The sequence below is a fragment of the Dermacentor variabilis genome, chromosome 11 (genome assembly GCF_050947875.1).
Source record: "Dermacentor variabilis isolate Ectoservices chromosome 11, ASM5094787v1, whole genome shotgun sequence".
In the NCBI taxonomy this organism is placed as follows: domain Eukaryota; kingdom Metazoa; phylum Arthropoda; class Arachnida; order Ixodida; family Ixodidae; genus Dermacentor; species Dermacentor variabilis.
Window position 1 is genome coordinate 46,881,085 of NC_134578.1, and position 72,089 is coordinate 46,953,173.

The 72,089-nt window shown below is 46.3% G+C and overlaps 1 protein-coding gene across 1 annotated transcript; it reads left to right on the forward strand.

Moving 5' to 3' along the window:
* The first annotated feature begins 14,338 nt into the window (after positions 1-14,338).
* Positions 14,339-35,736, forward strand: LOC142563877 (rab-like protein 2A). Its single transcript, XM_075674554.1, has 8 exons — positions 14,339-14,840; positions 23,486-23,515; positions 23,633-23,712; positions 24,044-24,123; positions 27,098-27,209; positions 30,299-30,396; positions 31,111-31,194; positions 35,442-35,736. Exons 1-8 carry the CDS (start codon positions 14,716-14,718, stop codon positions 35,514-35,516), a joined length of 684 nt encoding a protein of 227 aa, XP_075530669.1. The 5' UTR covers positions 14,339-14,715; the 3' UTR covers positions 35,517-35,736.
* Positions 35,737-72,089: the final 36,353 nt, after the last annotated feature.

The following is a 72,089-nucleotide window of genomic DNA, read 5'->3' on the forward strand; positions in this document are numbered from 1 at the left end:
CGAGTGTCACGCACCGCGTACGACAGCAAAATTTGTGTCGGCTGTTCCGAGCAGCGTATGCTACCCGCGGACTACGGTATTTCATAAAACCCGAGGGGTGGATGAGCGACTGAACTTTACCCTTAACGTCTTTACCAGTCATACCTTTGCAATTAAACTTCATCCTTACCTTTGCCACCTTCACCCTTACTTTAAGAATTTGCCATAGGTGCGATGGAAACAATAGAATAAAAGAAAAGGTGTGCTTGTCTTTTAAAGCGCTACCAGAGCAACCAGAGTGCGGTGACCTATAATGCAAATGAGGCTGCCTCATAAAAAAAGTCGTTTGTTCACATAGTTTATGTTAGCACTACTTTCACATTTTTCCCCGTTTTCATGACCCTCAGAATAATAATTTGCGTGATTGCAGAATTGGCCGTATCCTTATATACCTATATGAATGCGCAAAGCCCGTTTAAGTTTTGCTACATTTTCGTACAAAAAGCCACGAATTATGCAAGTCTGTTTGGGTGACGCTTTCGTTGGCGTTTACGACGAACGTTGTCTGTTTTTATTTTTTAATGCAGTTAGAAAATAGAGCATACGAGAAAATTGGGCTTCCTGTCACCGGGAAACATCTGCCTCAACTTAAACGTCTGGCCCTGCATCACCGATTGAAACCAGTCTGTCACACATGCCGCGCACCGAACCGAACTAGCCCAGTACCCTGTATATCTAAAATTACTTCTCTGCCTTTGCAAACGGCACGCCCTGGTTTCATTGCTGATGTCTCATCAGTGCTTGTCGATGATGCGCCGCTTCTCGTTTGGGAGCACTGCGTACTCGCATTTTAGGCTGTCCTTCAATGCGTATCGACGCTGCTGAATCTTGCGTATATTTATGGAAGAAATGTTCACCAAACTATTCGGTGCTGATCACACTTCGACGTGAGCACCACGCTGCGGGAAACTGGAACGATTATGGAAACAGAGATGAAAATACAAGCTTTATGATTTGCTGGAGACGTATGCCTGACTATTCGCTTGACATGCTGCTCCAGGTACTGAGTGAAGATTATGATATATACAGTGATAGATGCTTGAACAGCACACAAACATATACACAATAGAGATAGTTACGTTTCGTTAAATCATGCGGCCTCAGTTGCTCGCCACTGAAGTAAGGGTTACTCGTCATCAAGCCAAGAAGAAAGGAGGCCAAGAGAACGTCCGCATCACCATCGACGGGACGACCATAACGTCAACCACGCAAGCACGTATCCTGAGTGTCATCTTCCAGAACAATGGCTAGGCGGGGGCGTCGATCGACAAAATCAAGGTCTCAACGGAACAAATTTCGAACATGATCAGAAGAGTCACTAACAAAGAGGGTTGAAGGAGGACAATGCACTGACGCTCGTCCAGGCCTTCGTGACGTCGCGCATCGTTTACGCTGCGCCGTACCTCAAGTTACTCAATAAAGACAGGGACCAGTTGAACGTCATTATACGCAAGGCAACCAAGATGGCGCTGGCCATGCCGAAGCATTCTTCGACCGACAAGCTTCTCGGCATGGCCAAGCACAACGTCGTTGAAGAGTTAATAGAAGCTCATCTGTCTAATCAAAGAGTTCGACTCAGTCAAACTTCGGCGGGACATCGCGTTCTGGCCAAGTTGGGCTGGCTCTTGCCAGCCCAACTTCCGTTCTGCCTCTTGGCAGAGCGGAAGGAAACGGGGCCGTTACCCAGGTTTTGGGCGCATAAAATCGACAGTAAGCCGCTGACTCGAAACATGAGGTCAGGTAGTAACAACGCCCGCAGAGCGGCTCGTATAGCGGCCTTGAAGGAGACTTTAGATCAAATAGTAGAAGAGGAAGAGGGGGTCACTCTCTTCACAGAGGCTTCGTTACCGAAGTTTTCATCGAAAGCCAAGCTGGAAGTTACGACGCGGGATGTGCTCGTAACCTGCGCCTCCATCCAGACGTCTTTTCCGGAGGTGGCGGAAGAGGCCACGATAGCGCTAGCACTCTCGCAGCCCAAGGTGAGAAGAATTGTCACTGACTCGCAAAAGGCGTATAACAGCTACAGAAAGGGGTGGGTGTCTCTTGCGGCACTAGGTATTCTCAAGAGTAAACGCGACGTAGCTGAAAGGAAAGTTGAGTTAATATGGACACCGGCTCACTCTGGGCTCGAGGGCAACGAACTTGCCCGCCAGTTCGCCCGAGAGATGGAACACCGGGTAGAGGAAGGTGAGCCACAGTCCATAATTACTTACAGGGACATTATGAACCATTTCGCGACGGAGAGGCGCCGTCGTTACCCCGATCCTCACAAACCGCTTAGCAGAGAAAAGGAAGTGATCTACAGGCAGATACACGCAGGATCCATCCCGCACCCTTACCTTCAAAACAAGATGTACCTGAAAGGCACGAGAAGGAATGTAATTTCTACAAGACTCAGTTAGGCACGCTCCTACACATTACAGGAGTATGCGATTTCGTCAAGGCAATCTCCCACCTCTTATTTGCCCCACTACCCTACCCCATCCCTCATCCACTTTTACCGAGTGATGGGATACCTTGCTAGCCAGCCCCGCCCTGGAAGACCAGCTCGTCCTGATCTCCAGGGGCCAGGCGGCCAGGAAAGCATATGGGTCCCGTGAAGAGGGACCCACTTCCATCGACGGCGTCTAAGAAGCTGTCGAGCTCGGCTCACTAAAATTGTTTCTCTCTCTCTCATCGTTAACGCTTGAGGCGTGCAAGAACATCAGCAGCGCTTTCGTGGCATGTAACGCGCAGGTGGTGGCTCGCCATAGGCCGAGAATGTGCCGCAATTTCAAGCTGGAGTCCCGTTGAAGGTGTACTGCTGCCATCAAAGACCATCTCTCTGACGGGTAGGGGTTTTAGTCACATAGAACATCTTGCAGGTATTCAGGAGCGATAAATTCAGAGCACATTGGCGAATCCGTTAGCCGAATGTTGCACTTGATGTATACGTAGTTTGTACAGGTCACTATGAGTGTGATGCGGCAAAGACATGTTTGGTGGAATATAGCTCTCGAAATGTCATGTCCAGCTGTGGCAGTCCAATCAGCCTGGACGTTGCTTTGTATTGCGCGGTGGAATGGTAACCACTGCAGCACAACACTGCGATGCAGTTCGCAGGCTTTATTGCATCGGCGTCTGATGTCCATGAGCAGTTGTACTTGTTTGGGTAGAGACTTCACGGACTGCAGTGCCACTCTAGAGTCGATGAAGATCCAAAATTCTGCTCTGTAATCTCCGATGTGAAGAAAGCTGCCCGCTGTGCAGCTAGTTCACTGGCTCTGGCTTAAGCGCGGTGAATGAAAGTGGCACAAATGGTAACACTCGCAGAGGGAATCCACACCCCAATGACAGATAATGCAGGCGTAATGGAGCCATCAGCGTAAATATGACGGCTCTAGAGGAACCGTCATATTCTAGAGGAAATATCATTACTGGACCGGGAGTATGTTTCTTGCTCTTAAGGCATGAAAGTTTGATTCACCACGAAGGTCATGAGCTTGCTTCTGACAGCAGTCCTTTAGTGCGGAGCTTGCTCCGGGTGAATTACCAAAGCCCTTCTGTGGCTACAGAGTCACATTTAAGGAGCCTTCACACACACACAAGCGCTGTTTTAGAGTGGTGACATCTCATACACCTTCAAGTACGTCGTATTTCTCCTTTATAAAAACGCATTGCACATCGTACTTCCTTCCAAATGGATAACGCCCGAGACACCAAATCAATAACTTTTGGTGTATGGTTTCGCGCTCTAGCTTGCCACCAAAAGTGGACGTTGTTATTCAGCCTAACTATGCGGTGAACCTGTCCTGTGTAGAGCTTACATGTCCTACATGTTTTGAGTAGCTTGGGAAAGAATTTTAAATTAAATCTGATAACACACACGGCACTAAAACTAGGGACAACGTGGCCAATCTGGATAAGGATCTGCATGGCGTCTTGGCCAAACCCCATTTTGATTGCCACATAACTGCGTTCAATGCAATGTATCGCGAGTATGCTTCAGCAGCAGTTAGCTTCTCAAAGACGAACACCAAAATAAAAAAGACAGTTTCGCCACAAGGTCGAAGCTTTGAGAGTAATATCAATCTTTGCGTTGCGCTTAGACTCTTTCATTTGAAACCTTTATTCTGAGATACAGCGACAATGGTGTTCGTTTCATAGTCCAGCAATTTCTCATAGAGTCGAATCGAATGCGCTTTTAATTTGAATCAGTTACATATACCCACGTTTTTTATAACATTTCAAGGAGTGCTTTACGAAAAATTGCCTTCACATTGGTTTCAATACGCGCTTCTCCGGCGAGAGCCGTCCACTCTTGGGCTGTCAGGTGTGTTTACTCCGGACCCATCAGTCAATGCCCTCACTCATCCGCGTGACTTGGAGACGTTCACCGGAAGCATTTGCAAGGATGTCAAGACAAGCTGGCAATGTACGAGGGTGTCAGCGACAATATTTGACGGGACGCGACGCTTATGCTCCCCAATGTCGTCTTTTATTTGCGAGGCACGGCACGCGTGTGGTTTGTCAGCAGAAGCCTCGCTACCAATTCGGGAAAGATGTTGCACGTAGGCTCGTCGCACAGAAGGAATTCTCCTCTCGCACTGACTGGAATATTACAGAGCCTTCATGGAGCCGCAGGGCTTCACCGGTTGTTTTCGTCAGAAGGGTAACAGCTGGAGGTTTTGCGTACTTTACCGCCATCTAATCCGCATAACGAAGCATACGAATATCCCCACCTTCGAATTGACGGCGCATTGGACTGTCTACATGGTGCCGCTTATTTGTATCCCATGGACCTCCGTTCTGAGCCCTGGCAAATTTTGTCGACAAAAATGATGCCCTCACAGCTTTGCAATGCTCGTGCTACCTTTGAACGAACAATAGACTTCATTCTTCAAGGTTTCAAAAGGTCAAGCTGCTTATATTATCTTAATGCTGCGTTTCTTTTCCCATCAACTGCAACAGGCCACAGTGCCTTCCCGCTGCCTTTGTATTTTTATGGCGTGGCGGTTTTCATTTCAGTTCTTCCAAATGTACCTTGGACTGTCGTCAGATAAAAATTATCGGACGCCTTGTCAATTCTAGTAGTGTGCAGCCTGATTCAGATGAAGTTGACCCTTTCTCTTGAATTCCCACGGCAGCCTTCTTCAAGTGACTAACTAATCACGTAACGTGAGTGTTTAGTGCTTGTCTGGGCCTTAACAGACTTTCTCCCCTACTTGTACAGCAAGCATTCCTCGGTAGTTACCGACCACCAAGCACTCTGCTGGCTGCCCTCCTTGAAAGACCCCGCAGGGATACAGGAGTGCACGGCTACAGGGCTACATCTTCATCACTTACAAATCCGGTCGCTTACATCAGGATGCAGCTTCGTTATTGCGTCATCCAGCATATACATTGGCCTCCATGAAAGATGATATTAATGCATTCATCTTCACTACAATGGCCTTTTCCAGCATCGCCGTAGAGCAGGGTCGGAATCCCTCCTTAGATGCCATGACCGACTGCCTCTCTACAATCCCACGTGACTGTTTGCTACACCTCTTTCCAATGCGTGACGACGTTTTATATCACCGCCATATACAAGCGGACGTCGGCGATCACCTATTTATTGTACCGCAATGTCTCTGCTTTACCATTCTCGCAGAACATCAGAATGCACCAACCGCGAGACACTTGGGTGTCTCTCAAGTGCGACGCCGGTTCTTCTGACCCGGCTTATATCGATCCGTGCGAAGCTATGTTACGTCTAGCGAACTTTGCCAACTTCGCAAGAAGCTTTCTTTGCGCCCAGCCGGTCACTACCCGGTCGCGGCCGCTCTTTCATTTCGAAATTTGTAGACAAACAACTTTGCTTGTGCTCGACTCGTCACAAATTCACGGCCTATCGTGCCTAATTCAATGGACTTGCTGAACGTCTAAAGCGCGCGATCACAGACATGATTTATATTATGTTTTTAATGATCATCGGGACTGGGACACCGCATTACCTTTCATTGCATTCGCATATAACTCTTCACGACATGACACTGCTAGCCCCTCTCCTTTCTAAGTTTTATCGGGACATGACGCGCCTTTCTCGCCTAGATACGCTACTCATTTCTGATGGTGTCTCGAGTAATGTGTACTCATGTGATGCCCTCACTCATGCTGACATCACCAGAACAATTGCTCGTAATCATTTGTCGGCGTGCCAGGTTGCTCAAAACGTCAGTTACGACCATCGCCATAAGGATGAGCAGTTCAGGCCGAGATCCCTCGTCTTACTCTGGACACCTTTTCGTCATGTCGGACTCCCCGAGAAACTCCTTTTGCGCTATCAGGGGCGCTATAACGTAAAACTATTCCAAACTTTTCTATTCGAATTATGCAATCAGCGCACCGCGATTGGTCAAAAACTTTTTTTGGACCACCCCTACTTCACCTGTCTCACACGGCATCACGAAAACCGCGGTAGCTCCCCGTCTGATATAACGTGTGCACACTGATTAAGCATAATGTGACCAAACAAAACAAATATAGTTATGTCTGATTCAACGCCTTTTTGCCATTAGCCCTCGGCTATCGGTCAAAAGTTTTCGGGCTGCACCCACTTCACCTGCCTGTCACGCGGCGTCACAAAACCGCAAAAACTTATCGCGTCAAAACGACGTGTACGCAATAAAGATGCATTAATATGCCGAACAAAAGTGAATTTTCTTCTGAATAGCCATAGGCTGCCCCGTTCCGAAAGGAATAAAAGATAGCTACCGCCGATCGCTCCGGCACTGGCTACTGGCACCTGCCGGAGAGCATGCGTTTATTTGCGTGTAAGAAGACTTTTTGCGTGGCCGTGTAATGTTTTCGAGAACTTTCGGCACGTTTACGACCTCGTTCTGCCAACTCTTCTTTGCTGAGGATCCGTTTTAGCCTCAGTCTTAAGCTTCCGTTGCATGCCACCGCGATTGTTGACGAGCCACCGCAAGCTAAGTAAGATAAAGCGGACCAATCGCAGGCGCCGGCACCAGCCTCTTTATCAGGTTATCCATATTCAGTGCATTGGCTCGGACCCATCGAATCCCTTTCAACTTGAGCTTGCTCCTCGTCTCTTGTGAGCCAATTAGATAAGACAAGCCGCTGAGCGCAAACAATCTTATTCGTTTTTCAAGCAAACAAAATTGACCTCCTATGAACGAGGGGAGCATTTGATTGGCTTCTTCAGACAACCCTTCGGGTGACTGCCCGATGCTTGCGTCAGCGGTTACGCAAATTTCACGTCAGGAGATTGGAATAAAATCATATTGCAATAGTTTTATGTTATACGGCCGCAGGACCCACACGGCATCTTGCGTCAAATCAACGATGCGCATAGGAGGTGTCCTTACGGCCCACACATCCCCATTTGCGGGACCAACGGCTAAATTTTTTTATGTCTTCCGTATGAAGAAGCACTTCGTTGCTGCTCGCTGCTCGCCACAGCAGGCACCGGGATGGTGGTTTTATGCCAGGCGTTGTGTGATGGGACCTCTGCACATCAAGAAAGACGACAACAATAGTTTTGGCTGGCGTGCTAAGCTCCTGCTGACTGTGGCCTTAGCTATGCCATCTACCTGTATTTCTAAATTTGTACTAGTAAATGTAATATCCTCCTAACAATATGTTCCCGCTTACAAATTACAAATATCAAATGGTTATGAATTGGCCCGCTTTGGAGGCACAAAGTAACACCAGGAGCCCTATAACGTAAAACTATTCCAATATGCTTTTATTCCAATCTCCTGACGTCAAATTTGCGTAACCGCCGACGCGAGCACCGGGTGGTCACCCGCAGGGTTGTCTGAACAGACCAATCAAACGCTCTCTTCGTTCATAGGAGGTCAGCTTTGTTTGCTTATAAAACGAATAACATTCCCTACACTAAGCGACTTGTCTTGTCTAATTGGCTGACAAGAGGCGAGGAGCACGCTCAAGTGGAGAGGGATTCGATGGGGCCGAGCCACTGCACTGAAAATCGATAACCGGATGAAGAGGGTGGTGCCGGCATCTGCGATTGGTCGGCTTTCCCTTAGCGTGCGTTGGCTGGTCGTCAATTGCGGCAGCATGCATAGGAAGCTTAATAATCACGCTAAAGCGGATCTTCGGCAAAGAATAGTTGGCAGACTAAGGTCGCAAACGTGCCGAAAGTGCTTGAAAAAGTTACACGGCCACGCTAAAAGATTTATTATACGCAAATAAATCCGTGCTCATCGGCAGGTGCGAGTAGCCACTGCCTGAGTGATCGGCGGCAGCCATCTTTTATTCCTGTCGAAACTCGGCAACCTGCGGCTACTCTGAAAAAAAATTCAGTTTTGTTCGTCATATTAATGCATCTTTAACGCACACACGTCACTTTGACGCTGTGAGTTTTTGCGGTTTTGTGACATCGCGTGATAGGCAGGTGAAGTGGGTGCAGCCCGAAAAGTTTTGACCAATAGGTGAGGGCTAATGCCCAAAAGGCGTTGAATCAGAAATGACTATGTTTCTTTTGTTAGGTCAAATCATGCATAATCAGTGCGTAAACGTCATATCAGATCGGTAGCTATCGCGGTTTTCGTGACGTCATGTGAAAGACACGTGAAGGGGGGGTAGTCCAAAAAGTTTTTGACCAATCGCGTACGGTTTATTGCAGAATTTCATTAGAAAAGTTTGGAAAAGTTTTACGCTATAGCGCTCCAGAACTGCGAAATGGGCCGCGGCGTTCAAGCATATATCAATTTTTTTGGCACCTGTAAAATTCCGGTGGTTCATTTCACTGGATCTGGCAGCTCATGCTAAAGGGTAAATGCCATCAGATGTTTCCAACGCAGTCACTGACTCCTGGCTGTGGTGTCCAAGGCGCGTCGCTGCGCTCACCGGCACTCAAGAAAGGGTGATTCGGCACAACAACACAATGCTTCAATGTTTTACGCATCAGGCCATACACGCTTGAGTGAGTCTGTCGATCAACCGAAAATGACCTCGTGGATACGACTTACACATGCACCATATGACGATATGAGTGACGTGGCCTGTCAGGTGCTAAGTACACACTTGTTGTTGGAGTCGAAACCGCGCCTCCTCCTCCCGCCGGCGCTGTATCCCCGCGTTCCTTCTTATATGGCGCGCGAGATGGAGCCGCGATCTTCAGTTCCATTTGCGCCCGATCGCGAAATGCGGAGTCATTGCCACAGCACAACGCAACCCTCCTTCCCTCCCTCCTATCCCCCCACGGCCTTTCACGCGACGGAAGACAGCGCGTTTGCTCCCCTCTTCTTCCTTCACACCAAATTGAGCCGTGATCGTTGGTTTCCGTAGTGTGCTTTCACTCGCACATACTGCATACGACATGCGGCGATGTTGTTATCGCCCTTGGACGGAAAGTTAAGGTGACGGCGACGGCAAAAATGGCCTTGGTGTGCCATATGTGTGCCAAAAACTTCTCAAAGATTGCTTTAGCCCCAAAATGCGAAACAGATAGCTTTTCACCAGTCGTCTTGTTCGGATAGTTGTTTCACTGTACGAAAGAAAGTAACAGAGGTGAAAAAGACACACGAATAGAGTAATGAGCAGTACAAGTGCTCACTAACGACGGACATTCTTCAGGAAGAGGTACGTGGACAGCTCCTCCTTTGCACATGCGTAGAAAATGAGAACATTGAGACACGAATGCTTTTGAAGCGTTTTTCATAAAGCAAAGGAGCATACATTTCATTTGGGACGTACCTTTGTACTTCGGGAGGGTGAGAATAGGTTGGTGGGAAGGCTTAAGTGACCAGGTCCTTATTTCTCATAGTTAACATGCTGAGTTTCTTTTTATGCTTCTTTGATCAACCCTTGCTTGCTTTTGTCTTCGCGAACGCACAACCGTGAACTGTCCTTTCAGTTCTTCTTGAAATGCATCAGTTTCCAGAAAGCGCTTGTAATGCTTGTTCTCCTGTCAGTGTATAACTTCCTTGCGCTGTTTTTATTCCATATCATTTTAGCTACGGGCAGCTTCGCATCTCAGAACAGTGCCTTACTCGCGCCAAAGTTAGAGCAAACCTGATAATATGAGATTTGATGTGTTGAAGTAAATTTTCCCAATTGCTTATTGTTAAGCATAGCAATTGGCGATTCATATTATCATTATTGGTTTCTACTCTGTTAACATTTAATTGCTTGTTTTGTGCGAATATGCTCCCGATGACCTGAAGTAAAGGTGAAATCGGTCACGTTTTCCTTGATATGATATGACATTTCACTTTTCTGGGGTTAAACTGACCTTTCGCTTTAGTTTCCAAGGCAATTCAAAAACAATGTATGAAGCACTGAAATTCGAGGGACCCGACTTCAGGTAGATGCAGTGCAATGATAAGACGAATGCGCTCGTTCAATGTTTCCCCAAGAATGTGCCCAAAAAGTCAATTTCATCTGAACTTACCTAAATTATGGCTTGTCACATCGCAAAACCACAATATCATTACGAGACACGGCGTAGGGGGGGGGGGGGGCTTCAGATCGAACCCCAGCCGCGGTAGCCACTTTTCGAAGGAGGCGTTATGCAAAAAAAAACCGCTTTTGCCGCGCATTGCCTCCAACCTGAAGATTCCCAGGTTGTGGAATTACATCTGGAGTCCCCCACTACAGCGTCACTCATAATCTTACGGTAGTTTTGGCAGCTATAACGCAAGAATATATGTTTTTAAACATATGTGCGCCACTTGTGCGACGTTCCTTCTGAAGACACCCCAGCATTTTTCTGCACCTGTGTATACTTTGCATCGCCGACAATTTCAGTTGTGTTTTTCCGACTTGCTAAACGAACCAGGAAGTACACCTCGGAAGGAGGCGGGCTTTATCTAGCTCCCTTTGTGACATCTCGAAGGCATGCTGTACTGCATTGTGTTCGTGTCTGAACACAGAAGTCAAGGTCGTCTCGAAGACGTTAATACGAGAGAGAAGGACACAGATTACATGTGAGGCTGCTTCCTTCTTTATTATCTTTATACACTTTCCTTCATTGCTGATTCTATCCACTAAATTCTGAATTACCTTGAATAGCACACCAGCCTAGACCTCATGAATATGTGGAGGGAACAAAGATATGTGTTTGAGGGAGCAAATTGTGTGTGTTTTTTAATTCGATATTACAAAGTAAATGCGCACCATCTGACCTGGCTTTCAGCTTTAGAAATATACTCATATAAAGGACGCTCAAAGCGGACACAAGTAAATCAAAAAAACTCGCTCATCTTTATTGCGTTAGCACTAAGAGCGTCAAAGTTGAAAAACAATGTATGCGTGTGAAGCCAGTCACGTGGTCCGTGGTCTGCTGTGGACCTCCGTCAGTAGTCGCACTTCGCTCCTCGAAGAGGCAGCCCTTGGGTGGAGTCAGCTCATGAACTACATATTGAAATGTGCTGAATGTGGTTCAGATCATGTATTCGGGAAATCAAAAAGGGGTGACCTTATGCTAACGCATTTTTCTGGCATTTACCGCTAAATTGCCTATGATATTTTTCCCCTGATAGTTTCATCTACGGAGATCTTTTTTTTTTTCCCTTCTTGAGCAAGCAATGCAACACCATCTAAGCAACGTTCGCCTCGTACGTCGAGTTCAACTCCCAAGTCTACTTCTAAAGGTAGTATTTAAAATTCGTTTGAAACAACGTGAGCGAGCGCCGTTGATTATATTGTTTCTCTGTTTGTTGCGATGGCTGTTAATAACTCAGAGCGGTGATTGCTGTTCTTGTCCATTCTTTCCGCGCTGATCTCTTTGTTTTGTAAAACAACCCGCAGTTTCCTGCGAATAGTTAGGTAGTGAAGATTAGAGTTCAAACTACAGTTTTGTGTGTTGCTGAGCTTATCTTTAAACATTGTATCTGGCCGTATTTATCCACCTGGCAGCGACCTTCCGTCACTTCGCTATGCCTCGCCGGGGGGGTCATTGCCCTTTGCTCCAGGATTCCAGTTTGTCTCCCCGTAAGAGTCATTGCCCCCTGCCCTTTCTTGAAGGTGACGTAGCTGCCCGACTGGGGCGCCATGACAGACACTCGGCAAACCTGAATTTACTCTTGAATAAGAGTAAGAATTCACAGCGTGTTTACAGGAGGTATTCAGAGACCTGGATTGGGAAGAATTGGGGATAAAAGTTAATGGAGAATACCTTAGTAACTTGCGATTCGCTGATGATATTGCTTGCTTAGTAACTCTGGGGACCAATTGCAATGCATGCTCACTGACCTGGAGAGGCAAAGCAGAAGAGTGGGTCTAAAAATTAATCTGCAGAAAACTAAAGTAATGCTTAACAGTCTCGGGAGAGAACAGCAATTTACAATTGGCAGCGAGGCACTGGAAGTCGTAAGGGAATACATCTACTTAGGGCAGGTAGTGACGGCGGATCCGGATCATGAGACGGAAATAATCAGCAGAATAAGAATGGGCTGGGGTGCGTTTGGCAGGCATTCCCAAATCATGAACAGCAGGTTGCCATTATCCCTCAAGAGAAAAGTATATAATATGTGTGTCTTACCAGTACTAACCTACGGGGCCGAAACCTGGAGGCTTACGAAAAGGGTTCTACTCAAATTGAGGACGACACAACGAGCTATGGAAAGAAGAATGATAGGTGTAACGTTAAGGGATAAGAAAAGAGCAGATTGGGTGAGGGAACAAACGCAAGTTAATGACATCTTAGTTGAAATCAAGAAAAAGAAATGGGCATGGGCAGGACATGTAATGAGGAGGGAAGATAACCGATGGTCATTAAGGGTTACGGACTGGATCCCAAGGGATCCCAAGCAGGGGGCGGCAGAAAGTTAGGTGGGCGGATGAGATTAAGAAGTTTGCAGGGACGGCATGGCCACAATTAGTACATGACCGGGGTTGTTGGAGAAGCATGGGAGAGGCCTTTGCCCTGCAGTGGGCGCAACCAGGCTGATGATGATGATGATGATGATGATGATGATGATGATGATGATGATGATGATGATGATGATGATGATGATGATGATGATGATGATGATGAAGCGAATCAACTTTCCGTTCTCAAGCTGTCAAAACGTGTATTCTGTGCCTCCGCTAAACCGAGCTCCCAACAACCTTAGACGCTCCCGATATGTACGATGACTTTCAGAAAGGTTAATCAATAATGGCTATAGGCATCTTCGCGTTACCCTTTCGAGCACGTCCTTCCCCTGGGGCAGGTCAACGACCGACATTTTACTGCTAGGCGCCAAGGAAGCGCGCGCCAAGGAATATCTGAGTAGACTAGCCTTCAACATTGTCCTTTACTGAACCAGGAGAAGCCGGGCCCATAGGGTAAAAGACGTTAACTTAGAGAACTTCATGTCCCACGCGACCTGTGGGCCAGAGGCATATAAGAGGATCTTGGCGTCTTCCGGTCGTGTAGGTTAAACCTGCCTCTAACCTGCACTAGACAAAATAACGGCAGCGTTTCTGTGACTTTTGGAGCGAAACCTTTGCAAACAACATTTACGTTAAAGAGTTTTGAAAAAGATAATATTTGAATTGGCGGTCGAGTGTTCATGTCTGCCTGCAGTGCAATTTGATATTATAAGCACGCTGATTGCAATGTCAACTGCTGATATTCTCTGTTCTGTAGAAAGTTTGCTGACTTTATATTTATTTCCTCCTTTCAAAAGAAGGAATGGACCCTTTCGTTGACGTATGTCCGCCTGGCTAGCTCACCATATATTGAGTAGTGAGCTGCGCATTAGCCTTAAGACGAACATTGAACCACAGATAATGAAGGAAAGCCCACAAAGTGGACATTATTTCATAGATGACCACCTGATTTGCAATGTTGTCAATTTTTTCAGTAACTCAAATGCAACAATATATTGATGAACCTTCCATTACAAATTTTATCTAATAAAGTGAACGTGTCGACTAGCTGGTTGATCATCTTGAAGTAGGGAACAGCACGAAAGACGAAAACGTGTAAGAGGCAACGTGTGGTTGTTGTCAGCCTCTTCTACGACCTCGTCTTTCCCGCTGTTCCCTAGTCGAAGACTAATTACGTGTTCCTTTCCAGCTTGTTCCGCACTGAATATTGATTAGTCGCACGCCCACACGCACACACAGAGAAACAGACGCACGCACGCTCGCAATCATACACACACACTATCATCTACGCCCTCAACCGAATCACACGCGTACCCAATTACACACGCACACACAGGCAAATAGAGCACAATATACTCGTATACTGTGGTACTTGTCTGTGAAATGTTCTCTAAGACAAAGCACAGACAGCCACAGATAATTTCAGTAGCTGGAGTTCTCCTGTCTTGTTGTAAAGAGCAGACGTACCAGCAATTACACGCTTTTTAACGCGCATTGTTTTGCTCAACGGGTAGAATTTCGCGCTCTGCGTTTCCGGGCAATGCCATTCGCGTGTCAAGCCCTTGTCACACTCCCCAGATGTCGCTGCATTGCGCGGCGCCAGCACCACCCGATCCCGAGCTCGGGACGTTGCCATAGCGGCCGTCGATCGGGACACCTGGCGTCACGCCCCAGCGCCCGCTGTCCATGCGGTGCTAGATTTTTTGGTTTCCATCGTGGCGTCTCTATACCGGCCGTGCTGCGTTATTCGCTGTTCATCATTGATTGTTTGCGGGGCGCTCGCGCAGCACGGGCCACGGCCGCGGTAGTCGTCTTCGTGGCAGTTGACGCGCATGCCAATCTCGGAAAATGGCCGGCGGAGCGATGGAAGCTGGTGGCACCGATGAGGGCTTGGAGCATGGCGCGGATGACGCGGACGGACACGTGAAACTCAAGGTGATCTGCCTGGGCGACAGTGCTGTGGGAAAATCAAAGTGAGTCCTTCTTCAACGCTTAGTTTATTCTCGCGTTACTTCTGCGGAAGAGCGAGCACTTGTCGCATTGACACGTCACGCGTGTAGACGCCCAAGGAACACAGTGTACGTTATTGAAGTATGAGGACATGCTCAAAGCTACAGCACTGTTCAGCAGAAAATGTGACAAATTGTAGGAGGAAAACATTGGTCACGTGTGCCGAACAACGTGTACTTTGGAAGTGATTCAGCTATGCTGTTCCGAAGAAATTATCATCTGTCTGTTTTCTTCCTACTAATATTTCTGTTCATTTGCTCGGTTTTTCACTTTTAGCCAAATTTATAGCTACCTCTGAGAATTCGCTGAGCGAAAATTTAGACCGTAATTACTTACGTATCTTGTTACTTTTATCAGCTTGGCGTCCTCTGCAGATAATATATGTTCATCCCTGCTGACCACCCTTTTAATGTATTATGAATCAGCAGTGTGACGTCCAGCTAGTGCCTGGTTCAAGTGCAAACTGATCGTCATCTACATCTTAGAGAGGCTGTTTTTTCAAAATTATCTAGAACATTGAAGGGAGAGCACAACTTCGAAGCTATATTTCTGGATATTTAAATAGCGAATGCTTACAAGGAAATGTGCGCTAAATCAACAAAAGGGCCAGAGGGGTGCAAGCACGCTAGCACTGGACATCGAGCAGTAACTGGCCCGTCATGTGTCCCGTGCTTGTGTGCTCGCTCCAGTCTGGTCTTTTTGTTGTCTTTGCGCACACACTCAAGTGCGTTTACCAACTAGCCCACTGCCAAAATTTTTTTTCACAAATACTTTCTCCACAAACTATATAATGAAATTGCTAATAGGCTACAGAGAATGGAATTCAGCTAATTAAGGACATCTACAATTAGATGTGTAATTGTGTGCGTAATTTTGTGGTACGAGTATGTTTTGAAAATTTGTGCACTAACGTCGAAGGTTAGCATCAAGAGATCTTACAGAATTTTTGAATTATAGAGTCATATTTTAATTTATAAATATACATTACGTTCTCTTTTACCAGTTAGGTAGATACATTCTTCATACACTTTATGCAGTGGTGAAACAACCTCTTCACCGAGTTTCTAAAGAACTCAGGCGGAATATGTGGAATTAAAATCGGAAACTTATCAAAGCGCAACGTATATAGGTAATGAAAAGTTGATAATAAATGTTCGTGATTTTTTTATGCAAATGAAGCGTTGTCATTTTTCTACCTATCATTTGGCGAACATGCCTCTAACGCACACATATAAAGCGTTTTGATCCGTGCAGCAGAGCCTCTCAAAAAAGCGGCTCAATCTTGAGTTTCAAAGTGATGTTCATTGCTAGGAGCCACATTACTGTTATTAATAGTTAATTTCTAGAGATGGCGAGGAGTGTAAGCTCGTGCATTAAGTGTTCGGTGGTAAAGCGACATTGAAGAGAAAATTATCGTCATCTGCATTTCTTAGGTGCATTTTCACAATATTGAAAAAGCCATTCTTAGCGATAGAGGAGGCTTGTTTAGCCATGAAAAGACGCAAAAATGGATAACTACTCGCGACACCACCTTGAATTTCCTGCAGCAGCTAGCCATGCTGTCACACATTTTGACGGCATCTGGTGGCGCCTAAATTTTTTTATCGCTTATTATGAAGTAAATGTTGTTCTAAGCAAACTAAAGCCAGCACTAAGCAAGTTTCAAGAACTTTACTGAGCGAAAAGTACAAAAATATGAACAAGTACTCCGATGTCCCTGAGCTCCCATTAAAGTGCTGGCTGAAGTGCTTCGGCAAAAATTTGAAAATGAACTTGTCTTCAACCTTCGGTTTCTTTTCCGATAATCAATGCGCAACCATAAATATGAACCTAAATAATGTTCTCAAAGAAATGTTCATTACCCTATGCTGATTGAGTGGTCTTTTAGTGTATCGTTGGTAGCTGCTACAGCGCTTTTCAACTTCGCTCTCCATACAAATGTTAAGCCAGCATCAGCTACTTCTAAGACACGTCCTTATGAAATGGACCTGCTCTTGATAACTATATTGTACTTCTGTTCTCACAATTATTAGGCTATTATTCATAAGTATCGCTTTGGGACTATGCGAAACGCCCTGAAATACCATGAAATTAACTACTAGGTACATGATGTGCGGCAAAGATATCTAATTTTCTAAAATAGGTGAGGAAGTGAAGGTTTCGAGCCCTTCTAGAAACTAAGCCTTATCGTAAATTATGCTGCCCTTTTCGTACAGCGCACGTGAAAAATTGCATGTGCTTCAATAAAAAAAAGAAAAGATCAGTATTCGGTGCCTGAGTGTTCTGGTCAATTCCGTAGAGAATCAGACAGGTGCCAGACAGGGCTTGCGTGACTCCGCACCCAAACGTTATTGTTTATTCACCTCCCCGGAAATCGCGCTCTGCTCCTTTTTCCATAATATCGATAACGGCGCGGCGATGGGCTTACTGCCTTCGATCAGGTCGCGTCGTTTCCGCACGTCCTTCGAAGTTCGTTTACTTCATTGGCGATTTACTGCATTGAATATTGGGTGCGTGTGCACATTTATTCATTTGTCTAGTTGCGTAAATAACTATACCATTTATTTATTTACTCTCTTATTCATATTTTGGAGGCGCCATACTCAGCCACAGAAAGCTTTTTTTAATACAAAAGCTCTTGTTTCATTATTGTACTCACTTGAACTGCAATATCAATGTTTATGGCGCGCAGGAGCTGTTAGAACCCAGTATGTGCTTTCTTCACTGCTCCAACAAAGGTCACATCTTACGGTCATACAATACGTTGATTTCGTTTTCATGTGCATATAATAAATATTAGAATTGCTCATAAGTGCGATGCTATGTTAGACGCTGAAACCTGGCCAGCAGCATTAATCTGTAACGATTCTTCTTCGCTCCCCTATCTCTTTTCTTTTTCGTCCGTCGCGTCATGTAGGTTCCTCACACAGTGGCATACAAACCGATAAAAGAGTCGGTAAGAATAGAAATCAGGAGTATTGTGATCGTCGGTACTATATGAGAAAAAAAATATAGTAGTAGTCATGTTTGAAGACCAAGAGAATACAAAATATTTTAAGTTTAGCCACATTACGACGTAATAATTCACAATGAATAGGTTGATTGTCACTAGACCTACGAAGTTTAGGACGATTCTATAGCTCTGCCGAGGATACACTGCGCATTGGCGGTAACGCAAGGCTTACGCGAGCGCACATTACTTATTTTTCTCACCCTAATTGTTGTGCAGGTCTTGTGAGTCCGCCGTTAAGTACTCATTCAATCGTTGCGGTCACTATTAGGTATCACTTTCAATTTCCATTAGTAAAGGAGAAGTATTGTGTTTCGTGATAATATTTTTATCGTGACCCATTGGGCCATTTTAATAACTGCTAAGCCAGGATGGCAGCACCTTTTTTGCGGTCAAGGCAATGCATTTCTTGAGCAGTGGCAGAGCATCCATATGACAGCCTTGATGATTTTATTTCGAACGCAAGGTTAAAGACGGGTGTGATGATTAGGACATTCGTCATGTTTATTTACGTGCCTTGAGCCAAGACGCCTGAGAGGTGCACATAAAAAGGTAAACTAACATGGAAACTTATCTCGCGCAGGTTAAAAGATAAGAAAGCAATGAGTACAAAACATAAGAAAGCTTAACGCGACACGTTAAGCTCGGGGCTAAGGCAAGCAAGGCAAACCAACAAACTTTGTGAGCGCGTCTCATCCGAGCACTATAAATGTTGCCTCCCACTTTTCGACCTGCTGTGAAGAGCATGGTGAGCCGGTGGTCATCAAATTGTTGCGTTCGCTGACAGAAAGTCGAGGGACCGGTTAAACTTTCTTGCGGCTGGGCCGTCGATGGGCCGCCATGTCCAGCGATGCACTTTGTTCAGTGACGTCATGCTACCTTGCCCGGCTGCCATAGAATTTAATGGGGACGCTCACGGGTAAGCGGCGGTGATTTTTAAGTCACCATTCTATGGTCATGCCGGGTTTGGTAATGGGAATTTCGGCCCAAGAAGCACGATGTCAAAAAGCAGAGTGCACACACCTGCTATCTGGGAGGCGCTCCCTTAGCCCAGCGTGGAGTCGCAGATTCAAAACTCACTACCGCCAAAGTTTGTCCTTTTAAACTTATTCTGCTTCTATATACATTTTTTTCTTTATACCGATTACCGAGGCGCAGTTACAAAGCAGGCGAGAGCTTGCGCAGGTAAACAGGCATCCGAGACCGAGGGTAACGTGGCGTCGCGGCGATGTCCTCTCCCCTCGCGCAACGCCTTGCCCGGCAGCAGATGTCCGTTTTCGCCCGCTTTGCACCATACAGGAATGCACGTGACGTGCAATCGCAGCCAATTGAAACTGAAGCGCCATTTCGGTTCTACAAACCACACACGCCGGCTTGTTCGCTCAATGGACCGTTTGGTGCCCTGGCATTAGAAAGAAACGGCACCGCACAACTACGGCTTAGAATCCGCAGACCAACGCCTTCACGGAACGCTTCAGCCGTACGCTTGGCGACATGCTCACCCACCACTCAAATTGGGATGCTATTCTGTCCTTCGCTACCTACGCCTACAATAGCGCCACTGGGAGCTTCACAGTCTTTTCACTCTTTTCGTTATTGTACGGCCGGCACCCGCCGCACACAGTCGACACAATACTTCCGTACAAGCAGTGTGCGCCTATATCTGTCACAGCCAGACATGCGGAAGGGGGTCCCGATCTTGCGTGGGCCTTTACTACAAATGACCGTGAGCGCCAGAAGAGCGTTCGTGATGACACCACTTCTGCGCCCACGTTCCTCCCTGGAGCGCTTGTGTGGCTCTCGGTCCCTTCTACTGCATCCTCGCTCTCGTCGAAACTAAGGCCCAAGTATGAAGGCTCCTACAGCGTCGTCAAACGCACATCTCGGGTCAACTACTGGATCGAGCCCCTTGAACCGACTTGGGACATGCGCCGTTGTGGACGAGATACAGTCAACGTGGACCACCTTAAGACCTACTACGACCCACTCATAACGACAAGCTCTTGGGTCGCCGGGTGGCTCCCTTTTCGCTCCGGGGGCTAAGTGTAGAGAAGGATTGGAGCAATATAGAGGGTTGTCCTCTCCAGCACTTTCTAGTGGGTCGTCCTCGTCAGCGCTTTTGCTCGTGAATGCCGCTTATGCTGAGAGTTCGTGCCAGCGCTAATTGGATTGGATTGGAGAAACTTTATTTATGCCGGCAGTTGGGCGCTCGCGCGCCCCGACGAGGGCCTACGTCATCCTCGAAGTTACCGTTACTCGGCGTGGGTCTCCGCTCGCCGTTGCCGGCTCGCTGGGTCCGTGCCTTTCGAGCGCCTCGAAGACTTGCTGAACGGCCCAGAGCTGATCGTCTCGGTCGTAGCTCTTCGCGGCTGCCTCGAGCCGCGGTGGGAGTGTTCTTGATTTAGCGTCTTCTGGATATTTAATAGAGTCCCACAAGATGTGCGTGTAGTCTGCGGTCTCACGGTTGGTCCGAAACCCAGGTGAATAATTATGCCTTTGCAAAGGAAACATTAGTTGCATACAGATGTGGGTACCAACAGCGACAAATTGTATATGAGCGACACATGACGAACAATTATTTCGAAGCCATGTTCAACAACATTTAGAAAGTTGTGTGCATTAAGGTCACCTGGCAGCTTATTTAGCAGTCATGATTGTATTCGAAAACGAAGTATATAATTAAGTTAATGGGCAGCCTTATCCAAACAAACTGAAATTGTGCTATATAAAGGTCTTCATCAATGTCAGTTTAGCTGTTGCGCATATGGTGTAAGAATTTCCAACGACAATTTTTCTTCTCGAGTCCAATGGCTATTTCCAAAATTGCAGGCCATATTTGACCTTCTGACGTGAAAGTTATTTACTTTGGAACTGTCTGAGCCCCCTACTCACTACCAGGATGTCGTCTTTGAAATTCTCAAATGTTTAATTCCTGTCCGTTATTTATATAATTTTTGTAGCACTGAGTGTATGGTGAGAAGAAGCGCTGGACCAGCACCTTAAGTATGGCTCCCATTCATTCCGTTCAACAACTTCTGCTCCCCATGCTTCGCATCATCACATTTAACCATCCGCATGTCGGAACCAAATTCATGGATCGGAGGTTCAGCCTTGCTGAGACGACGCGTGTTTTTGGTTGGTCAAGAGGGTTGATGTTCTCGGCGACAGCTCTTTCCTCACGCAATATTGACAGATCATGTACGGTCGTAAATTTTACATATGTTCAATCTTTATTTGCGTGCGTGAAACACAATGAATGGAGTGAAACGACAGGCACAAGGAAGTTCTCAAGTTTGATTTGGCGCTGACAATGATCAAGTTGCTTCGCTCGGTGAACGAGTCTCGCTCTGTCGCCCTGCATAACGATCGGCTCTATATCAGGTTGTTCGAGTGGCGTTGCGAAGACAAACGGTTGCGATGATCACGCACTCCTCGACCTGCTTTGCGTGAATCGGTGCTGTGAATCATTGTAACACTCATGCTGCTCTTTCTTTTTTCTCTGTGCCGTCGCCGAGTTAAGCAAGCCTTGCGGAATATCGACTGTAGACACGCTTATTTCGTCAGAGCGCGGAATACGAATGGTGTGTGAGTATAAATGGAGTTAGCAGGGTCAATCAATCCGCAACTTCAGAACTTCCTTCCCGTTTTCTTCCTTCAAAATTTACACCTATCATATTAAAGTAGGCGCACTTCGTTGCAAGTTAACCATATTGTCTCTGCGATAGGGGGTGTCATGACCTAATAACTACGAAGCTTCCGTTTAGAAACAGCCAAGGAGCGTTAATACGCTTCGTTACAATACATGAGCTTTCCTGAATCAGAATTCCTTGCGGTGCACGAAATTCAAGGCGCTACGTGATAGCTTTCGGAAACATCAAAATAATCGAGAAGAATCAAGCATGACTGCGAGAGTGCGTATATCCTATGACCGACTTCTCGCGAAGGCCACCCAGGGTGACACGTCAATAGCACAATAAGAAAGGAGAATTGCGATTGCCAACAAGACCGTCTAGCGGAGGCGACTGGGTGCTTTCTTGTGTTCAGTAGGTTAGAAGAACTGATTACCATCAGCGGGGATTTCCATAATGTGGCGTAGTGATTGCTAGCCTCAAGAAGCTTGTATTTTGGCTGTTTTCAAGGACCAATAACTGATATCTTTGTAAGAGTATTACGACGTTTAGTTACAAAAATATCCCTGTTTCATAGAAACTACTCTTGGCAGTGGCGTTATGACTCATTCCTGGCAACTGGTGTGCATTCAGATTTGGCTTTCTGGTATCAACCAACTCTCATCTAATAGTTTTGCTGAAACCAGCAATGTGGAGAGAAATAATTATTAAAGGGAAAATAAAACGGGCACGCAATCGTAGCAATTGCTACGAATGCTACAACTCGAAGCAAAGGCAAAAGTTTGATGTAATAGTTTTGCAGGAAATGGCAAGGCTCCTTAGACTTGTTGATAAGTTCGACTTTGCTCCTCCACCAGCTAGCCGCCTGGTTGGCTCAGATGGTAGAGCGGCTACCTCGGAAAGGCGGTGGTTCCAGGGGCGAGTCTCGGACCAGGACGAATTTTTCTTCAACCGCGAGGCTTTTCTTTCGATGAACCCGTATGGGTTTTCTTTGTAACAATTGCTACGATTGGGTGGATCTCTCATATTCCCTTTATTAATTACCTACCAACACTGTCAAGCCACCGAATACTAGCGCACCACGCATTGAGCGCTTGGAAATATTTTGCAGTTCTTACAAGGCGTTGACCACGAGTGATGGAATTGGCAAAGAAATAACCTGGAAGCTCATGCAGCCAGCACATGTCCTTAAGGCACTTTCGTGAGCCCTACAGAGTAGCACTGAACACACTTATTCTTCTGTTCATCAGCGGGAACTTCCTTTTATTGAGATAGCAGTTATGCAGGTGCCCCTGATTATTCGTGTCGTCCCCACTACCGCGCTGCTCCGAGTGAGACGACTCACGCGAAGCCCTACATCGCCGTGCCCACCGAGTCCACTCAGCCCGCGAACCTAGTGTTGGAGGTCACGGGATCGCCTTTCAGTATGAGCGCGATCACGCCGAGTCGAACGGCAATGGTCAGTGGTCAGGCGAGAAGGCTGGTGTTTCGGCGTATGCATTTTCTTGCGCTCGTGCAGCGTCGGCAGTCACGTGATGTTCTCAGTTTCGAAGGTGCAGAGCCGTAAAATGATGAAGAGACTTGCAGCACGCAACGTTCTCATCTGTAAAAGCAGGTGCCCTTCGTTGACACTTCTCGTGAAGCAAGTGGGATGACCGCGGATGCTATCAGCTATCGACTGAATGATTCGCCGTTGTGATGAAAATTTGAATTTCGGGAAGGTTTTTTAGAAGCGCACGTGGAAAAACAAAAATTCATTGCATGCAATAACACGTGTTATGATTAATTATCTTAAGCGCGTAGTACTAAAGCACAACAGTGGGTCACGTTTATCCTGCTTGCGCTCAAACATTACTTATGTTGCTACTACATCTCTCGTTCACGTTAGTAAATTCACAGTGTTACCGATTTCATGATAATCTCAATGAAGCTGAGCTTTGTAATCTTCCTTTTTTTCTGTGCTACGCAGGCTCGTGGAACGGTTTCTACTGGACGCTTAGTATCCTTTTGGGCGAGCATTGCCGGAGTCGCCATGACTTCCCCCATTGTGGCCAATGAACGCAAACGGACATTTTTTTTATCCTTAACTGCGATATCCCTACGCTTGTGTTTTCAGCAAACCTCATCAAGTTTCTACCTACGCATTAACGCTATTACGGCACAAGACTAAAGTCGATGGTGAACCAGTTATAGTTGGTAAGTACCACTATTGCATCTTACCTTATTTCTTTAAATTTAGATAGAACACAAGTGACCTGGAGGCCTTGGTTCTATAGCGCAAGGGAAAAAGTGTCATTTAACATTGAATTATCAGTGACATTGTGTGGCTTTTTCCCGAAGTAGGCCCAGCTGTGTCTTCACGCCCGGGGCACGTAATTGTTCAGAAAATAGCTATATTTAAGGCCTACGTGGTCTGTTTTAAAACCACTTAACGTAGTAGACTTACGTACCTGCCTTCTCTGGCAGGAAGTAGTCGACAGTGCCATCTTTCCGGACAATCGAAACAAAACTCCGCACGCCGTTCTAGATTTCTGGGACACTGCCGGCCAAGAAAGGTTCAAGACTCTTCACCCTTCCTATTACCACCAGGCGGACGCATGTATTCTGGTAAGGTTGCGTTTACTTATGTCAGTTGGTATCTATACTGAGCGTATACGGTGATGCATTTTTGAATGCTAAGTATTTTCTTTCAGCATACAGAAGACACTCTAGCGAAAGTAGCAGGAAAACAATATATCTGTGAACGCACTTTAGAATTAACAATCCGGGTATTGTTTTTCTTGGTTCTTTTAATATACACTAGAACACTGTCATCAGCCACCGCAGCATGTAACAACACATGCCTATAGTACTTTTGAGTGGGTAAAGGAACGCGGCTCTGAGCCTGTCAAGATAATATTTATTTATTTATTTACTTATTTATTTATTTATTTATTTATTTATTTACTTATTTATTTATTTATTTATTTTGCTCCTCCCATTGCCAAACACGTTACAGAAAGGACGGGTAAAAAAGAAATATGTGCATTTGAGCTAACATTCAGTTTTGAGGTAACCTGATAGAAGCGATGCCGGCAGGGAAGTGTTTACAGCAATTTTCTTGGGGTGAACGAGTTATGGCGGGACAGCATAAGAAAATTATTACATTCAGGGCATTCATTCGAGCTGACAGGCAAGATTCCTGCAGTGTCCTTGTCGGGCCGCAATAATAATGTCATTTGTGCTGTGTTTTTAAATGCCACATCCGTTTCATTACGCCACTCAATCTTCCTCCTGGTGCTATGGTGGGCTTAAAAGCGTAATGAGAAGAAGGCGTCAATAAACTGTCTGAATTGTCTCTAAGGTATGAAGGCGAAGCGACTATTTAGCCCCCAAATTCACAAACCACAGGTCATGACATGGATCGCGAATAACATAAAAACGGACAATTTGATTATGCTGAATAACGAGAGGTCACTCGATACGTCCGCCTAAAGAGGCAGTAATAAAATAGCGGCTAACTCAATGCCTAAGTTTTGAACTTCGTTAGTCGGAATTTTTGTAAATGTCACCGGCTAATCATGACAGCGCTCGCACGAGTGAATTTCTCGCGGCGTGCTTGAAAGTACCGGAGCAAAAATAAATATACAGCGCTTTCAAAGCAAAAAGGCAAAGTCTGAACAGGTAACAAAATAAAACAAATATGACGGCTCGTCTTTAACCGATATAAAATGATCTAACTTTTCCTGAAGGAGATAAACAATAATGTTGACGTCCTAATATAACAGTCTCACATTTACGTTTTTTTTTTTCTAAAATGTTTCAGTAGCCTCTGCCGCAAATTAGATACCGTAGCACAATCATTTTATCCAGGCTACACGACAGAATATACAATTATGATTAGATGTGCTTCAGCCTTAGGCCTGATTCACACAGCCGTCATCTGTCCTTTTCCATCAACCTCCCAATAGCCGCTCCTCTCGGGAGAAAGGGTTTTCTCGCCGATTTCTCACCAGGAACACAATACTGGTGACCCTGACTCATGCTCTCAACGTCGCCGTTCTCTCGTTTTTGAGGAGAAAGAGGCGAAAAAACGCTGTCCTCTGATGGAAACTGGTGGTCTGCCGGTGGCGATACGCGACAGATGGCGGCTGTCTGAATGAAGCTTTAGCCGCCATCGCCTAAACAGGAGTGATACATTACCCCACTCCCTACTAGCGCTGCCATTTGTGGCCCACTTTATCTAAACGCGAGTATTACTCCGCAAAAAATTTGCGAGGTATTCAAATTGCGGACCTTTCTCAGCCACGAACACGTATTATTCCCCTTCGAAAATGAGGACGCCATATCTCGGTTGAGGCTGCCGCTAAAAAAATATAATATGGTTGTGAGCATTCTCACACATCTTCCTCTTCACTACCATGTGCACATGTGCGAAAATTTTTTGAAGCTATGTAAATCCCAGAGAAATGTTCCGAGGCTTTCAAATCACGCTCGTTTATGAGCGTGCATCAAGATTTACCCTGCTCTCACAGAACAGCGCCGTTCGTCGGCTTAGGCGGCCGGTAATATAGAATGGCGGCAAGCAGCTTACGTGATCCTTTCACCAATTATGTCAACATCCGTGGCAATGCCTCGTCGGCTTCAATTTGCTTTTTTGTCACCATTCTTGCGTGCTCCTGAAACACTGCGAAATAATTTTTTTAAGAACAGTTACTCATTTTCTTAGCCATATTTATTTCAGTAGTATAGCGGTTATACTAAATGAGTCGATCGTATGTAGAAAAACACGAATAATAGCACGAAGACTGTTCCGAATTCATTGACGATGATTGCAAATGTAAGCGAATTCCCAGACACTTCTAGAGATCTATGCGATTTACCAGAAGAAAAGAACGATGGCTCTTGAAGGCGCACATTCGTTACAGTCAGCATGTCGAGGTAGTGTTTATTGTTTCACTGTGTAATTCATTGGAGAACGGAGCCGTTAACCAGTACATCTGAAGCGATAGTAGAGCTGTCTATACATGTAGGCCAATTCGTCATGTATGAGTTTTTCTCCAGTGTAGCGAGCGCCGGTGTGGAAGGCGACTGCTATTCTCCTCTACCGCAATCACCCCAATGGGATAGGGCAGCTGGAGAAGAAGAGGGGTGTTATTCGTGAGCACCGCAGCCGAATCTCTATGTGTTTAGACATCTCAATGCCCTCGGGCGACAGTACGTGCGACTAAACAACCATAATAATAGGTGTCCAGGGACGTGCCACACCCCTCGGTTGTGCGATTGCACCTGGCCCTTGCATTAGCCCGTTTGTACTAAAGTCCAACCCCCACAGAAACGAGTGACACAGCTAAGAAAGCTGTGTTTTTAATACGTGTATCAATGCGTTATTGGTGTGAGGAATGCTAATGATTCCTATCGAGGCTCTGCCTAATTATGATTTATTGGAGAGCTTTACCTTAAGCATGCAAGGAGCAGCTGCTGCCCTTCTGTACACAAGCTACTTCGGCCTTCGCGAAATTCGAACAGATCCTAGGGTTGCTGGTTACGAAATATCCTTGGGACTCTTAAGCGAGAGGAATTATCTAATGTTGTTCGACAGGTATTCGATGTGACGAGGAAGATCACGTACAAGAACCTCTCCAACTGGCATAAGGAGCTTAGAGAGAACAGGCCAGCAATACCTTGTCTTTGTGTCGCCAACAAAATTGATGGTAAGCTACTGTTAATTACATTCTCCTTATATCACCAGACCGGATGACCCGCTAAAGATGGTCAGCTACCTATTCTGGGACCGCTTAATGTTGGTGACTATTCTGACGCTTTGTTTTGTCTAGTTAAATGTTCCAGCGGACTTGAAACTAACCTCTCAAATAAAATTATTAGCTGTTCTTATGTTTGTAGTCAAGATGAAGTACTTCAGGACACAGATGGAAATCGCTGGCAAGATGGTCAGATTTATACTAACACCACGTAGACATTACTTACTAAATACCTAAACTGTGTGCGCCGGCAAAGAACTGTGTGTGCCAGCAATAAACTGTGTGCCGGCAATAAACTGTGTGTGCCGGCAATAAACTCTTTCTGACGCTGTACGATTGTTTCCAGAGTGGTGAGCAGGTCGCGTTTTTTTGGTCATTCGAAGTTGGGCGAAGCCTCCAATCCATTGCACTCGGCGTTCTGCACCAAAAGCAATCGAAGATAACGTGCCGTATTCTTCGATGAACAATTTGGGAAATATTTTTGTCTGCGCGGCGCTGACTCCGGTATGACGCCTCACTACAGTGACGGGCATGGCGCCCGTTAGCTCAGCCAATCATCATCCACTGAAAGTTACAGCCCGAAAAGCCATCGATCTAGAAATCGGCCATAGTTGCGCAGCACTGTGTGGTATGCTGTATGAGTCCACCTAGTGGACTGTACATTTCGGCCGCAGCTGATTGGCTAGGGCTGCTCGTCTCCTCCTCGCTCGTACAGCTGCATCCAATCAGCAGCGGCCAAACGCACAGTCCACTAGGTGGACTCTTACAGAATACGCCCCCCCTCTCCTGCTCGACTGCGGTGAGGTAGTACCACGGAAAGAAACTAGGACCAAGCATTACGTCACACAGACAACTTTTTTGCAGGCTAAGTGAAGCCGCCCTCTCCGCTCCCCTCCCCCCCCCCCCCCGCTTTTCCAAAAACTCCGCCAAACACGCTCCCCTGCGCTCGCTGTACTCGGCTCCTCACTTTTGGTTTCTGCAATCTTAATTGGTAAGTCACGCGTTCGATTGCTTTGCTAAACGCCCTGTGCACCTTTCCTTCTCATATGCGTCAACTCCACTCGCCTCTTTGTAGCGTCTGCGCTTTGTTGAATGCGCATGGGAGCGCGTGGGCTTCTTTACTGCCGCCACCTATTGCCTCCTTAAAGGTGCATTCGGTGAAGGCTGACAGCAGTGGTAAAAATAACTGAAGATGCCACGACATGATCATGCGTAGGGCCTATTTCTTGTAGCTTCAATTGTATCAAGTCGGATGCCTCCTAGTTTTTCTTCCTTCCATCTGTAGCATTAACATTTAGACGTGACATATCAGAGAATAGAAACAGCCATCGTCACAAATAGGTACAAACCTATTCTCAAACATAGTTAATAAAAAAGGCAGATAATTTTTCTCGATGTTGTTAGCCGAGAGCGCATAGTGAAAGACACTGAAAACGAACGTAGGATGTCTGGTCTGTAAATGGGCCACGAAAACGATGAAGCCGCGGCAGGCGCACTTGTTGCAGAGTAGTACGTTGTGTCCTTTGCAAAAGGAAGGACACACTGACTGCGTAAGTTATTCCGATTCCTTCGCGAATTACGATTGGCTGTCGATAACCTTGCGTAAGGGGCATTGCGCTGTTCAGAGACGCTTCCGACTCCTTTTCATGAAAATGAGACTGATATGATTACGCATTTGTTGACTTATTTAGTTCAATTTGCGCTCATCAGTAAGGCGGCAGAAAACAAGATCTTGCTGTTAACATCAGTAATGCCCTGTGTTTTCGCAATTGAAATTAACCGCCGGCTTTGAAAGCAAATCCAAGAGTTACTTATTCGGTGCACGCATTGTGGGGCAAGCAAAATTAGCTTCCTCGCTATTCATAAGTGCGAAGCGTCAAACATTTTGTCAACTATGATAAAGTGCCTTCGGCAAAGCTATGGGGCGCAGAAATGCGTAGCATTTGGAAGTGAAATCTAGCCACATAGAGTAAGCAGTAAGTTCTGTTTGCCCCGATAATTATGTCCATAGCTTTTTTTCTTTTGTTTTTCTCCACTTGATAGAACTGCGATAAACCACACGCATATAGACATATTTACATCCTCATTCAAAGGGATATACAGGTTCATACGGCGAAGAGCTAGTCATAAAATTTCGTCAGAACTTAAGCGCATGCAATATAACCCTCCTATTAAATAACTCTGCATGGCACCTTCAAAATCAGCGCCTATTCAATATATTTTTTGAAACATTGGCAAAGACTTTTGTCGGCACAATTATTAATACAGCTTAAACTAGGTGCGACGAGGCGATACCTTTAGGAATAACCGATAAATCAAAGGAAATACTGTCGCATCATTTGAAATTTGCCATCTAATCATGCGGCATACGTTCGTATTTAGGTGAAAATGTTGAGGCTCTCTCCGTGCAAGTACTGAAGTAGTGGCTTGTGGAGCACATTGTCTATGACCCAAGGCCACTATCAACTGTCTCTGTGAACTTTCGCCTCATTACACGTGGCGACAGCTGTAGTTCACAAATACAAATGATGTGCAAAGTTTGAACAGTATATGCCAGAACGTGTTTTTATATGAACAAGGCCTTCTGGCGCTAATCTGTATTAATAATCGTGCCGACAAAAGCCCTTGCTTGAAAAAAATTTGAAAAAATATATTGAATAGGCGCTGATTTTGAAGGTGCCTTGCAGAGTTATTTAACAGGAAGATAATATTGCATATGCTTAAGTCTTGCAAGGCATCTGCAGGACAAGATGCTTTCAGAATTTTTTTCAATTACCTAACGACTACATCACAGCGTGAAATTAGCACAAAGCGCAAATAACTAAATTTGACAGTCGAGCCCAAAGGCCGCACTCAAACTGTTGTATAATGACAGAAAACTAGAAAGTAATAATGTGTGTAATACAGCCCGGCCAGCCGAACTCCTTACCATTATATCAATGCATTTCGATAATAAATCAGATAGTGAATATATAATGTATTCTTTCCTCACGTCATAGTATAAGGCACACTTTCACATCACAATGTTTGTCCCCTTACAGCTGATAGTACTGTGGTGCAAAAGAGCTTCAACTTCGGCAAGAAAAACGGCATGCCGTTCTACTTTGTATCCGCGTCTGACGGTACCAACGTAGTCAAGGTGAGCGCAACACCCTCCGGAAACGTCTAAGCATTATAAATTTTGTTGCTTTATACATAATGTCGCTCATTCGAGGCGGTGTTTTTAAGGGGCCTCTCAATAGGCCCTATAGGAAATTTTAGTTAAACGGTGTAAGTATTACAGCGCCTTCTGAAGAGCACTTTATGAATAATTCTTGAAAGGTCGTATCGACAGCGGATACCTAATAGAAATACAATTAACTCAGCAAAGAGAGAGTTAACACTTTATGGAGGAAGTTATGTGTGGCGAGATTACGACATCGGGAAACTAGCTACCTACCCCAGCGTAGTCGTTCCCACCATTGGTTTTGCACACGCCGCAAACAACACTCCTTTCTTTTTCTCTTTTTTGTTCCCTGAACAGTCCTCACGGAGCGTGCTTGCACTGAATCATCAAACCTGATGAGGCCTCCTTTAAACACTTTGTCACGTGTCTGACAAGCAGGAAAGCAAGCATATAATAATTTAACAAAAATGCGTGACCAGTTTTCGTAGTGGAACACAACAAATCCAACCACCACTGCACCACATTGCACTGTTTGTAGTGAAGCTTTTTAGGTACGGTCATTTTCTAACACTGAGTTTCTTACGTCATAAGGTTTTTCGTTTTTCATCATTTCTATTATATCCTCCTGCCCTGCTCATGCATTCCCGTCGTCACCCTTCTAATAAAGTGCTTATTATTTTTCTCTAGATGTTTCGAGATGCCATCTCGGCAGCCTACAGGTACCGAAAGGACCCCACAGATTTCATCGACCAAGTACTGCAAGAATTGGAGGTATGTGAATCGGAATGCATACTCTCAAAAAATTGGCACGGCTTAGCTCAGTTAACCCTGGATATGCAAATCAAAAGCTTGGTTTAGCCTGGTTAAGTCTCGGTTTCACTTCGTTGATTTTTAATTTAGCTGTAAGTATTATACTTAAGTATACAACCATCGTCAAGCCAGGTATGACGGCTGTGCCTAGGTCGCTGATTAGACATGACTGTGATTAGGCTTGGGTCGACACGCATCGTTCGACGGTGCGACGCCTGTTATGCCACAGGGAAAGCGCAAGTGCTAGGCATGCAAAGAGACTCCTCGAACATGCGCAGCGTCGAAGCGCAAACGGACCGTGAGCGAACGCGGTCGCTACATTGATCTCGACGGTGCGACGCCTGTTGCATTCCGGACCCTTTCCAGTGAAGCAGTTCGCCGGGTGACATCCGCCGTGTGGTCAGATGCCACTAAGCGACGACGGCTCAAAGCCTCCCGCCCCCGCGCAACGCTCAGAGAAGCCGGCCTGGCCTCGCCCTCATCCATTGTCAAACTCGCGCTGACTAGGCGAGCGCGGCGCACCTCTAAGCAAGGCGCGCGGCGAGTCACGTGATCAGGCGGCGACACAGCTGCGGAGAGCGCATGCGCCAAGCCGCCAGCAGCGGCGAAGCTCGCCGCGGCGAGTCACGTGATGCGTTGCCAAGGCTGCGGCGCAGCTGCGTTTAAATGAAGGTCAAACCATAGAGAAAGAAATTTCAACAAGAGCGGACACTCCCATAGAGCCCAGCGGCCGAATTGACTGTAGCACACCAAGCGGATGTTGACTCCTTCCGGTTTCGGTTTTGGGCGCGCGCGTTTTGAACACCACTTGGTACACGCCGCGCCGGCTCCGCTGCTCGGCGCGGCATTCATTTTTCTTTCTTTTCGCTTCTGCTGAGCCTCGCGTGGCCTTGGCGTGGAATCGTTTCATTATTAAGTAGAAATGATTGCGATTGACCTTTACAAGACTGCACCGAATCTGTCAGGTGCAATTTCATAAAGAAAACGAAAGACGCCTTCTGAAATGATGAAATGTTTATTTTGCTCTATATAAATGCTCGTTCCGGGCTTCTGCATTCATCCAAAGTTGTGGCACCAGGTAAGCAGCAGTCGTTGCCGTACGACGCTCCACCGGATGCCATCAGCTGAAAGAAAGTAAATTACAAGCATGTATCATTTTGATATATTGACCTAACAGGAGTATTTCGTGTAGAGGCGAAACGTGCGTAAGTGGTGAATGAGCGGCATTACAGATAAATTCACTTTTACGTATATTTCGCAGCAAAGACTCCTCCGAAACAATGCTACATAATTTTCAAGCAGCCCTCCTTTCCCGGGCATTATTTCCTGCACTTCAAGTGCACAAATACACGGGTGACTGCGCGTTTCCAAAGCAACTTGGCCTCAGTCGACACGATGGTACGCCAAGTACACAAAGGTGGCTACAACACAGGCTCAGCCAGACCATGTTACACGCTCGCAGAATGCCTTCTAATCGCACTGAAGTCAGACTCGTGGGTGCAAAGCCTGTTTTCAGTCGCTCAGAATACATAAATGTCATGTTCTTGAGCTCCTCCTTGTTATCTTTTACGCGTCCTGCCGGCGCATGCAACACTCCCGTGTTATCTCTCGGCAATCGCTCGTCGCGTTTTCGAGAAGCGTGAGTACCGAAATAAGGTATATGTTGTTGCAGGGCTATAAAATGCGTCACAAACTTGTCCCACTAAAATTCAGTACACGCAAAACCAACTCACTATGGCCGGCTTGCTTTTTTGCTAACACCTTCACAACCCCAGGCGCCGCGAGCAAGCCTCAAGATATCCTAAAGAGTTACCAAATAAATTACAATACTTTTTGGGGTCAGAGAATGCGTAACGAACTTCTACCAGTAAGATTCAGTACACGCGAAACTGCGGCACACAGCCGAGCTGCTTTTCGCTAACTGCGTCAATAAGCCGGGCGCGGCAACCGTGCTTCTAAATTACCCCAAATATAACGACGTTAGTTACAATAATGTTGGGGGCCACAGAATGCGCGAAAACTTGTCTTAGGCGCTACGACGTAGTACACGCATGTACACGCGCAAATGCGTCACACTGCCGAGCCGGTTTTCGCTTACTGCGTCAATAAGCCGGGTGCGGCAAGCGTGCTCCAAAACTACCGAAATAAGTTACAGTAATGTTGGCGCTCATAGAAAGCGCCGCAAACATCTCCCAGGACGAGGCATTAACTCAAATTAACTGCGCCAGGACGGCGGAGCTGTTTTTCGCTAACTGCGCCACTCGAACTAAGCCTTAATGTGCTCAAAATGCGCCGCACACTGTCAAACACAATTTCTCACCTTGCCGTAGTCCAGTAGTGCAGTGGTGCCGTGTCGAAATGCAGACGATGCGCAAGAAAAGCATAGAGAAGGCCGGGAGCCCAAAAACATGGGCTATATCCAAAACAGACGGGTCGGCGAGCACGCGAGCTTCGTACGTACGGCCGGCCTCGCTCAGTCCTGCGGCTTGTCTGGCGCATGACGTATGTACGCGCGTCTGGCGTGCCGCTAGCTTGTTGCTAGGCAACGAAACAAAAAGTTGCGAAGTATAAGTTCATTTACACGCAAAACTTTTTTACTTTAGTGGGAAGGAATAAAAAAAATAAAACGTTGTCTGGAAGTTTATTTCACATTCTTTTTTTTTTCTGATGCTCGCGTCAACTGACGGTTGTTGTTGAAACTAGGCGTGACGTGTTTCCTGTTGCCAGTTTTTGAAGAGTGTCCCCTCTTGTTGAATTTCTTTCTCTATGGTCAAACTGCTGGCGACAGCGAAACTCGGCTCGACGCACTTAGTAGACCTTTCGCTTTAAAACAGCAACTTAAAAACACATCGATGTCTGCTTATTGGCGGCGTAGGGTATTCTTGCGCAAAAAATAGCTTCATGGTGTTGTGATGGTGAAGAAGCTGAAACTCGGCCAGGCATACATATTTTTTTTATTCAACCAATTGATAGCCACAGAGCAAAACAACGTTCAAATGAAGACTGTTTTGCACCCCAATAGTCGGCCGTCGTCAAATTTTTTTGCACAGTTACACTTGCTCGTGTATTTGTAGGTGCGTCGCCTTAAGTTTCAAGATAATCGATCATACTCACACATAGTTTAGGGAGCGTAGTACAAGACTATTCAAGTCGCGCGTGTCAGCTAGTTAAAGAAGGCTGTCGAGCTGTGGACTTTGGGCACCGCCAGCAAACTTTAGGACACACCAAGCACGTCTTGCACAAGACGGATGTAATTTTAAATAAAAGAACCGTCAAGAAAAAGATTAAAGCTACTCATGCGTAGCAACAGCCTGGAGTAGCTTCGACTTAAGTACTTGATGAGAGTTTTCCTTGCTGATATTTTAAGTCTGTACGACTAAAATGAAGTTGTAACTCACGTTTTACTCGTTGATGTTTAGTTGTAAACGTTATTTAAGTAAGACGTTGCTTAACGTAAAGAGGACCATGTTATATCATAATGTTTTTGTTATAATGCCATGGATATATACAACTTCTATCGGTACTCTGAATGAAAACGATTTAACTGGCGCTATATTTTTTTCTTGCAGCGTTCGTTTGCTTTAAGGACTACAGTAATTGTCTCGGTTTCAGAAGCTTAGTGGGACTGGCAGAAGGTGGCGATTCGAGTATTGGTATCTTTAGGGAAAGCAGGACTAGACCGACTAGGAGTAACATGGCCTTTTCAAAAAATGTGGGTACAAGGGGCGGGTTAAACTACTTAAACGTCAATGTTTGTGCTAAGATGACAGAAGTGGCGCAACTTGGTATGCGTTCCTGAGGGAAGATTCTTGGCGCGAGAACGACACACGAAAGCAGCGAAATGCAGATTAAAGGCATTGTTTTGTACACCCTTTTCGACTGCTTTTCCCACATGAGAACTTCGCTAACGAAATGCTAAACTTTGGAGTCTAGCAGTAAGCCATATAAAGGCCGGTTCAGAACAAACTACAGTGCTCTTCACCCTTAAAGGGTACGCAAAGTTGGTGGTTAGGTACTAACCAACCTTTAATTTTACACGAATTTTCTAGCAAAAGTTTATAACAGGTAAAGGTTTACCTAGGACGCCACATAACCTTCAAATAACAAAAAATGGTCCTGAAATGTTCGAGAAATCTTTAATTGTTACCTTTAAGAGTGGTTGATACTGTATTTCACAGCGATTGAACTCTTGCCGTTGATTATTACAGGGCTTCAGCAGTGAAGGCGAAACTGAGGACACATCTTCAACTTCTGGCGGTAGCGCATCTGTGAAGCCCGTGTAAGACCAGATTAAGATGACGGTAGAACGAATGCTACGAAGTGTGCTGGCTTTGAGTATGCAATTTGCCGAATATTGTCTGAAAACGGGGTGCTGTGAAATATACACACACATATAACCATTCGCACAGTAATAAAGTGCAATTGTTTTAAAGAAGGTTTTTATAGGGAATGCTTACATGAGCCAATATGTGTAAATAAAGCTAAAAAGTGTTAAATTGTCTCTCGTGTTATTGCTGGAAAGAATAAACCAGGAGTACCTTTACAGTGCAGCTACGCTAAGACGAAGTGAATAAATTTTCGTACATTATCTAACTAGGTTGCCTTTCACTATTTACTTCCAACATTGCAGCCCGTTGCTTTAATTCTTCGGTGCTAAAATAATTTACAGCGCGATGGTGCACAACTTACGATAACAGGAGAAAATTCAATTTTGCTTTTTTTTCCATCATCTGGTCGTGAGAAATTGTAATTATGCCACCACCGGGCCAATTGAATTGACATTTTTCGGCACAAGCACAAATATTTGTCGCCTCATAGAGAAAACTTGGAACATAGCTCCAAACTATCGAATAAAAAGTTACGAGCGTTACAAATATAAATAAAGTTGTGGAAAATTTTGAACACTTGTAATATGTTACCAAACTCATTATTTATTTATGTAGCGTAAGACTAAGAGGGCATATGCCGCAAAAATTTTACCTATAGCATGAGTGACGCAACAGTGGCTTACGCATCAGCGTTCAGGAACAAGAAAGAGAGATATAGGAGGAAAAGGAAAACAGCGAGATTGAGTAGAAGGGAAAACCCGGTTCGCCACCGTACGCAGGAAGCAGGAGTGGGTAAAAAGATGAAGTATCGAGCGAGAGAGAAATCGAGCACAGAAAGACTATCACAACCGGCCACTATGACCGCATACTATGACGGCTCAGTTTCACTTGTAGCAGAGCGAACACCATTTCAGGCTACAGCCGCTTGTGCTGGTCTGTTGGCCTTTTAAAGCTGCAACAGTGCCGTCGTCGACTTCGGCTGCGAAGCTTATGAGGTCTGCATTCTGAAATGATTTGCTCTGATCACGGCCTTGGCCAAGGCGCGCCAGCGCGATTTCGAGCGCCCGTCTCTTTACAGTGTAGGTATGACAGTAACACATATCTTGTAGAGTCACCGCAACCACATTCAACACACGAGGCGTTGTCCGTCCATTCGATTCAACCACTTGCACCACCTGCGGTAGTAATTGTGTAAGTGTTCAACTAGTCGACATATCCATTTCGGCTACAGCTATGTAGAGAGCTGACTGGCTGGAAAGGGAGTAACAGCGACCGTAATGGTTGGGGCCGGGCATGAAATAGATGGTAGCTGGCCCATGCCGTCGTCCAACTTATTCACGCTGAATACGTTGCTGAAGGGAGAGACTCGTTCTCGTTGAGAACGAGGAATGTGGGATTTATTTACAGTATCTACATGAGAAAGTTAAAGTTAATCAGTCTAGCATGACTGAAAAAGGAATGCACCTTCAGCAGCCGCGCCACAGCTGCTTATAAACATTCTCTCCTCCCCAGACCCCTAGGTGAGGGAAAACGGCCGTTCAACTTTCGATCGATGGGAGCGTGCAAAGTCATCGTCGCCGACCCGCCTTTGAGGAGGAGGGTTTGCGCACTCGCTTCCGCACAGGTTTCACTGACCACACCGAGCTGAGAGGGTTCTCGCAGAGACGGTGCTGCCCCGAGTAGGCGCCTCTTATCCCAGAGTCGACTCCGCAGACAGTGGCCGCCGCGTCTGTCCATTGACTGACGACTTCTAAGCTGTGTGAGAAGGCATCGCAAAATATCTTCCCGGAGATCCTTTGCTCCAAACAGACTGTGACAGTGTCGGCGTACACACTAACAATACTTGCTGTGCCGACTGCATCTAGACATCTCGGTGCCATTACGTTAGGGACGCGGCGCATTGTCCTCCTTACAAAACGAGTCGCCGCCCAAGCCCTGGTGGCGCCGATGGGCTGGGTACGGACATAATGTCGTGCTTTCAAAGCGAGTCGTCGCAGCAGACATCGCGGTGCCTTTTCGACGATCGCTTCCCCGAAGATCGCCAGCACCCGCCGGTCGAACGTAACACAACAAAGAGACATTCCTATCAGTCTCCTTCTCGCTTTAGGCAATCAGCACCAGCATTATTGAACAGTCTACTAGGCAAACACTTACAGTACACACACATCCCCGATGACTCTCTCCACCTTCATATCCCAACTCGCTCCACTGGCGTGAATCTATCCTGCTTTGTCTGATATGGCTAGGAGCGACTTTTGCGGACTTGCTTTCCTAAAAAGAAATACACCCAATGTACCATACTCTTCTGCCACAAATTTCACGTTGCAAAGATGACTTAAATAGAAGCAATACGTTTAACTCCTTTAACCAAACAGTTAGAAAAAATAAGCCTTGAAAATCTTACTGGGCATGTCGGCTTGAAAAAACAAGATTTTGTGAGTGTAGAAAAGTTATCATATGCATCACTCTGAATTAACGGAGAGCATGCAATACATAGATTTTCGTACCTTTCGAGCTTCATAACAAGGCCCGGATCGGTTTGCAGACATGGACGTAATATCATTTTGTCTCAGAAACCAAATTTTGATGAGCCTGTACAAGTTTCGAGCTTTGTACAGCAGTGCGAAGACGCCAGTTGTTCTTCTTATGTGCCACAATATTACACTTAGCAACGACGATTTCTAGCGATGTCTACTTCTGTAGGAGTCAGAACAGTGGCGATATGTGAAAACAACCGTGTACTTAGATTCACGTGCACGTTAAAGAACCCCTGGTGATCAAAATTATTCCAGAGTCCCCCACTATGGCGTGCCTCATAATTTAATCGTCGTCTTGGCACGTAAAACCACATCGTTTAATTATTTTAGGAGTCGCAACAGTGATAACAGCAGTCGCTGTGTCGTAGTTACAGTATTTTATGTGGGTCTCGGTAAATCAGTAGAGTCTGAACAAAACTTCGCGCAAGAGCATGATGATGGGTGCGAAGAATCGACATATGGTTTTCCCACACACGCAATTTCGGGATCAGCAGTGTCGTTTACCGTGTCTATAGATAATCATTTGCAAGCATGGCATCTCTTAGCCATCGTACGTTGGTGGAGCGATTGAGGGCCAACTTCGGTGCGAATGACCAACTTTGAACATGGCATCTGTGGAAAGGTCCTTGCAAGTAACGTTAAACGGATGCTAAACGTAAAAAAATGTCAGGTGGCGTTAGTAAATTGCCGTTCTCCAATGCACCAATGCTTTCTCCAGTTATCAATGTTTTCTCATCAAATCGCCTTGGCGTCATGAGTGGTGCTCGCGCCTAGTTAACATTCTTCTTTGCTGAAAAAGCCGCAGCATTGTATTTTAAAAAAGTCGTTTACTGAACATAACAAGTGCGAAAAACCTTTATTGAGCCGCAATGGAACAGCAACGGGACTCAGATTGACGTACCCGCGTTAGGATTCCACCGCACTATACAAATCATGCAACATTTATGTTAAGTCTCTCTAGGAATGATCAATCTATCACCAAGAGATTACCGGGAATAGAATTTAGAAAGTGTCTTTGAACTGGCTATACGGATACAGCCCAATATTATACAACGTCCCTGCACTCAACATTCAACCTGGACTCAAGAAAGGGGATTGCTGTGCCACCCCTTGGCAGATGTGGTCACGCGCTTCATGATCATTTCCGGCAATTTTTGGCACATGCACCGTCTTCTCCAGTCAAGAGGCATCAGTGTGCTCAACGAAATGCATCGAGTCGAGGATTCGTCGAGAACACGAGGGTTTATGTTTCTTTATAACGTCCCTTGAATATTGAAGTCATGGGTATTATCACTTGATCCTGTACGAGAAAGAAGCATTTCTGAATTGTTACTATGTAATCTTTGGTGTTGTCAAGATGTGCTTGATTTTAGATTGAATTGTGCCATCGTTCAATTGCTGCACTTTTTATCAGAAGCTCTCGATTTTCAGCAATAAGCTACCATAGAGACCAATTTGCAGCCGTAATTGTTTTTATATCTCAACTGTGTTTTGGCAAAATACATCCTTCACAGAGGAAAAGACACAATGATAGTTTAATAGTTAAGGTAGCCACTGTAATCAATCGCTAGCTTTGAGTTCCGACACGCTATCGCGATCAATAAGGCTGACGTATCTAGCTAACTACGCATAGCGTCAGAAATTTCTTTCGGGACCATTTGACTAGCCGGAGAAAAAAAAAAGTGATTTACGTGACGCTTGACATGGGTGCTTGTGTACTACTCTTCCAGTGGATGCATCAGGCACTTAGTGCGTTTCTTAATTATTTTTACAAAGGCATGGAGGACGGAATCAGAAACTAAAATAAAGCAATGTATAAGCTAAGGAACGTGTAGCAGTATTCGCCTACTGTAGCAATAAAAAAACAGACCAGCAACGAAAAGTCAAGGTGCTGTGTTCGACTAAAGCGTTTCCGCATACCAGCGCTCTTTTGCGATTTTGAGTCACAAAAGTGCTTGGGGCACAAGTAAGATATCTGGTATAGCGAGATATATCAGAGAACACAACCATGGTTTCTTTGTTCCTTATTTTTCTGTGGGTTGGATGACATTTATGATCAACCCTCCCTACTTTCCGTTTACGCTCACACCCACTTCGTCACAGCATATTGCCAAAGCAGCGACTTTTGCTGCTATACACTCAAATGCAATGTCAGTCTTGAAGATATCCCAAGGCAAATATCACAGTCAGAAGTGCTGTAGAAACAAAGCATGGCGGTGGTGCCATCGGTCAGCTTAGAGTCCTTTTCTTTCCACTGTGTTTTCAACAAAAGCCCCCAAGGGATTTTCCTTGAGGGTAACTGACACGTGGTTCTGCATTCCCTTACAAATAGCTTAAGATAGCCTACGTCTAAGCTTTTAAAGAGAAAAGCTCCCGCAATTTACCTTGCCCCTTTCCACCCACCTTGCTTTTAGGTTTACTTGACGTCAACCAGGGGCGGCCATTCTAAGTTTTTTATTTCATTTTTGTCTCCTCATTTATTGCACGCGTGTCCGCCAATGCACCTTCCCAGGACAAGACAAACCAACGATAAAAAGAAAAACTCAGTGCCCTTCTACTCTGTGAAGAACGATGGCCAGCGAAGCTGTGTACGCGGGCCACTATATGGTGAACTGCACCTCCGCCGTGGGTCGGCCCGGCATTGCACTATCTTCGGGATCGGCCCACGTATGGGGAGGGCTTAACGCCTGCTTCCCCCCCACCATGGGTCGGCCCGGCATCGCACAATATTCGGGATCGGCTTGCGTATGAAGAGTGCTTAACGCCAGCTTTATCTCCGTTCCGGGTTGAGCCGGTATTGCACCATCTTCAGCATCAGCGAACGTATAGAAAGTGCTTAATGCCTGCTTCACCTCCGCCTCGGGCAGGCCCTGTATTGCACTATCTTCGGTATCGGCCCACTTATGGGGAGTGCTTAACGCCTGCTTCACCTCAGCCGCGGGTCCGCCCGGTATTGCACTATCTCCCGGGTCGGCCCACTTATTGGTTTTTTTTTTTGCTTACGACACGAAAATTTCCTTTAACGGTAGGGGTATACAGCTTCGCTGTAAAATAAGTACGGGTTTCTCAAAGCCGTTCCGTCGCAGAAGTCCGTTGCCAGGGAGGAAGCTTTATGCTTTGCTGGCACAACATGTGCATGAAAAACAAGGACCTGTATTCGTAAAAAAAGTTCCTAAAAGTGCTACCTAAAACTGTGTTTCACCGCATATTGCTTGCAAATCTGGCTGCTCGACGCATTATGACCGCAAGCGGCTGGGCGAATGCAAGCAGCACCTATGAACGAAAACGTGTTACTTTGGCCTAAAATTCGCACCTTCTCTTTTAGCATAGACTACGCCTGTCTCTTGATGCAGTGCACAGCACCAATACACCTTGCACGCGTAGGAAAAAGGAAATGCTCTCACGTACTCGCTCATTGAACTTGGTGCTGTGGGGACCACTGGACCAATGTCAACAATCTCAACGGCCCAACGTTGCCGCCTTCATCCCTTGTTAATCCTGCTATTCTCGTCCAAGACCCTTGTCTATTCTTGGCGCAAACCTAAGGGACCATACTTTTGTCGCGTGAGGAATTTAGATGCTAACTTCCAGCTTGACGCAACGCTGCCTTGTTTACAGTGTTTCTCGAAACTACCTGCCGCAGCCACCTAAGCAACCCGGCCTTACTTAGCTAGTACCATGAAAGAAACCTAAGTGCGCTGAGTATCACAGTTCTGAGTTTTTTACCAGAATGAAATACGGTGACCTCGATATCAGTGAAATTCATCGACTGTGCAGGAGGACTTGCTGCTTTGCGCACACGTGACCTTGACGTGTAGATTGTTACAGACAGCGCAAAAAGTCTGACTGTCCAAATCTGTATGCGTGACGCCGATAGAATCTACAGCGCAATCTCAGTGACACTCAACTGCTGACAAAATCTGGCCTTCTATTCCAAGCAACGTCAGCTGCATTGCAATTGGCGAGAATTGCCGACACGATTGCGTGCGTTAATTAGGGTGCACAATAAAAAGCCCAGATGTTTGAAGACATATTCAGAATCCCTCATAACGATCTCTGTAGTTTTGCGAGAAATTCATTGATGTGTAGGGGTTGCTTAGGGCAAACTCATCCACGATAGGAAAAGTACATTTGTGCTCTTAAGATGTCAACATTACATCTAAATGAGCTGCTGTTTTATTTGTCAATCTTAACTGGATAAAATATTTTTCTTCTTATAGTCACGATTTTCATAGTTATCAAGAGATTTAGGCTGACTTATAACCAACGTGTGCGGAATATTTAGCCATAAACCCGACACCACGACGAAATCTGTCGGTGACACCGTGCCAGTGTGAAACACTTATTGATAAAACCTTCATATCGCAAAAGAATAGGCCTTGGTTGTGTATTAAAAATTAAATGCTTTTTTATTAATACTACTTTACGTTAGTACAACGCTACAAGGCAGGATAGCCAATCAGACAAGATTTCGGGTGGAAGCGCGCAAACAAACGCTACCGCTTATAAAAGTCCCAATGAAAGTACGTTTATTGCGTCATGTCGTCTACAACATAGAATTCGTAACGCGATGCCAATGTACAGAGCTTAAAAGAATGCATGATTTGTGCTTGCTAAAAGTGTCGCGCTTTGTCCTTTTCGAGTCCTTTTTAGGTCCGTTGGGCACTCTGGATATCTTCGGTCGTTTCGGCACCAGCTCTGGGCGGGGTCTCTAAAAACAATGCCGTCATCAATCTACTGGTTCTCCTACGAACGGGGGTAGGATGTAATTACGGCCGCGAGGGTCTGCATCCCATACGAGATGATGCGGAACGGCACCGTCAGCGCAAAATAGCAGAGGCGCATGGGCATGGTCATCCAATCTGCGGAAAGAAACGGGTACATTGATACATCAGAACCAGGGCTTGGCCACACGAAAAGTTTTCTCCTAAAATAAAGCACATCGCAACCCCACGGTAGTTTCGTTATTCTGTGTCGCGACAGAATTCACAAAAATGAAGGCTGTGATACGGTAGTAACATGCCACGGGAACTTGGCGACGTGGTAATAAGCGATCAACCGACAAAACACTCGAATTTGGCTGCCTTCGTTCACCATACAATCATTAGTATCCTCGTTTTGACAACGTCCCAACCTAGAAGTGAATTTGGGTGGGCCTTGCAATACGTATACAACTGGATGCCGTAAATCACAATAGACAGTTTTAGTTTAGCGTTTACAACCGTACGTAAAAGCATTACCTACAAAAAAATAGCGCCCTTCTCACTGCGCATGCTCGGAATGTTTACTAGTTAGCGAGTTCAACGTCCGTAATGTTTACGGACCCTAAGAAATAGCGTTGTAGAACACGGCGGCCCCCACGGCTCCCGCTTCAGCCTGAATTCTCGTGATGCCTACACTCTGAAGCAAAATTACATCCTTTTGCTACGCAACAATAATTGTCATCTGTCTTGTCCGCATTTATTTTCTTTATCGCGGCGAGCCCGGTGCTTCTCTGTAATGAACGGTATGCGCGTTGTCAGCATGACAGCGTTCCCGACAGAAAAGTGCCGGTCGCGGCATTTGAAGAAAGGAAAAGCAAGGAAGGCAGATTGCGATTATTGTGTGGCATATATACACCCCAAAGGGTGTACTTTTGTCTAAGAGTACGCTCTCACTCGCGTTGATCGTCGGTAACTATTGTAATGAGCTTTCGCACGCTCTAAACTCACCTGAAAGGTTAATAATGAGCGCATAATGCGTCCATTTTCTGAGATTGTTCTCCGATTCTGGCACCCGTATATCTAACGAGACGCGTCCACATAGCAAGAGCAGGATGGTTGCTAATGGATTGTCTTCGCTTGGATACGATTGGCACGAGGCACCAGACGGCGCACTGTTTGATAACGTTTTCTTTACGTTTCTGTTTCCGTCAGGCAAACTAAAAGACTTAAAAGAGCACGCACCGTAACGTCCCAAAAAGGTGCTTATGTTTAACGTACGTAAACCGACAAGCGCTATTCGAAAACTGTCTAATAAAGGTTGACAACCGAACGTATGATGCCGGGTAACTTAAAAGATCGAAGGCAGCGCTGTCTGTTGGAATGGCGCCTATCAGGCGCAGCAAGCACTTCTTATAGCCCACTGCCTGCAGGGCTTGCTGTCGTCTATGTGTTTCGCAGAAACCATAGTACACGTGCTGTATCAGTAGCGGAGCCGCAACGTTGTTGACGTAGCACAGCGCGCTTCATAAAAGTTGGCGTATTCAATTCCCAATGCCACGATACAGTTTGTGTCCTAATGGAGTAAGCGTAAACAAGTACGTATACTGGTCATTATTCCCAGGTTAATATAACGGTCATAACAACAACTCACAAGCACCTGCAAAAAATTCGTGTAATGAATAAGAAAACTGCTTGAAGGTGCTTGTGAGCAAGTGGTATTACTACAGGGAATCCGGTAAAGGTCTCCGATTGTCTCCATAACCTAACTTTGAGCAAGCGATCCATCGGTCGAACACTGACAGTGCCGTTATGGCAAGAAGTTGCATACGCTTTCGAAGGCGCCAGGTACGTAAGCGTCCTTCATTTTCAGGCTAAGCGGTTGTGAGCCAATGCATGCCCTATCTATAAGAGTTTATAGCTGAACAAACCAAATGTACTACCAAGAGACAGCGCAGCAAAGTAAGGTAAACAACATTAAACAGTGCGACACAAGACACCGCAAAGCAACCAAAGGACAAAGCGTTGTTCTATGTCGCGTTGTCTGAAGCTATTGCTTGCAAGATGCATCCCCCCCCCCTCACGTCTAAATGAACACGCTGTTAAAGCAGAAGGAAACAAAAATAGTATGAATCACACCGTCGTTCTGTCGTAGACAGCCATTTAAATAAAACTGCCGTACCAACGAACTAGTACCATTACGACCGACGACATTCACACTCTTCGCTCCACTACAACATTGCGTGAAAGAGAGCAAACTTACAAAACAATGAAGCGCAAAGCGTCACCCAGCTTGCTGTCGCGGACCTGGAGGGCCTTCCACGTCTTGGCGGGGCCGTCCGCCGCTCCGCTCTTCTCTGAGCCTTGCGGTACGCTCGGTCACTGATGCTCTTCGCTTTTATTCGCTTCATGATGTACGAACTGCGCAGGTTATGAGATTGAACAGCCGAGTTAATCCGAGCGTGTGGCTCTTATAACCCGAAGACCGAGCATGCTCAGTTGGCACATACCTGGCTCGGCTCTGTGAGGCTCCTGGCAGCGGCTAGTGTACAGCAAATGCTGGCGAATTATGAGGGTGAGGCGAGTACCGTCAAGCGCTTGGGGGCCACGGTACTGCGGATGCGCAGTACCGTACGCCTTATCTAAAGCTCTGTATTGTGCTACGTCTTCTACTGAAAACGATGCAAAATCGAATTCATTTGAACAATGAAAAAGAACTGCATAGTAAGTGGCTGTGTTATGTCCCTTAGGCGTGCGCGCGCATATTTTTATGGTTCTGCGTGTGAGATATGGGCGACCATGATTAGATATACTGAACGCATAGAGTGCTCTTGCCTTTTGTCTATGCAAGCCGGCTTTCTCGTGTTTTTCGGTATCGCAGCAAGTAACCTCGGATAATATTTATTTTTAACAGGTAAGCATTGTTAAGCCACTAACCCAGGAAATCTGTACGTCCGTTTGTCTATGGGTCCGTAACGCGTAACACGATCTGCTCCATAAAAAAAAATTAAAGAAATTGGAAAGGAAAGACGGTGGCGGTGGTGAGTTCCGAACCTACGACCCCAAACTCACAAGTCCAGTGTCTCACTAACTAGGCTAAACGACTACCATTATTTTTGCGCGGTATTTATTACAGTGAATCAAAGCTATATCTGGAGGAACTATTTGCAATATTGTGAGCACCAGGTGGTCCTAACGAATGGCAGCTGAACAAGCAGTAGATACAAAGAAGACACTACACAAAGCAATATATTCCATCTCAAAAACAATCAATAGTGTATACCAAAGTGGCTCACATTCATTTTGATCGTAAATATCCTTTAAGTGCGTAATCATTTCAGAGAAATGCAATCTTCCGGAAATTGTTCTTACTGCATTTCGGTCTTGCATACGAGTTGTCGTTAGGATATGCAAGACTATTATTAAAAACACATCGAATGGTACACCATCACACGGAACAAGATACCGTATGCTACCAGAATTTAGATCTGTATATTTCTGCAAACGTGTATGGTAGACATCCCAGAATATAATGGAATCTTTGCAATCAATAAAACAGTGTTCAATAGTTTCAGGCACGTTACAAAAGCGGAATTTAATAATGAAACGAAAATATTTTTTTCCTGATGTGATTTTCAAAGTGGGACGATTACAATTTGTAAAAAAAGTTTTTGTAGAAGGGGAAACTGGCATATTGAACACCTTTCTAAATACATCATCTCTGACGTCAACCTGACAAATATTGCTCGGTAATGCGGTTGCGAGAACAACATTCAACAAACCATATAGGTCGACTAACGTTTATTTTTCCTGGACACAAAAGTGTTGATTTGACTTGTCACCGCTTCCGCAGTGTCGCTTTGACCCTACGGCCCACTTAAATTCGTCTCTCATTCTGCTCTCCCTGCGTAATTTGTCGCTTTACAAGTTTACATGGTGTTTATTTTTCAGAAATAGCGCAAACGTACCGTACCGTAACGTAGACAACCTGAACCTAAATTTATCATGTTTCCCTGAACCGTAGTCATGTCTAGAGTAGTACCGTCTTCTTACCTTCTCACGTCACCTTTTTCCTATCCTACCCCTAGCCGTATGGGAACTGCGAACGAAGAGTGGCAAGGCTGTTATTCACTCGTTTCGTGACTCCGTTGGTTCTGCCCATTATCTGCCACCTCTCCCCCCTCCTTTCTACTATAAGTGTATCTAGCTTTCCCCTGCACTTGCACGTTAGTAGAATGGTGAGCGCTGCCTTTTCTGTAACGCTTCTGCGGGAGGTCACGGACAATTACAGCTGTCAAGAGGCTGATGGCTGATGTGGCGATGCCCAGAGGGCTTCTGAGGACATTGTGCACATTGAACGCGGTGCACTAGCCCAAACCAGCACAGGGCCACAGGGCCACACGGGTCCACCTTCCACTATTTCCTACCTCTATCATGCCCCTGACCAACACACTCCACAGAACATGCCCTGACGCGGTGTGCTAGACAGCAGCAGCAGTGGGATAGTCGAAGGAAGAAGCGAAGAAAGCTCGACTTTAAAACAATACAAATAGCACCTTGGTATTTTAAGTTAACGCAGAGGCTATCACAACCAACTTAGCAATTCTGCGGACGAAACATTGGCGTATAGGGGGTGAAAGCGGGAACCACATGTACGCGATATTCAAGCGACAGCGACAACCAGACCGTGTCACGTCGGGGGCCGACAACATCGACATGACATCACCAAATAAAGTTGCAATAAGTTTACGTTGCTGTCCGAATAAATGCCATTGTACGCACGTAAAACAATTTTAAACGTACCACGAGGCCACTGTTTAAACCAAGGTGCATTAGATCTTGTATATGCTGTCATCACCAGTGCAAATTCGTTTTAAGCGGCTAGCGTGAAATGGCGTCGCGCCATCTGGTGAGCAACGCTCAAAACACTTTCGCAGATCTCGGTGCCATCTCAGGCCTAACAGTGTCGAAACAAAGAACCGATCTTCAAAATAACTACAAGACAGCACCGACACTTTGGCCTTGTCTTTAGATGAGACGAAGCGATAGACGATTTTACTGTTTACTTCTTGCTGCCGCGGGAAAATGCAAGTTGCAAGAGCAAATTCAGGTCGAAGTGAGCGGAGGAGGGCGGAATAGTTGCTGTCATATTGTCGCGCACTTATGCTAATCCGAGGAAATTCGCCGCATGGAATTCCGGGCGACAAGGGAAATCTTTTGGTTGGTAAAAAACCGGTGGCGCAACATGCGACAGCAATGGATCGTCATCCGCGACGGCAGAACTTGTCACCGTTCCTCGTAAATTAAGTGCCTGTGGAGCAACAAATGCTTTTGAAAATATATCATAGAAGTCTGTCTCACATTTATGTTTCTAAGACGTGAAAATTACCCGAAACGTAAACGTTACATTATGTGGCGATCGACTGAAAAAACCTTCTTGAGCGATTCCTTTCGTAGAAAGATGTGTTTTCCTTGGATCATGTGTGCACACATGGAAGGAACTTGTGCGAAATGCTAACCCATAAAGCAACCTGCCATAAAGTGTTGGGGCAAGACGCACTGCTGAGCAGCTTATTAATTTTACAGCTGTCATATTATTGGTCCGAAAGTACCAATCGATACCTTCTTTCTTTTTTTTGCTATACAGCCTCGAAGCCAGATAGCCAGGCAGATCAAAAAACGTGGGCACGCAATGAGTGCCATCAAATATAAACTTCCCATGAAATGACTTTATTGTCTCATGTGGTCTGAAAGACGGCTCGACTGGGTGACGTAAATGATGCCAATGCAGGGTGAGGATAAAAACAATGAATTTTTCCGGCTACAATCAGCTCCATTTCGTCCTTTTCAAGGTTTCAAGTCTGTGATATCCTTCGAATGTCGTCGGCATTTTGGCTAGGAGTCCATTTCACAGGAAGAAGCGGCGTCTGGAAGGACGGCGCTGGCTGGGGGCTACCTACAGAGTCACCCATGAAAGGAGCCTGGACGGCAGAAAGGCCGAGACAATCCGCAGTCCAAGCAGAGTGATGCGGAAAGGTAGCTGCAGCAGCACCACGAGGAAGCGCACGATCACGCGGGGCATATCTGTGGGGGGAAAAAGCCAAATTAGAGGCATCAGCACCAATACTTGCATGATAAGAACTGTCGCCGGTAGCCAGTAAAATAGCCACTGAGCGCGGCGCATCGACATAGTAGCTGTGGGCACAGAGGTTCATACAAGTTCTAGAGGGAACTGTGGAGCCAGCGTCTACGGGAGCTGAAAGCAGGGTGGTTCCGCTAGCATTGTAATGATAGTACATGCATTTGTCGTAATCTGGTATATCTTTCATTAAAAGGTTGTGCAACTTTTGTCAACTGACTATTTTATAGAAAGTACAGTGTTACGAACAATTGAAGCAACATTAAAGTTCCGTGATGACACGTTTCGAGGACATCACCTCCAGAACAGAAGCTCGATAAACATATCATTACACGACAGGCGCACGGACAAGCGGAACCGCTGAAATTAGCAGTTATTATGCGCATCCGGAGTCTTATTGCCTTTCGCATTCACAAGTAGTGTAGATGAACGCAGGTATAAAGCGCAATATACGAGACCAAACGACCGTCTGAAGCTACAAGCACGAAGATAAGGCGAATCCTTGAACTAACCACCTCCCAAGTTGGCTGAATGATGGCAGCACCAAAGTTTGCTGTAGTAATTATTGTAAGAAACTGGATTTCGTATGCCCAGATAAAACAGCTTTCAGAGAACTGGCAATGCGCTCGTAAATGCTACAAACCTACGTGTACCATAAGAACGCAAGCTTTCAGAGGCTAAGAATATTTTGCGTAAAGTTTAGGCGGCGCTCCATGTCGGTGGAGCCGGAAGCGTTCAAGGAGTGTTCTAAGTCCGTATACGCAACGTGGCCACAGTGGGCCGGTATGTTGAAAGAGAATTCGGGAAACAATGCGCACCAATAAACAAAGAATAACATATATGGCCTATAGTCAGTTGCTGCAAAATGGTTTGAAGATAAAGAGCAAGGAGACGGACTGCATTCCGCGGATATTACAATAGTGATGAAAACTTATAAGCTAATGACCAAGAACAATGACAAAAGAACAAGAACACACGTAATGCTCGGCTTCGAATAGGATGCTGGCCGGAGAACTCAGAGTGAGCGCAGGCTACCGATTTCCCAGCCGAGTATAAATGAAGATAGTAGATTTGGCGAGGCGATGTGATGCGCGATACAAGATATGTGCGTTCGTTTGAAGAATATAGGACACAAGCGAACCAATGACGCAAGGGTGAATGCAAAAACGAGATCATAGTTTGCACAGTAACAGCACAAAATACTCTCTGAAGGAAGGAAACCTAGCTGGCGGAGATGGCACTTCTGCTACGACCACTGCACGACCATCGCGCTACTCAACTTCACTTTCATGGAGGCCATAGCGTACTTGCTGCGTAAGTACCACTACTCCTGAGTGACCATAACGACTACAACGACAGGGCGCGCAATGTTTCGCAAAGGTCAGGCAATGTGACGCTTGCGCAGAATTGTAGATTACAATGCCTTTTGTCTTTGTTCCTAGAGCTAGGCTGCTGCTTTCGCTCGGAGGAAATCGGCACTGTGCCGCACTTATATCAGGCTCACAATGGCATACTGTTCTCGAACGCCGTGCTTCGAGGTACACGGGCACCTGGTACTGATAACAAGTGCTTCGATACGGCATGCATTTGAGCATGCGCAGCCACACGGAATGCACTATTCTTTCGCGCCTTACCAGTTACACAGACTTCAACTGCAATACGATAACCTGCGATTGCCGGTGATGGCGCTGTAGTATCGGTGAGCAAAAGTGAAGATAACACGTATCGTAACTTTCAGGGGATCGCTCTTCAAGACGTTTGCTGTCCTTTGCCTCAGACGCCTGGGCCACCTACGCCGGTGATCGCAACTGTTAGAGCTTCGGTAACCGGCAAGACAAATAATTTGGGCAGTTTCATCAGCGAAACGGCGCATTCTCAGATGCAGGCTATGTGCAACCAAGCACCAACGCTAGACGACCCTAATGCTGGCGAAATCGCATCATTCTAGCGCACTGCGATAGTTTACTGACGAAGGTGCCATATCAAGGATGATGGTCCTGCCGCTGTGTTCAATGCGTGCACCAAACACAGAAGGTGGAGCACGCGCCATAACTGTCCATGGGCATCAAATTTCAGAAAAAACAAATTACAAGAAATTCTAGTACATCAATCGAGCTACGGTGAGAAATTTTGTTAGTGCGTAAACGCTCCTGACAGTCGTGCTTGCGGCTCCAAACGTTCTTACTTTGAAGTCACCCAGTACTTCTACTTTTTTAAACACTCTGAATGAAATGTCTGATGTGTGCGTTATCATTGCAAATGGTTGCATTTATAACGAAGTGTTCTTAAATACAACAAGCTTGTAAAGGCGCTAAGGCATTTGAAGCTTCCACAAAGGCGTGTACAGCTCATAGTTCGCTCAGTTGAACGGCCATAGTTACAGCCTTATAATTACTAGCGCTAGAGTTCTCTTAAGTCATTTTTGTATGCAGCTGTCTGCGGGGAGCTCAGCAGTAAGCCATAGCGCTAAGGGAATCTTTCCGTTTTTTTTTTCTTACCTTTGAATCAAGCAAAGCTCTAACATTAACTTGAAAACTTCAGATTAGGCAGCCCATTTGGTGAGCATTGGTGTCGCTTGCAAGACTGAAATGCCGTCGCCGCACGGTTGCGTAGCTTTAGGATGCCAACATGCCCCACTGCTGCTTTAGACAAAGGCTAAGTAGTCGTGCGGATCGCACGCTCTGCCACAATATATTTGGGCACCATCCAAAGCAAACTAACTTCCATCCAGGAGAGAAAACGCCACAACATAGAATGCAACAAGCGCATTGTTCAATGCCGGTTCCCTGCGCCGTAGTCATTAAATCTTCAAATAAAGCTGTCGAACCAACAAATTTCACTATGCCCGACCACCTCGACACGCTTACGGCGCCGCAGCGCTAGCATAGAGGAAGTAAATTTATACCGGACAGGAGACGTCATGCGTGGCCATACCTGCAGAGGCAGAGCTGGCCCTCCGACGTTCAGCTAGGACCACCCGCCGCACCCTCTTTTTCACGAACTTGAACTTAGCCGAGTAACCCACAAGCGTCATGATGTGTGAAGGGAGCGGTCAGCGAGAAGCAAGTAGCCAAAGTAGCCATGCGCTTCCCCGGCGAGGGGTTCTTATGTACTGAAGTACAAGCGTGCGCAGCGAGCCCATCTCTGGCTTGGCTCAGTGAAGCCCCGTGCAATGACGAGTAAAGAAAATCCTGCTGGACGGTGCAGCATACCATACGATTGCGCAGACGAGATAAGGAGCAAGCTCGAGAAGTTATGCGGATCCCGCGCACTGCGGCAATCGACGTAAGCGCAGCTTTCTGTGCCCTTTGCTTTGACTGACAATAGTTAGCGGTGATGTTGGCGGTGAATATTTGATTTCTTCAACGTTTTGCCAAGTGCGAGGGTGGTGAGTTGATGTTAAAGGCTACCCTGCGCGCACCACTGCTGTTTTCTGCGTAGTACACAGTACGCACGGTTAAACGTGTTAGCTTGAGGCTTTGCTGTGCGCAAGTGTTCATACCCTCTGGAGGGTAAGCATTGTCATTGTCTCAAGTGGCACATCACACTGTGGAAGAAATGTTAACTCTTAATCAAATTGTGGTGCTCTTCGTGCGAAAATCACAATCGGTATATGAGGCCAGCTGTAGTGGTGTACTCGGAATTAATTCGGGTACCCTTGTGTTCTTTAACGAGAACCTCAATCTAAGTGCACTCGAATTTTTGTATTTCACTCCTGCCTGAGTGCGACAGCAGCGGTCGGTATGGGGGAATACGCAAGCTGCAGCAACGCCATAGCCGCAAAGCTGCCGCGGTGGGCGCAGAAGTCTTGATTTGACGTGTGACGCTTCCGTAGAGTTGCTTTGTCCCTAGGGTGCTTTATAGCGGCTTTCAATTTGAGCGTTCTGCGTCTGGTGTCCGTTTGACTTGCGTGGTGTTTCTTTTTTAGGAATGGCAGAAGCGTACGACCCCGTATACCTTCAGTTTGCCCGCTACCGCTGTCGTGTCTATGGTAGTAGCCGTTTCCTTGCCTTCTCACGTCACATTTTTCATCTCGCGCCCTCTTGCCCTGTTTGGAAACTGCGAGTGGAGAGTGGCAAGACGGTTATTCACTCATTTCGCGACTGCGTCTGTTCTACCAACACCTCCTATAAATAAAATACCACGCCTTGAGTGTCCCCACCGTGAGAGAATCATTTCTTACAGCCAAAATTAGCGTAAGAGATTATGAGAATGAACAGAATGGCATTTTTCATCGATCGGAGAACATTTGCTTTTCAGGGGTTTTGCTCAGTGCATTTATTACAACGCTTTACAAGTTTCTTTCACAACAAATACGCAGCTTTAAGACAGCAAAAAACACCGTGCCCTTTCACTCCACGAACAAGGATGACCAGCGAAGCTGTGTATGTGGGCCCCTAATTGCCGGACTGTACCTGCGCCGCGGGTCGGGCCGTTGTTTCACTATCTTCGGGATCGGCTGACGTGCGGGGAGCGTTAACGCCTACTTCCGCCGCGGGTCGGCCCAGTATCGTACTATCTTCGGGGTCGGGCCACGTATGGGGAGTGCTTAACGCCTGCGTCACCTCCGCTGTGGATCGGCCCGGATTTGCGCGATCTTCGGGATTTTCATCTACACAAAGACATGATAGTAGGGAAAGTAGCCCTTCACAACTTCTCTGCAAAAGAAAAAAAAGAAACAAAGAAAAGAAAAAGACAAGCATCAAATATGCAACAAGGTGCAACTAGAGAAATTGATTTCTCAGACATTTATTTCATAATAAAGCCCTTTATCAAATGAACCGATAATAGAAAAACACAGAAATACTGTTCATAAAATAAAGTGCACAAATTCAAATATATACTTTCAGATGCAAAAAATATATTGACTGTACTTCACATTGCAACGAAACGGCTCCTGCTATTATGCTCAAATTCGCAGGGACATATCATAGATGGCGATACTTTTAGCGTTTTAAATGGTGAATGGACATGTTAACAATCATTGGGATAACTACTGGATCTTTTTACGGAAGTTTGAAATTCGGCAGCTCAGTTTAGTATATGTGGTGGTGGTGATTAGACATTCTAGTTTGAAGTGAACATCGCACATCCGCAAAAGTATAAAAAGTATTAGAACCATTATGAACAGATTGCAAGCTGCAAGATTGAATCATATGAAAAATTAGGTACTCAGTGTGATCACAGAACATACAAAAATACATACGAAGTTAAATGTATGAAGCTGTCAACATCCAAGTGTTTTGTATGTTGTGACCAAAGTGTAAACTTCATCAGAATATTCAGTGGATAAGCTGGGAATAAAACAATTCCAGCCTGGCATGTAACAGAATGCCCGGATCCTATTAACTCCTTTCTTAGCATGGAAAGTTAGGACACCGTGTGATAAAAGATCAAACAACTGACTACTGTACAGGTTGGTATTGCGGGTCTCCATGGTCTAAGTTATATTTCATGATCCCATCTTCTCATGTTCACCGCTACCAGTAGCACCCACACAATAACTTGAGGACCCAGCCGTATCGCGACGTCCACATCGTTAACGCCACAGCCCAGCTACCGGAGGTACAACAAGGTTCGCATATTGTGAGAAAAATAAGAGTGAATAGCAACAAGACTGCGATGACAAAGCTTGCTGATTTCGTAGCGTACGAATGACTGTGTCATCTCGGCGGATTGGTCACTCCCACTTGGCTCTACAGTCATCGTCATTTGGGGAGGAAAAACACTCACAATTTGGCCCTGTTGTAGTTGCCTCGACAGTTCGGCACACAGTAGGGGCATATCCTATGTTGCTGGTAGATACGCGTGACAAAGCTCCACTTCTAGCACACCAAGCAAACACGAAAAAGACAGTCGCGTCGTGTTCAAGTAGCATACATGGAAGGTCAAAATCTACAAAGCACTACATCACGCAAAGCACAAGCATGAAGCCTGTCTCCACATTGATGTTCGGCGTGGCACCACACACTGGCCCAAACCAGCTCTAATCAAGCGTGGCCTGCTGGACAATATATATATATATATATATATATATATATATATATATATATATATATATATATCTGTGTGTGTGTGTGTGTGTGTGGAAATACTGATTCCGAGGAAGGATAAAAGATGCTATTTTCTGCTACCCTCACGGAGCATGGCTCACTATCAGGGGGAGCGGTAAAGAGGAAGAGTAAATAGAGGTAAGGATGAATAAATAAGAAGGTTGTAGGGATGGGCAGCTGCAGCAACATGACATGGCAGGATACCGAAGGCAGCAAGTAGCCGGGAGATAGCGAGTCCAGCCACAGCAGCAAACTCGAAGAAGGCCGCTCTGCGACTGATGATAGGCGTGGGAAGAGTAGACCTTCCGCCGTGTTGGCCGGAAGGCCGACGCATTGGTATGCAGCCCTCGTCGCCTGCCGTAGTGTAGCGACTGCTGGACAGTGCCACAAGATGTGTTCCAGGGTCTCAGGGAAGCCACGTTTCTTGCAGGCAAGAGAAGAGATGCGCCCTACGCTGAATTTCCCACCGGCAGGACATGCGCTGCCTGTGCTGAAGTGTAGGAGCAGTATTTGCTCTCGCCTGGTGAGTCCTCCGTGAGGGAGGGGGTGGGGTGGCTTGCCGCTGGCGTCACGCTCATCCGATTGGGCTGCGGTCAGCAATTTGATTAGGCGGTGCCATGTGACGTCGGATGCTGCTACCGCAGTAGTTACTCCAACAGGAGCGCGGTGGGCTGCTTTCGCTGCGGCATCCACCTCTTTATTTACAGCTAACCCTACGTGTGAAGGCAGACCCTGGAATGAGAAGGGGATGCCACTCCTTTGTATTTCAGTGAGCCTAGCCAGGAGTAGAGCGACGGTGACTCCTGGTCGGTCTGGTTAGAGTAGTCCCTGGAGAGCCAGACAGGATAGAAGACGGCCACGGGTACCTGCGGTGGTTGCTCGGCAAGGAAGTCTGCTGCCAAGTGGAGGACATCTAGCTCGGCCGCTATGGATATCTCAGCAAATGGGAGGCGGCAGTACAGGCTCATTCCAGCTGCAGGTACTATGCACCCTGTGGAAGGCGAACCATTGGCAGGAAAGACGAACCCGCCCGTGAAGAAGTGGAGATGTTTATCTAGTTCGTGCAGCTTGGACAGTGATGCCTGCTCATAATCGCATGATGCAGAGCTCTTCTTCCGCTTCCCCTCCAGCTGGAGATGGATTTCCGGAGACCGCTGGTGACGTGGGTTTGTATCACTGCTGTAGGGGGCTTGCTTGCCAACTCGTGTAGTGCGCAGATGCTGCCTGTCGGTGCCGTCGGTGCATCGGGGCATCGCCATCCGAAGTGTGGGGCAGACGGTCTATGTGGAGCATCTCCTGCCGCAGCATAAGCAACAAGAGCCAGGCTTGGGCCTCAGTGCCTCCTGACAACCCCGTCGCTCAAAGTGTGGTGACTGCAGAGTCGGAAAGAAGAAAAATGCTTAGTCCTTGAAAACTTCTAGTAGGTCCGCTGGTTCTACCCATTTTTTGCCTCTTGTCCCTTCCTCCTCTCTACTTTCCATTCATCTCTTCTCTAAACTTGCTAGTTAGTAGAAAAATGAGCGCTGCAGTTTCTGCAGCGCTTTTGCGCGGTGTCACGTGTAATTGCAGCTGTCAATAGCCTAACGTAGCGATGCCCCGGGAGCTACATAGAGCATTGCGCAAATGCGATGCGATGTAAAGTCAAAACGAGGTTACCGCGTCGCTTTCCTTTGTGCCGCGCTCTTTCTATATAAACACATGCTCAAACCAACCCCTGACGTGCTGTGCAAGACCGCGGAAACAGCAGTGCAAAAGTCGAAGGAAGAGGCGAAGAATTAAGGAAACGTTGGAGCGAGTGGGGATGATTCAACCTCTAGTTCATGTCGATATAAGAAATATTTTCCTAAGCACGTTTGCTTGACGGGGTGTGGGACTATGAACCATGCACTTTATTCGAGGGCTGCAGCGTTTGAAATAACGGTGTCTCTGTCTTTCACCCGAGGCGCTGCGTGTCAACGACAGCGACAACGGGCGAGGCAGAAAGCGAGACTGCTCCACTTAGCACTGGTACCACAGGTACCGATACGATCAATACCTTTTGTAATGACAGCAACACTGGTACGGTGTCTACAACTAGGAATATACAGGTACCAGCTCTATCTTCGAGATGGGCACACATTTTGAAAGCGGCTTATCCCATTATCCACCAACGGAAAAGGCGAAAAACGCGACAAAGAGCGGGGCAACTTTCCAAGATAGACAATGTCTGTAAATAGATGGCTGTACTGAAGCAGGCGAGAAACACAGCACTTTATAAAAGCACACTAACAACAAGCGCGCTTTACTTGTTGAATGTTTATCCCCATAGGCACATATTACACACAGAATATACCTACAGCAATATACGCACACAAACCATAACAACGCAAGATAACTACTCACTAGCCCCTTTTTTCTTGCAATTTCACTGTTTTTTAACGCTAATGTATTTTGCGCCGGGCTCCACCACAACTCTATCACGCGAATCCGCGAGATTACAATACTTTTTAATTTTGTGCCTACCTAATGCTTAGGAAAGTATGCATAGGAAACATCGAAAGACTTCATTTATTGAAGAAATTGCGCTCTTGGTGACGTATGTTCTTACAATATGATAACTTACGTACAATTGCTTTTGTCACTGAATATTTATGTAGAAAATATAGCCGGCAGCTTTGACATCTATGAAGGTAGTGAAGATTATAGTGCTTGGAAGTGTCGTGCTGTCTCACTCGCTTTACCGGCGACGGCGTTCCTGGCGCGTATCTGGTGATATTTTTTTTTACGGTGATGGAACAGTGGCTGGAATGTTAGCGCGCCCATCGAGGTTTCTCTTGTACGGTCAATGCGAATAAAACTCCAAAGTCTGCCCTTTCTCTTCCTTTTTAATACCTAGTCCTGTAGATTTTATTTCTAAACTTTATGCTGTCGTTTTCGTAAATTTGATCTTACCAAACTCTTCATTTAAATTCTAACATGTTTATTCTCAACTATTGTGTATTCTGGTTTTTTTTATTGTGCGTTAAAGTATTTAGTTTTTAGCCTGTCTGGCCGAGTGGGTAACTGCCACTAGCGCGAAGGCTTTACATATGCATGAGAAAACCATGTGTGCTCAGTGAACGAAAAAGCAGAAGAAGAACAAAATGTCTGAAGGAAAGTCTGATGCTAGCGAAGAATCCACGACGGAGTCCATCTGTTCACGCTCGAGCAGACATTCCAGCAGCAACGCTGGCGTCGACATCGTAAGCCACGACGTACTGCAGGAGATGGGTGTCCACCATCGAAATCTGGAGCAAACCGTGCTGCAGAATGAAGGCGAATTCCAAACGCCCGCCAGGGCCGTCGAAAGCACGCCCGCGCAAAATGGTGCAGCACCGGCTGTAGGCACGCCACTTGAGCTGAATCAAGCCGTCTCAATCAGCGAGCCTGCAAAGGATAACGAGTGCACGACAAAGGACAGGGCTGCTTCAAGGCGGGCCGAAGAGTCGAGGCCCCGAATGTTCTCGCTGAGCCGTTATCTCCGCCGCCTCCATCTGGGCCGACGACGGTCGTCTAGCAGCCAAGGTATTTGCGTTTCGCGCATAGACCAAACACGACGGGCCGCTTTGGGTGCACCAATAATTTTGTCTGAGGTTAAGATTTCTTATTCTGTTTCAATGCTCTGTCAACGTTCGAGTCGTATTAAAGCGAAGCTTTCTATGTTTCACTGATTCGTCCGTGAGCGCCGAAAACGCACTGCAGGGAAGCCAACACACACATCTGCGTAGAACACTGCAGTTTACAATTGCAGTAACGCGCCAGCGTCGACTGGCCGGTCGCCTGATAACGGCGCGAAGCGACGAGCTCAGCAAGAGTAGCGCATGCGCGCAAAGTTCACTGGAAGCGCAAGCTGCGTCTGCTAGGCATGACAACACCCCTGTCGCGATTAACTGAGCTTCCCTGCTTATCGGAGACAGCAAGTGGGCATGAACGCGGGCTCCTCTTATGATCCGGAACAAAAAATCTAAGCCCCTTTCTTAAAGAAAGATGGTTGAACGCCACGCTACCAGACGAAGTGGAAAAAATTGGAGGACGCTTAAGCTTCGCCTTCAAGAGTGGAACGCGACAGCGTTCCCGTCGACCCGCCAAGGGGTATTGGGCTACGGCGCAGCGACAACGCGCCCCGCATCGGACGCGGTGAGCGTCAAGCAACGCAGCGTTCGGCGCGACAACGAAATGCGCGCCTCAGCAAGCGACGCACGCCTGAGCCTTCTAAGGTAACACCGCGTTCACTAGAGGCGCTTTTGTACCGCTTTGAAGCATCGAACTCGTGGCTCAGTGGTAACGTCTCCGTCTCACACTCCGGAGACCCTGGTTCGATTCCCACCCAGCCCATCTTGGAAGTTGCTTTTTATTTATGAAGTGCCTGCCGTGATTTATCGCTCACGGCCAACGCCGCGGACGCCGACGCCGACACCGGCTTTTCTGCGACACGAGCTCCTTAACGCTATCGCGTTAATATCTGCATTGCATTACGCGCGACACACAACGCCTTCCCAGCCGCCACCATGGGTAGGGCGCGGGTGTAGCACACAGTAGACGAAGAGGCTGCCGCACGCGAACGTAAGCGCAAGCGCGATCGTGCCCGTAAGGCCGATCCCGTGTATCGGCAACGGCATGCGGAAGCCTCGTTGGAGACGCTTGGGCAGTAAGATGCCTACTGGTCTTGGGATCGTCATCGCGTACATCGGAGCGAACACGTCTCTTTATAACTCGTAAACGTTCCTGGCAAAAATGATGAAGACCTCAAAGCCACATAGTAGGCCGATCCTCGTATGCGATGACTTTAACGTCGATGTGGCGAAAGAGCATGGTAAATGGGTCGAGAGTTTCATGCTAGAACGCTACTCGTTGAAACTGAAGACGCTACAAAGACCTACGACGCAACACCGTTTCTGCATCTTGTCTCACGTTTGAAAGCAGGCTGCGTTACGTTATCACGGCAGAGTCTCTGACCGTCTACCGTGGTGGTCACAAGGAAATGCTGTGCAAGTGTAAAGTCTTCCGTGAATGTATGAGTGTGTGCGTGTAATCAATGGCTACATAATATATAATAGAGGCTATACAACTCAGCGAAATGTGTCTTCATTCACCTTCAACGTTCAAAAAATAGTATCCTAAACAAGCGATCACATCACATATGCATTGCTACGGGTCACTCAGTATTACTTAGGTTCGTTGCGTGGTCTTGGCTTCGGACTTTGATTCAGTTCGCGTTGTGGGAAAGCTTCGCGTTCAACCGTCTATCTTTAGGAAAGTGGTTTTAATTTTTTTTTTTCTTCGTGCGCATATTATGCGCTGATAGCTGCCATCGATTCGCTATCCCAGCTCGCCAACACCAACACTTATTCACTCTTTAGCTAAAACTTTCCAGCTTTTTCAAATTATGGGGTTCAACTTTCCGAAGCTGCGCAGCGGGTAGTGAGAGATGCCTCAGTGGTCTACGCTTGCGCTTTGTGCTTTTTGGTGCGTCATACTAAAATCCATAGGTTTAGCGAATCAACACAGAACAGAAGAGTGACACTCTCGCTCTTCTGTGCCATTGCGCTACGCTTGATGCTTGTATGTAGTGTACCGTAGTGGACGGCTTCGCGATAATTTTTTTTGCCATTTTTTGCGATTCGCCCTCGTGAAGTTGGGCAACCACGCCCGGAAGTAGAGCCCGCAATCTGCTGCTCACCAGCGCAACGCAATAGTCTATCGGCCACGCCGACGGGTTGAGCCGTGTCCGTGAGTTTCGGTGCAGCATTGTTGCTCAAAGAGTCCCTAACCAGGTTTGGGCAACGCAAACGGACAAGCATGGTGCGCTGGTCAGACATTGATGATCGTGTCTGCAAGCACGAATTCCCCAGCGTTATTCTTTACGCCGACAAACAGATTGCATTTTACATACTACAGCAGGCACATTGTGAGCCAGAGGGCGAACCAGAACTTTATTCCGTAGCTCTTTGAAAGCGCCCGTGGAAAAGTAGAGGTCTACGATCATGAAAAATACATACAATCTAACTAAAAAATTTCGTTCGGCCTCAGTCTCACAACACTGACAACATGGCATGGAATGTTCCACTCAGTGTTAAATTTCGACGTCATTTGTTTTGTTCGCCCCTTTACCGCTTTGGCAAATGCAAAACCGCCGCAAGCAGTAAAAGGCCACGCCGATTCCAAATCTGCTCCGAGAAATCGAGACAGAATGCTCTCTAAAGCTAATACAGACTACTTCGCGCAGGGACGCATGTGCGAAAGCTCCGCCCCCTGCAGTTTTCATTTCCTTACCACAGAAAGTTGTCTGGGAGTATATATCAGTTAAGAGATCAAGTAACGCCCTGATCTTCTTTTATGGTTCTACTCCGCAGGCCATAAAACTGTGAGCCACAAGAGGACAAAGAAGAAAAGAAACTCCCAGTCCTCTCAGTCGTCGTCGAGCAATCGAATGCGCTCTGCCCTCGGTCCATCGCTGGGCTCGTTTGGGTTCCTCGTGCTCATTTTGGTGGGCGTTGTCTTGTTGCTCGCTTACGCGATCATCTTTCGTACTAGACGGGCAGTTCGGCGACCGGAGGGTATCGCAGCAAGGCCCGCCAACGTGACTCAGACGTCCGGATGACTACGGACGGTGGCTTGCGTGATGGCATCGATAATGGCTGCGCAATAAATTCGAAATATTGGTCTGCTTGGCGCCGCTGAGCAACGAGCTCAAGTTCAGCTTTGTTGTCATTCGGTACAAGAAGGGGACGGTGCATGGTACATAAGACAAGTCGTATATGAAGTGGAACGCTTAAGTTCGAACAAGAAGAGAGAACTGTGGAAAGGTGGAAGACCTTGGCATTCAAAATCCAATGAACGAAAATTACATTGAATTAATGTGGTCATTTCTTTTATTGTATGGCCCATCAGCCTAAATGGGAAAAACGGTGGGAAAAGAGCACAGAACCATAAAAAATAAAGCACGTTAAGGCTATTCTGTTATTCAGTGGAAATACATATTGAGCTGAAGTGTACAGTAAAATACCATTAAAGAACTAAACGTGTTACGTGCAAGATGTAGAAAAACGTGGAGAATATGGAAGCCCAGTGCGCTCGCAGAACGTCTAAGCAGGGCTGAAATTGGGCTTTTTAGCTACCGATGGGAACTGCATTGCGCTACACGCGACAGAAGCCAGGCAGTACAGGAGGAGAAATGTACGCACCGTTAAATCTCTTATCTTATTACGATGTAAAACGGGTAAAACACCACCGGAAGCACACGAGAGACCGGATGAAAAAAGACGCCGGGTCTAGCTGAATTTGAACTTGTCCCGTAGTCTGCTTCATCTGGTCTCTCGTGTGCTTCCGTTGGTTTATATCTGTTTTACAATGTACCAATGGCCCAGTTCACCGCTTCGCTAGTTTTTGTGCACTCTCCGTCTCTCAGTGCGATTGGGCCGATAGTTTAGATTGGCCCGCGGAAATATCGGAGGTCATGATGTGCCACTTAGATTGTCTTGCTCTTCGACTGAAACAAAAAGCAATCTGGGATTGAAACAAGATTTAAACAAAAAGAAAAAAAGAAACAAAAAGACCCTATCTTGCGATCACTCTCGGCGCTAATGCGTTAGCATTGAATCAGTAAAGCCACACAGGGTACTGCCACCGTCTAAAACAGCTACGTATCAGGCGTGTACTTAAGCGTGACTTCTCTTTCGCGCTTCTCTAGGAACACTTGGCGCCATCTAGCGCCAAGCCCGGTATGGCATCCGAAATGCATAACGCGCTGGTGCATGCGAACGCTGACAGATGAATAATGAGACTACTGAGCTCCTCTCTCGCGCTTATTTCCGAGTACGCTGCGCCATCTATTGGTGTTGCCGAGAGGTCCACGCATGGCCTCCAAGATGAGAAGTGTGGCACGCCGGTGCCTGCGAACCGTGAGAATTTTTCGTCACTTGCCACACACTCAGTTGCGCATACTCGGTGACCCAAGTTGGCGAGACTTTCATAGTAGAGCTGCTCATAGACAATGCATTTGTTGGACAGCCTACAATTGCATCGGGTTATTGTCCTTCAGGAAGCCTTGTGACGTGGGTCAATTCCGCTAAGCACTGGATATATGCAGGGGATATTTTCATCATCTTAGGGCGACGCATTACCGGTGCCGCGGACGTGTAGTACCGAAGTTGGCGCCAAAGACGTTCTATAAAGAGCCACACACACCTACAAGTACATTCCCAGTGACCCAAGTTGGCCTCAGAAGAAAGGAAGAAAAGGTTCAAAGAGGTTCATTGAATACCAGCACAGACCGAATGACAAATACCCAATACACCAAGTGAGCGTCAGTGTTTCAAAAGCGGTGCTTACCCAGTCCCGCATCTCCAATAACTCATGTCATCATGAAAAAGCTTCGTTGAAGAAAGCCACGTATGTACACATTGACACATACTCGGTGACCCAAGTTGATCCCATAATTAGTTTCGAACTCTGTTGCTTCAGCACAGGAGCCCAAACAAGCTAACCATTGGGCGACGGACTACCCAGTGACCCTGGTAGGCGCAAAGGCGGTTAGATACCCCCCACCACAAATAGATTGATAAATGCAAACAGACAAGTCCCGTCTTTGAGGATCAAATCCTGGCCGTCCCGCGCGCCCGCGATCGGGCCGGCAGACTAGATCTGTCAGTCCTGTCGTGGGATTAGCCAGGTGCGCCTTTTATCGCGCTTTGCTGGACCAAATAAAAGTTTATTCACACACACACACACACACACACGCACACACACACACACACACACACACACGCACGCACACACACACGCACGCACACGCACACGCACACGCACACGCCCACACACACATAATGTGTGTGTGTGTGTGGTGGTAAAAATGTTTTACTCTAGGTGGTAAAAATGTTTGAGTCCGCCACTATACGGCATACCTAGTGATCGTATTGTGGTGTTGTTAAGTAAAAGTAAATAATTTTTTTAAAGCGTTAGCATCCTTAGGTTACTTCAGGCATTTTCTAGTTGCTATCTATCCAACACACACACGCGCACGCGCACACACGCACACGCGCGCACACACACGCACACACACACACATATAATGTGTGTGTGTGTGTGTGTGTGTGTGTGTGTGTGTGTGTGTGTGTGTGTGTGTGTGTGTGTGTGTGTGTGTGTGTGTGTGTGTGTGTGTGTGTATGTGTGTGTGTGTGTGTGTGTGTGTGCGCGTGTGTGCGCGCGTGTGCGTGTGTGCGCGTGCGCGTGTGTGTGTTGGATAGATAGCAACTAGAAAATGCCTGAAGTAACCTAAGGATGCTAACGCTTTAAAAAATTATTTAGTTTTGCTTAACAAAACCACAATACGATCACTAGGTATGCCGTATAGCGGCGGACTCAAACATTTTTACCACCTAGAGTTGCTGAACATGCCTTCAATGCAAGAATAACGGGCATATTTGCATTTCGAACCCATGGAAATGCGACCGCTGCAGCGGGGTTTTGACACCTGGCCTTCAAGTTTAGCAGCGCAACGCCACAGCCACTGCACCACCACGGTGGATTGCTGCTCTTCATGAATATCTTTAATACCGACTTGGGTCACTGGTTATGCGCCAGTAGGTCGGTGCCGCTATTCAAGTGACGACTTTAACGTTTACTTAAGTATAAGTATATGCCACTCGGTACAGGCGCCCAAATCTTTAACTGGCGTGCGCGAGCGGCGACTTTTCCGTGCGTCAGCGCCGTATGACGGGGCGAGGCTGGAAACAGCTTAGCAGACGATGGGCCCAGCTGAGCGCGCTTTGTCCGCATGCGCTTAGCGTCAGACTCTTTCCAGCCGCGCCCCGTCATACGGCGCTGACGCACGGAAAAGTCGCCGCTCGCGCACGCCAGTTAAAGATTTGGGCGCCTGTACGTCCCAATCTACGCGGACAAAAATGATCTTTAAGTTTCTCCCGTGCACGGCCATAGCAAACTCGTGCCATGCATGAACTTTACGGCCGCGTGAATAGATGGGGCATTCGTTAAAAAAAATTATGGGGTTTTAGGCGCCAAAACCACTTTCTGATTATGAGGCACGCGGTAGTGGGGGACCCCGGAAATTTTGACCACCTGGGTTTTTTTAACGTGCACCTAAATCTGAGTACACGGGTGTTTTCGCATTTCGCCCCCATGGAAATGGGGCTGCCGTGGCCGGGATTCCACCCCGCGACCTCGTGTTCAGCAGCCAATGAGCAACCACGGCGGACAGATGGGGCAGGGGAAAGAGGAGCTGGAAACGATGGAACATACTTTATTAGAATGTGAAAATATCTGCCCAGCTATTGGTTTAGGCTCATCCGGCCTCATTGAAGCTCTTAGTTTCAGCGATAGTAAGGGAAAAGTAAACATGGCCGCAATATAGATTGGCAAGAGGCGATTGGAGGTTTGGTGGCAAGGAAGTAAGGAAACCACAAACAATGGAGGCCTACAATAACAAAGTTACAAATTATTGTTCAGAAAGTTTGATACTGGGAGTTCTTCGTCTGTTCTTCTTTTTAAAAGGATAGGTAGTACATTGTGCAAAATAAGAACAAGAACTTGGTGGCGCAAGCCAGCGCACCGTCTTAAATGGGACGCCCATATAGCGTCCATTCTACAAAGGCGTCCGTTTCCATACACCTTTCGGCGTTTTCAATAAGGTGTGTCGCTACATAATTTCAGTGCTAATACATTAACGTCGACATTCATCGTGACATGTTTTCTTCTGGATTTTCTGCACCATACACACCAACGGGCTTATATGCCCCTAGCGAACTCTTCAATAATACAAGAAATATTTTTACTAGAGTATGCACTCCTTCTGGCCACGTGCACGTCTTGTGCATCCTGACTCAGCGATGAACGCTTGTGCGTGTAACAGTGCAAACTACGAGCAATGGGGGAGCTAGAAATTAGGGTACCTTCAAAGGTATGTGCTGTGTGTTCGTAGCTTTAGAAGAGCGGCTTAGCCGGCCAGTGCGCGGTAACAATGCGTGTTTTCATTGCGCGATATAGTGAAGCAAGAATATCAGACCCAAATCACCGCACCGCCTGACAGTGGACCAGTCGCGTCAGTGCCTTTACAGAGAAAGGGGCAGTATGGGAACACCGGCATGGTGAGAGGCGTCGGAGCCAGCTATAGCAAGCAGTAGCACGAGCATAAGGGGCAGTATGGCAACGCGAAATAATGAGCGGCTTCGGAGCCAGCTGTGGAAGACGACTACGAACACGCGAGCGGTGACGCGAGTACGCTCACACGGTTACGCCGAGGGACGCCGACGCTCAACCCAGGTACGGGTGCCAAAGAATGCGCTCTAAAATGAGCTGTCGTGCTATGGGTCCTTTGTTGGAATCCTGCCATCGGATAATTTCATTTGTGTTTACTAATTAAAGCCAAAGTCTTTCTTGGCGACTTTACCAGTACATTTCCATATAAGTAAGTTTGAAACCTCTTCACTGCGCCGATTCCCGAGGTTGTGCACAGCCACACCAATGTACTTCGAACATTTGCAGGTGCGGAATCTGTTATTGTTCCGAACTAGAAAACTGAAGATAAAAGGCACGCGCTGTCGGTGTTCTGTTTCATGACAGCTGTGGTGGGTAACCATTCGCAAAATTCCGAGGAATATATTTTTTCTTCAAGAATGGAAGGCCTGATATATGAGCAACTTTATTGATAACCCGCCGTGCTTGGTCTGTGGCTATGGTGTTGGGCTGCTGAGCACGAAGTCGCGGGATCAAATCTCGGTCATGGCGGCCGCATTTAGATGGGGGCGAAATTCGAAAACACCCGTGTTCTTAAATTTAGGTGCATGTTAAAGAACCCAAAGAGGTCACAATTTCCGGCGTCCTCCACTATGGCCTGCCTCCTAATCAGAAAGTGGTTTTGACACGTAAAATTGCATAACTTAATTTTTAAGCTTGTTGATAGATTGACGAGGCAATATAACCCGCATATCGCGTGTCGTATAACCTGGAATGGTACATAACATACGTGCAACTAAGTATATACGGAACCTCACCGCGACCTCAAAAATTTGCTTGGAGTGTCAATATCCTCGCTCTCGCAAAACAATCGCAATTTTTACGTAAGTTCACCCTCGAAGCAGGATAGCTCAGCAAAAGCAGGGATGTGGTCAGCGTAACCAAAAAATTATACCTTATAAAATTTCTATGAAGTGTTTATTTCCCGAAGGGGTCTACAAGACTGCCTGAATGCGCAACGCCATGTCAATGCGCTGTGACGTTTAAACAGCCAGGATTGCTTCATGATAAAAAAGGGTCAGCTTCTCCCCCCCCCCCCTAATGCTGCACGTCGGTGATACCACCTGAGTATCGTGGGCTGAAATGGCTCCAGATCCATTTCACAGGAATATCGCTGGCTTCAGAGACGGCTCAGTGACGAGTCTGCCTACTGGATCACCCATGGAAGGAGCCAGGTGGGCAGCATGGCCGCAGTGATCCGCATTACGTGCGAAACGATGCGGAACGGCAGCATCGGCGCAAGATAGCAGTAGCGCACGAGTGCTGTAGCCATGTCTGCGGAAGGAAGCAGGCAAAGTGATGCATGAGCCTGAATGTTTGGCATGACAATATGTTTCACCATAAACTAAAATAGAATCGACACAGTGTAATGCAACCACCAACCACATTGTAGCTTTAATGTATTCGGTTGTGATATCTTTGTCGCAGTTATACGTGCGCCAACGCTGCAAGATTTATTATACTATATGAACATTAGCATTCACGAGAATGAACATTTCGCTTAGCCTTGAGTGTTCGGAGCACCCTGCGAATGGAGTGCGTCCCATGCGTTCGAGCACTGTTCTAAGGCTTTAGATGTCGAGTGTTCACATGAGGCTTGAATGTGGATAGGCAAGTAGGGCGCATGGCTAAACACAGCGTGTAACAAACATCACAGACAGTCTTATTTTCACGGTAACAATTGCATATCCAATCAGAGATAGTCAATGACTGTATTGTGACAGTAATACCCATACGGACCAAAACTTGGATATAACCAATCAAAAAGAGCAAATTGTACGCTTGACTGACCGAATGAAGGCAGGAACGATAGAGTGAACGCAGGTGACGAAAGTACATGCAGATGTGAAACAGATTAGGTGGATTTCGCAGGTCATGCAACCTGGAATGCATGAGATAACGTGTCTTAGGCTCAGGAATCAGTGACAAGTGAATCGATGAACTAGAAAGATGAAAGTTAAAAACAAATGTTCATGGAAGCAATGAGAAATACCTTCTCGTGGAAAGGAACAGATTTCGGCAGAGATAGCTCTTCCGATAGGACAGCGTGGATTTAAGAGGACTGACAACCAATTTTCAAGGACCTACTTTTTTTTTGTTTTTGTTTTTTGGCGCAAGGCAGAAGTGACCCTCGGAAGTGTTCACATCTGCAGCGGTTACTTCCAAAAGCACGTGAATATTTATTAGGTAAAATTTTTCGATCTGAGCAGCCCCTGAAATAAAGTAAGAGTCCCTCCTCCTGCAACGCTGAGACGTGAGAGCGATGTCGATAGCCCGCTTCGCAAATTTCGAAAGCCACCGATTGTTCTCCTTTCATAGGAGTGAGTGTAACTGTAGTTAACCACCTACATTTCGACCTTTTCAACCAATTTGGGAATAAAAAGCTAGTGCAATAAATTACATCTACAGACATCTCTTATATCTGTGCCGCGTTTCCCCCCCTACATTACAAAGGAAGTCTAATCTGCTATTGTAAGTCTGGAAAACCTTATAATAATGAGAATTATACTGCATTTCAATACTACTACAAAGACAAGGAACCCCGTATGCAAGTATAGGAGGTCACATGGCGGACCTCTTCTGTAGTCTCTAGTTCTTGCCGCGTGGCGCGCCAAAATTCTTTTTTGCGGACTCTTAGTGATGAATTAAAAATATAAATCCGCGTTTAATGAGGACAACATGGCTCATTCTTGCCACTACGGTAAGAAATCATTCCATCAACGGAGTCATTTCGATTAGTGTTCGGAGCAGTTGGCTGACCCTTTCGTAACGTGTGCGCTATGCTTAAGTAACCTTGCTTCTGAGTGACATCGTTGCGACCACGACAAGGCAGCATTGTGTGCTTCATACAGGTCAGGGCAATATAAAGCAATCGCAAAACAGAACATTGCCGTTCTTCTCACCTTAGCGGCAAATGAGCAGCTCAAAATGATGCTTTTGCTGAGAGGACATATATGTCCAGTGCGCCGCCGCGAGCTGTGAGCGGCAAATGTTTTCGACTACGTGTGCCTAACGGGGCATAGCCAGCCCATACCAAAGCTCGTAGAGCATATAATTTACTTAAAATTACTAAAGGGAACTCTTGCACATCAAATGTTCAGCAATATGGGTACGGTTGATAGTACTTGGTTGTGTCTGATCTTCGGGCTTACGGCTTGAGGCGTTCTTGATAGAGTTCATTACGCTTTATTCTTCTATATCTTCAAGTACTCGCGGTTTTCCAATCTCAGCAAGGTCTGCGCAGACAGATACGCAAATTCGCATCTGCGCACCTGCACAGTCCTTGCGAATTGTTTCACGTATGGCAAGGTGTCCTTGAAAATTATTAACTTACAGTGTCACAGAATCGTCTGAAGCCGTGAAGGTCAACGGTAGCGAAATTTTTTACCGGACATCATCCACATGTGGTCTGAACTGCAATAATTACAACTTTCTAATCGCCTGTGCCAGCGATCCCTATAGCAATTTTTGTAGCTAACTTTCTGGGTAGTCGTTAGCAGTAACCGCTAACGCTACGGGCTGAGTTTCCTTGCTTTTAACTTTTGAATCAGGTAAAGCTCTTCGGTTGTCTTCAAAGACTGTCAGATCAGGATGGCCGTCCCGCGAGCATAGATCGGCTGCGCTGGTAAGGGAACCAGAAGACAAAGAAAAAAATATACAAATTGGCACCACGGTTTAGTCGAAGGGCGTTCGTACGTCCCGCTGCTGTTTTAGACAAACGCTAAGCCGCTATGTGCCGTGTACGTGCGGCCCAAAGTTATTTCTACGTTATCAAAGCAAATGTAATACCAGCAGGAAAAACAAGCGTACAATGCTTGACGCATAGCTGTCGGTGGCCCCGCCACTCTTCCGTAGCAATTATTTTTCATATAAACGACGAACCAATTCAATTACGTCCAACGGCATTCACACACTGCACGCTACTAAAAAGTTACCGTACAGAAAATAAACTCACCCAGAGGCACGCCAAGCGCCGCCAAGCCTGCCGTAAAGGGCCTCATATTTCTCACCCATATGGACGAGGTCATCCGCTTCGCCTTTCTTTTCAGGGCCTTGAAGTACGCACACCGACACCTGCACTTAGGCTTCACTCGCTGCATGAAGTATGAACTGTGTGGGTTACGAGAAGTACGTAGAAAAGCGCAGCCGTGCACGGGACTCTGATAACCCTGAAGTCGAGGATTCGAAGTTAGCGCGTTTCTAGCAGTGCTGCAATTTTACTGCTTTGTCGCTAGATTTCCCGACATTTTTATCTGTTTAGCGACAATATTTTAGCGACTGGCCACGATTTTTAAAGCGTGAAGGAAATTTTGCAAAAACAACTTTTTCCAACGACTTTTATTGTTCACAGGCTAAGAAAGAGGCGCCCAAAATCGGATTTGTTACGATGATAAAGAGTGGTTACGCAGGCGATAGATACATTGTGGTTACTTGCTATCCGTAAAAAAAAGGCTTCGCATGGCGCTTAGGAAATGCGCGATTTCTTTTAAAGAACCCATTAAAATGGGACTTAAGGCTCCGGGTGCTGCAGTTTTACTAAGCACGTTTCCTTGAGGGAGTTTCCCTAGCGTCGCAGTAAAGTAAGTTGCCAAAAAATTACTGCACTAAACTTTATATTGAGGTTTAAAATGCAGTAGGCAACCCATAGAACATATCAAATGTAGGATGGCGGACATGTGGTAGCGACTGGGCCCATTCACGTATTCTGAACGACCCGTGCATGGTTCTTGTGGTTTTAAGGCAAATCTATACTACATGAGCTTTCAGGTGAATTAAGAGGTGGCAATGTAGCATTTCATTTTTATAATGGGGACGCAATTCTTTTTTCCGCATTTACAAGACCAAGATCATGTTGTCTAATTTACTTCTTTCATTAGCAAACGAAACTAAGAAATGCTTAGTTGCTATGGTGTTGGGCTGCTAATCACGAGGTCGGGGGAATGAATCCCGGCCAAGGCGCCCGCATTTCTATGGGGACGAAATGCGAAAACACCTGTGTACTTCGATTTAGGTGTATGTTTAAGAACGCCAGGTGCTCCAAATTTCCGGAGTCCCCCACTACGGCGTGCCTCATAATCAGAAAGTGTTTTTGGTTCGTAAAATCACATAATAAGGAAACTAAGAAAACATGCCGACATAACGTGAACCAAGTGTATTTTTACGTTAGCAAAACCAAGTGACCCGTGCTTTTTAACCGCGCGTGACACTTAAACCTACCATTTGAAAGTAATCACAGGATTCGACCTGTGAACATGTATTGATCTTGAAAACCATAGTCTTACTATTTTTACATATTGTTACAGTGTCTTGCTACTAAACTAGCAGTTTAATGTTCAACTACGCAGACACTACACAAACAGGAAACGTTTCGGTAGATATTCTGCGTCATATAAGCTTACATTAAACTATTCGTATAACTGCGCGGCATACGAGGTGCATAGAGAGGACAAGGGGCAAACTGAAGAAATAGACGTGGGCGCAGATGACAGATATACTGTGAAAAATTTTTTGTGGCCATCAATTCTTGGCGGAACGTTTGAGGTGTTACCACTCTTGCGCATGAACATCAAGTTTGAACAAATCGTCGCTGGCTAATCTCAATTTTGATTACCTCAAAGACTTTAGCTTTCAAGTGATACGTTATTCCAACTGCGCCGTTACACTGATCGTATTAAACAATACATTTGTTTTTCCTAAGTTGCCTCATAGGTTCGAAGATCGGTAGTCAGTGAGGTCCATGAAAGTGGATCGAGGTAGGCAAGTCAATGTTATAGCCCATACAATTACGATATAATGTTTACTGCTTCATGTGGCCTACAAGACTGCATGCT

Excerpts from the sequence above, each read along its gene's own strand:
- LOC142563877 (XM_075674554.1), top strand. The coding sequence starts at position 14,716 with ATGGCCGGCGGAGCGATGGAAGCTGGTGGCACCGATGAGGGCTTGGAG. Across the intron at positions 23,713-24,043 it reads TGGTGAACCAGTTATAGTTG|ATTTCTGGGACACTGCCGGC; the intron begins GTAAGTACCACT and ends ACGCCGTTCTAG. Across the intron at positions 30,397-31,110 it reads ACGGTACCAACGTAGTCAAG|ATGTTTCGAGATGCCATCTC; the intron begins GTGAGCGCAACA and ends ATTTTTCTCTAG.